The sequence below is a fragment of the Apium graveolens genome, chromosome 10 (genome assembly GCF_009905375.1).
Source record: "Apium graveolens cultivar Ventura chromosome 10, ASM990537v1, whole genome shotgun sequence".
NCBI lineage: Eukaryota > Viridiplantae > Streptophyta > Magnoliopsida > Apiales > Apiaceae > Apium > Apium graveolens.
The window spans coordinates 101,380,474-101,452,562 of NC_133656.1; the positions used below are offsets into that span (position 1 = coordinate 101,380,474).

General features: G+C 36.1%; 2 protein-coding genes across 3 annotated transcripts; both read left to right on the top strand.

Moving 5' to 3' along the window:
- Positions 1–20,036: 20,036 nt before the first annotated feature.
- LOC141693618 (uncharacterized) lies at positions 20,037–24,970 on the top strand. 2 transcript variants are annotated; one of them, XM_074498770.1, is made up of 6 exons: positions 20,037–20,301; positions 20,817–20,897; positions 21,794–21,922; positions 24,102–24,164; positions 24,332–24,456; positions 24,597–24,970. In XM_074498770.1, the coding sequence occupies exons 1-6, from the start codon at positions 20,191–20,193 to the stop codon at positions 24,787–24,789; spliced, it is 702 nt and encodes a 233-aa protein (XP_074354871.1). In that variant the 5' UTR covers positions 20,037–20,190; the 3' UTR covers positions 24,790–24,970. The 2 variants fall into 2 exon arrangements, with proteins under 2 accessions (XP_074354871.1, XP_074354872.1); XM_074498771.1 differs by having other exon boundaries at positions 20,040–20,283.
- A 2,487-nt stretch (positions 24,971–27,457) lies between these two features.
- LOC141689806 (ubiquitin domain-containing protein DSK2a-like) lies at positions 27,458–34,583 on the top strand. The gene is made up of 8 exons (XM_074494206.1): positions 27,458–27,774; positions 29,097–29,885; positions 30,915–31,120; positions 31,544–31,657; positions 31,780–31,838; positions 33,856–33,884; positions 33,970–34,074; positions 34,160–34,583. The coding sequence occupies exons 1-8, from the start codon at positions 27,537–27,539 to the stop codon at positions 34,306–34,308; spliced, it is 1,689 nt and encodes a 562-aa protein (XP_074350307.1). The 5' UTR covers positions 27,458–27,536; the 3' UTR covers positions 34,309–34,583.
- Positions 34,584–72,089: the final 37,506 nt, after the last annotated feature.

Here is a 72,089-nt window from a genome sequence, read left to right on the forward strand (position 1 = left end):
CTGCTGCTGAAGATGAAACAGTTGAAACTCTGAAGAGAAAGAGGATGATAGAAGAATCTAAGACAACCTCTGACATAACTCAAGTTGTTCAGAGTGAAGAAGTTCAGAATTTAATAAATCCTGAAGATATTTCAGAACAACAAGCTACAGATGAAATTTCAAATCCTGACCAATTCATCAAGACATCAACCACTAACACTGCTCAAGTTGACATAGACAGCTTAACATTAGAAGACAAGAAGAAGCTACTATGGAACAAGTCTATTCCAGTTCATCCTAAGACAAATCAGATGTTGAATCAACTTGCAGCATTTGGGTTACAAGCCAAACAAGCTAGAGACACTTCTGGATTAGGTTCTGATAGAGAGTAATTCCAGACTGGGATAGAAGTTGATATTAGAGATCCATTCGCATTGACTGACAAGCCATTTGAAGAGATCGCACAGAAACACCTTGACAAAGTGTTTTCTGCTCAAGTAGTGATGGATACTCATGATGATTATGAAGTAAAAGAGAAATTGATCTTATTTCTGATTGATGGCAGAACTTATAGATTATCTGAATCTGATGTGCTGAAGAAATATGTCAAAGAGCTCCAATATATTCATTATCTACTGGAGGTAAATTATGATGTTACCAGGAAATGGTCAGAATATATTCTAAAGACAATAAGAGATTTACTCAGAATTTCTGGTGCAAGAATGACAGAGTATACTCCAATGATGACTGAGGATGATAGAAGAGAAATTCCTATGAGGAAGAATTCTGCTAAAGTAGAAGTAATTCTGAAAGGAAGATGCTTATGCTATAATGAACATTACACACATCCAAGGGTAATCAGACTGGGAGATGGACTTGAAAGAACTCCAATTTCTGCACTCAGAGCTGCCATATATCAGATTGGTGATACTGAAGATGAAGAACTGCAGCAAGTAAAAGCTCAGTTACTTGAAGTTAAAAGAAATGCAGAGACCAAGCTGGTATCAGACTTTGTACGGAATTATTTTGGATTCAGGTTGATTCAATGAATTTGGTAAAAGCTGCATGGACCGTAAGTTATATTTAGTTGTGCATATAAACTCTCATTGCATTTGTACTTAAATGTTTTTAACATCATCAAATCTATAAACTTGTATATTTTTATAATTTATAAGTTGGGGGAGATTGTTAGATATATTTGTGATGTCATGTCTAATCTGATTTGTTTAGTCTTCAGAACTTACTATCAGAACTTAACTGGAAATCAGAATTTACTGAAGACAAGAAGTTATCAGAACTTAAGCCATCAGGACTTACATCAGAACTTAAGTGCGGATACACTTCAGGGATGAAAAGCGGCTGATTTACAGGAGAGGATCTGGATTAAACAAAAGAAGATATGCTTGGAGAGTTATACAGCTAAAGGACTACAGTAGATAATCTCTGATTGATGTATTTTAGGAAACATAACATATCATATCAATTAGGAGATATCTTATAACTGTGTAGTATATAAACACAGATTAGGGTTTACACTATATGTGTTATCATTCACGAGAATATTATTCATTGTAACCCTAGCAGCTCTTAGTGATATCATACATCACTGAGAGAGTAGATTAAACCTACTGTAACAGAGTTTGATATATTAAATAAACTTGTTTTCTGTTACATACTTGTGTTTATAATCGAATTGATTGTAGATACTATATTCAACCCCCTTCTATAGTATCATTGAGGCCTAACATACTCGACTAGGGACCTTTAGGAATATTGATACTATTCTCATAATCTCATTTCTAAGTCACGTACTTAAAGATATAGAATTGCATATCATATTCTAAGGACATTTATTAATCTAACATTTATATCGCAATAAATTAAGAATTAATAAATTATAAAGGGAATAATTGATAGAACATAAACATTAGTAATCCTAATGTCTTAAACTAAAACATCATAGCGTTGTCTCTAGGGCACAAACACTAATACTTCTAACTATATATATTATAAATTAAAAATATCTTACATTAAGAACATAAAAAATAGATTGAAAAAGGGTTTGTTTGAGGCCAGATCTTAAACAACTTAATGTGTTCAAGTGTTAACCCCTCAATTTATATGGTAACAACTACGAATTGATAGTCCAACGGGATAGCAAACCAAAAAACATGTCTTGAAATTTCAAAGTACTTGTGTTTTCATTATTCCTAGATTGAATAATCTCATAAACAAATGCACACACACACATATACATATATATATATATATATTAATATAGAATACATATCAACAGTGAAATCTTACTAATTTGAACTTCATATCCCACCTCTAAACAAATCTCTAAACCTGTGAACAGAGCCCAATTAAAAAATCAAAACATAAAAATTGAAAATAAATTAGAAACTTACATATTTTTCTCACAGTAATCGAATAGATCCAACACATTTGATTGTTATTTATCAAGAATCTGAGCAATTACAAGCTCGATTTTAAAGATTATAAGCTTAATTAGGGGATCTACAAATTAGGGTTTCTACGATTTGAGATGGGTTTAAGAAATTAGGGTTGGTAAAGGATTCAGATTTTAAGGGTGGGGGAAAATAAAATTTTTGTTTAAGGGTGGATTTTTTGGTGTAATAACGGGGGAACGTAAGAAGCGGGTATTTTTCATTTTTTAAAAAACAAGAATAGACGCCGGCTATTTCACAGGGCGATATCTTAGATGATCTTTAACATCGTTTTAAAATTGTTCGATGTTAAATTTACTTTTAACATCGGTGACATTTCTAACCGATATTAAAGGGGTGATGTTGTAGGCAGTATTTCTAGCAATGATTCTGTCATGGTAACCGGCGACCGTGGAATACCCTGTCTCAACCAAAACTGTCTCATCCCCCTATCAGAATGCTGATACTCAATAACATCATAACATAGAACTGGAATCTTGGAAAGACCAAAAAAATGAGCCTCCCATTCTTAGTAGATATGTCATGATCCCCATCTGAATCCCAATCTCCACCTGAATTTGAATCATCCTCCACCTCGTGAAAGTGGGTATACGGCGTCCACACCATAATATCAGCTGCAACTCCATCAAACTCGCCTCTATAATGTGGCAAACTGTTAGAAATATGTTGTAGACTTGAGGATAATTCACCAAAATACCTTAGTAGATTTAATTAAGTATTTTTATAACTATCAACGGATAGCCACAAGTGTTCATCAATTGATAGAGTAGCTTATATTTCAATAAGTTTTTGTAGCATATTTTTGTATACTGTAATTACTTAGAGGTTTAGAAGTTGCTGGAAATTCCAAGTCATGTTGACTACTATCAAGATATGCAAAATAGGTTGGCTAATTGTAGATAGAATATGCCTTGTAATTTTGCATAAGTGAAAGAGTATCAACTGCTAAGAAAACACTACCAACAGATAAACTACAAAGCATCGACAGATGACTAAAGACACTTTCAACGGATAATCCATTAGAGACTCAACGGATAACTCAAGTGAAGTATCAACAGATAATGCTGAAGTCTCAACGGATAACATATTCAAATAGCGCTTGAAAGCGACTTGACAGTCATATGGGTTGATTGTATACAAAAGGAATGTGGAAGCCTATTTGCAGGTTTTAGAGAATAAATAAGCATTTCCATTTCCATGCTTAACTGAAGATATTCAAAGATGCTGGATAGAGAAATGAAGCAATATGTGAATAAACTTAGATTCTTATTTTTACTGTTTGTCTTATTCATATGTAACTTGGTAGTATATAAACCAAGTGTAGCAAGTATTTTAGAGTGAGAAGAATAGGAGTTGAACAAAGAGATAAATAAAGCTACATCTGTTAGGAATTCTCTTTGTTCATCTTTGTAAAACACTTGTAAGCAGCTGTGTATATTCTTGCATCATAGAGTTCTCTAATCTATATATATATATACATATGTCTGGTGGAAAGATTAGTCCACCAAAAAGTTTTTACACAGTTTTGTTTATTTACTTTATATTTGAATACTTGAATTCTTTTAATCCACACTATTGCATATTCATTCACAGTTATGTATATTCAAAAGAGTTTTAAATTTCCAAAAAAAAACAGAATTCCATTCAACCCCCCTTTGGTAATTCTGTTGTTAGATTGTTAGGGAATAACACAAACTATGATGAAGCGCTAATCTACTATAACGCCTACGAGTATCCTATTTCCTATTAGCCGCAACAACAATCCCATCCCCAGGAACATCCTCATCCATAGCATTATCAAGAACATCCTCAGCCTTCCCTTTACCCTTCTCCCATTTCCCCTACCCTTACCCTTAACCCCCTTCACCTCCCTCGCCTTGTTCCCCTTAACCTCTATCCCCTTCACCTATTTCCCCTTCACCTCCTTTCCCTTTCCTTCCTTCCCCTTCCCCTTTTTCCCCTTCTTCCCCCTAGGCTCCTCCTCGGCCTCCTCCTTCTCCACCTCCTCTTCATCCTCCTCCTCAGCAACAACCTCATCAACTGGCCTATCCCTGAATCAACAACTGCATATGAATCCCTGGTAGGGTCGGGAAGAGGTCTCTCAATAAAAACCCGCTTATATACCCACAACTTCAACAACCACGTACAATAAGCAATCCTCTTCACCTCCTTCTCTGTTGCATGCTCAAGACCCCTATATAAATATGCAAGAATCGCAGAAACCCAGGATCATGTATTAATACCCCTAAGGCTGCGGAGGTGTCTAATGTACCTCGGATGCACAACATTCCTACTATTGGTAGGAAATAGAACAGAATAAACAACAACAACAAGAAAGTACACCTGTGTGTGGATAACAATCCTCCTCCGAACAGGCTCTGGATCATCCCTCCCATACCTCTTATACAACCATGTGTACTTGATGCCGGCTCTGACGAATGCCACATTCACCTCATGTTTTGTCAGCCGCTCAAACCAAAACGTAGCAAAGTACCCCACAATACTATCAAGACCATCGCTAATTATCGGACGTCCTGCAATCAGTAAACCCAAAATGTAGCCAACTTCCTCGAGAGTCACTGTCATCTCCCCTATCTCATGAAGAAGGTGTTGGTCTCGGGACGCCACCTTTCCACAAGTGTCGTGACAAGCCTAGCATCATTCTGCAACACCATACTCGGATTTACAAACACACCAAGGCTATGAAACAAGTCCTTATGAGTATCTAACAAACCCATTTACGCATGTTCCCATTCCCACAATAACACTACAAAGGACCCCACTCATATCCCTCCCAAATATCCGAACTGACGTGATACTCGTTATCAACGATAACGGTATGACTAACGGGACCCGGCAATATATTCCATCCTGAAACAATTAACAATTATATAAATACTCGTAGACAACTCAACATAATATATTAATATAAGCTACTCAAACGATATACAATTCAAACACGTAGTATATGGACTATTCATTCAATCTAAAAACCTCTGATAAACGTCAACACGACACTCACCCCATAATTTCCTTACACCATCCACATCATATATAACACATTGATTTCACAAAATCTACCAAAAAACCCACAATCCTTTATTTATACAACTAAAACAATAATAAACTCAATCGACAAATAAATAAAGTGTTCCACCATATTCAAAATCGTATGTAATCCCACAATTCCTATATATTAATCAACACAAACACATAGACAAAACCAAATTTCAATCTAAATTCATATTTATCAACCAATTTTCAATCAATGCGTATAACATCACAATCCAAATGTCACAATAATCGCTTATATACATTTTAGATCAGGATTCGATCATATATCATAGAAAATTTACACAAAACATGAAATTACAATTCTCAATTCAACTAATTCGTCAGTTTAACCTAACCCTAAACCTTCAAACCCGATTCTACCCTGATTGAACCCGATTTAGTACACAATATGGTTAGAAATAGAACATTTTATGCGGAGAGTAAAAGATGGCCAGCTAACAAATCCTGTAAAACACTCAATTGCATCTGGTTTGTCTCATGCCCATTTTTAATAGGTCACATTTTCCTTGTTCTATTAAATGGTTATGACAGTCTTTCAAATAAACTATTTGTATAATTAAGGTTAATCCTTTTCTTGCTCTCATGGAAAGTTTTATGTCTGTCCATTTTGACAGTATGCCTTATATAATTTGAATCATATTTAGAAGCTTAGTACCCTGTTTTATCCTTTTTTGTCTTTCTCTCTTCACTTTCATTCAATCATTATTATGGCATGTATGGAGGCACCTTTGGAAGAAATATATGCAAACTTAGTTATTGAGGATGAGGAAGGCGATGCAATAGATGTTGGAAATGTGGGACCTATAGAACCAAAGCAGAGCTATGTCCTGTGGGTCGATTCTTGACAGATAAAAGTATTAATTTTAATGCCATGAGGATTGTTATTTCATTGTTATGGAGGCCAAAAGAAGGTATGGAGATCCATGAATTAGGGGCATCTCGTTATTCTTTCATCTTTTATCACAAGTTGAATTTGCAGAAAGTAATAGATGGTGGTCCATGGGCGTTTGAACAAGCTATGTTGGTGTTTAAGCTGTTAAAGGAAGATGATAATCCACAATCAATATCTCTGAAGAACATAGAGATCTAGGTTCAAATATACGATATTCCTAGAGATCTTTTGTCTGAGAATGTCCTTAAAAGCATTGGAGTATCTATTGGTGATTTCATTAAATCAGACCCTGCAAATTTAGATAGATCCTGGAAGCAATATGCGCGTCTTAGAGTGGCTTTGGATGTTGAAAAGCCGATAAAATGAAGAATGAAATTAAAGCGAGATGGGAATGTATGGAGTTGGATTAATTTTAAGTATGAAGGGCTAGGTACATTTTATTTTGTATGCGGACGTATAGCTCACTCTGAGCGTGATTGTAATATTGTGTATGCCAATCCTGATAAGGTGATTGATCGAGCATATGGTTCCTGGTTACGTGCTTCAAAAAAAATGCAAATTTAAACGCTGTTTCAAGGTGGCTAAGGAATGTATCTGATGGACAGAAGACATGGACAGACACAGGTTTTTCAACGGAGCAGTCAAACACAGGCCATGGAATGAATTGTGGTAAGCAGGCAATGAAATTCACGGAGATTGATGGAGTAGTTAGAGAAGTTAATTCCGAGAATAGTGATGTTGTTATTAGGACACGTGAAAAAGGAGATATAGATATGGAGGATAAAAATAGAAATCAGTTGGAGGGATTTGAGGGAGATGATAAAGGAATTGATGAGGTGGTTGCATTTGAAAATAAAAGGAAACGGATGGAGGGAAATGTGAATTTGGAAAATAATGAAGATAATAATTCTGACAGGATGGAAAATAATATTGAGTTTGGGCCAAAAAATGTATTGGGGGCGGGTTCTGGATTTCAGGCCCGCCAAACATTATGAGTCTTTTAGCCTGGAACTGTCGTGGGCTGGCCAATCCACGGGCAGTTCGATTTCTAAAGGAAATCAATAAAAAATTTAGGCCCAATATTATTTTCTTAAGTGAGACTTTAGTAAAAAGAAATAAAATAGAGAAAGTTTGTAAAGTTTTAGGTTTTGGAGCGTGTTTTGCTGTTGAGGCTCAAGGCCATGAGGGTGGGCTAGCTCTTTTCTGGAAAAATGAAGGTGGGTGGTTATTATAGAGAGTACTCAGAACTTAATTGATTTTGAAGTTTCTAATGAACAGGTAGGAAGGTGGAGATATACGGGTTTCTATGGTTATCCGGAAAGAGATCGAAGGGTTGAATCGTGGAACTTAATAAGGAGCCTATTTCAGAAATCTGAGCTTCCTTGGTGCATTATTGGTGATTTTAATGATATAATTAGTGTTTGGGAAAAAAGTGGTGGTCGAGGACATCCAAGGCATCTTATGGAAGGGTTCCGTAACACGTTGGAGGATTTTAGTTTATTAGATTTGGGGTATCAAGTGTTGGATTTTAAACGCAGCGAGGGCATGGCAAAACACTTTTACACATATAAAATCCAAATAAAAGCATACAGATCATGAATAAAAATTCGAGGGATCGAATCTAACCTTTAAAAATAATTCGGAGACAACGATCAGAGATCCTTAGCAGTTGCTCCTCAAGTGTGAAGCACTCCACCGGTATCCACCAAGAAAACGATGTTAAGGAGGAGGAAGGAGGTGGAGAGAATTGGGTTTTCCAAACTTTTTGGGTTTTGTGTGGGTTAGAATAAAATTAGGGTCTATAATAGTGTATTTATAGGCAAAAATTTTAGCTGAAATTTTCCCATAAATATTATTATTATTATCCCATTTATTATTCTCATTAATAATTAAAACACCTTTTAATCATTAATCCTTTTTCTAAACACTTTAGAAATAATTCTCTCTCTTGATTTAATTTCCAAAAATTAAATCCTTTAATTAATAATATTAAGAACTTTTCTTAATTAATTTATAATCAATTAAATCTCATTTAATCAATTATTAAATTTGCCAATTAATTATTTATTTCATAAATAAATAATTATTAGCCATTATTAATTAATTCCTCCACCATTAAATCATTCTCTTTTTATGGTGTGACCCTGTAGGTTCAATATTAAGCTGGTAGTAGAAATAAATAATAATAAAACTATTTTATCATTATTTATATAAATTCTCTAATTTATTAAATATGATTAATTAATTAATCACATTTATTCTACATCGTGAGGGATACTTCTCAGCATATCACGACTATCCGGATAATATGAATTCACTGCTTAGAATACCAAGAACATATTCAGTGAATAGTTACCATACAATAAACTCCTTCTACCCTACAATGTCCCGATTAAATACAAGGCATGGATCTCGTGTCAAGCCTATCTAATTCAATCACTTGCTTACCATTTACTATGCGTAGTTCTATGGAAATTAGAAACTCCTTTCTAATTTCATTCACTCTGGCCAGAGATTCCTGAACTAGCATAAGTGGATCAGCCTTGAACATTCGCTTCCTTCACTGGAAGGGGTAGATCCTTTATTGATCATACACTATCTTCGTGTACAAATTCCTATACCCAGAAGAGCCCTAATAATTGTCCCTGGAGACTAAGAACTAAACCAAAGCATAGTTCAGTGTACACAAGATGACTATGATGACCTCAAGTCTAAGGATACTTGTATAACTATCACTATGTGAACAACTGCTGACACGTGAGTGAACTCCATCAGTTGTTCAGCTGTGCGAGTCATGTTCAGTGAACTTATTCTATAATAAGCACCTACATACTAGCTATAGTGTCACCACACAAATGTCTATGAGAACAGACATCCTTCATAATGAAGCAAGCATAGTATGTACCGATCTTTGCAGATTATTAATTACCAGTTAGTAATCCTATGATCAGGAACTATTTAAGTTTAGAGTTATCATCTTTTTAGGTCTCACTATTATGATCTCATCATAATCCATAAAAAGCTTTACTCTAAACTATGATATATCTTATTTAAACACTTAAATAGATAAAGCCCGTAATAAAAACAAAACAAGTCTTTTATTAATATCAATGAAATCAAAACAGATTACATAAAAGTTATTCCTAAATCCTTATACATGATTGGACTTAGGACATATTCCTTTCAATCTCCCACTTGTACTAAAGCCAATCACTCTGGTATCTAATACCCATCTTGTCTTTATGACGATCAAAGTGACTTTCATAAAGTAGCTTTGTGAGTGGGTCTGCTATGTTGTTATGTGTGTCAACTCTAATTCAATACAATACAAGAAATGTTACCGCGCTCCCACTAACCCTTTTGTAGACGCATGGTTCATCTACGTTTTTTGATAAAATCAAACTCTTTGATTGTCTCATCAAAATGAATGTTCCATCTTTTGAGAAGCTTGCTTTAAACCACATATGGTTCGCAACAACTTACACACTAGGTTTTCATTTCCCTTGGAAAGAAAACCATCTGGCTATTTGCCAGATCACATAGTTGTAGTAAGCAGCATTCGCAAGCAAAATCCGAACTGATTTTAACAGGGCTACAGGTAAAAGGTTTCATCAAAGTCAATCCATTGCCTTTGTTTGAATCCTTTTCCCAAAAGCCTGGCCTTAAAGGTCTCCACCTGGCCATCTGCTATAATCTATCTTTTGTATACCGTATACATAGATTCCATTCTGGATTTCATGGCACTATGCCATTTCTCTGAGTCAACACTACTCATAGCCTCATTATAGGTCACAGGGTCGTCATCATTAATGATCGACAACTCATTGTCATTCTCAATGACAAGGCCATATTACCTCTCAGGTTGGCGAGACACTCTCCCTGACCTATGAATGGGCTGTTCCACAAAAGGTTGTTCAGTCAGAACAGGTGTTTCCACTCGATCTATAGTAGTTTGTGCTTCTTGAACTTCATCAAGTTCAATTTTGCTCCCACTATTTCCTTCAAGGATAAACTCCTTTTCCAAGAAGGTAGCATGTCTGGAGACCCGATGATCGGTGCAAAAGTAATACCCTAAAGTCTCTTTAGGATATCCCACAAAACTATATTTTACGGATCGATATTCCAGCTTATCTGGGTCAACTTACTTGACATAAGCTGGACATCCCCAAATCTTAACGTGTTTAAGACTCAGTTTCCTTTCTTTCCATATCTCATACGAAGTTTGAGGAACAGATTTGGAAAGCACCTTATTCAGTAAATATGCTGAGGTTTCCAATGCATAACCCCATAGGAATACTGGAAGATTTGCATAGCTCATCATGGACCGAACTATGTCTAACAAAGTTCGATTTCTCCTTTCAGATACCAATCTGGAGGAGTTCACTGGGAGACTATACCATTTACTTTGAGATAATCTAGAAACACTCCATTAAAGTATTCACCACCTCGATCTAATCGAAGAATTATAATACTATGTTTGGTTTGTTTCTCCACTTCATACTTATACTCTTTGAACTTTTCAAAGGCTTCAGACTTGTGTTTCATCAAACACATATCCGAATCTAGATCTATCATCTATGAAAGTAATAAAGTATGAAAATCCACCCATGGCTTGCGTAGACATTGGTCCACATACATCTGTGTGTACCATTCCTAGCAAATTTGCAGTCCTCTCTCCATGTCTACTAAATGGAGACTGCAGTGCCACTATAAAGTGAGATTTTCATCATCCCTTTTCTTTTATTAGTTTGTTCAATCTAAATAAATTATGTCACATACATACAGACCATTATTTAAAGCACCACGTCCATAAAGAATCTTATCTCTAAGAATAGAACATTCATTATTCTCAATAATAAATGAAAATCCAGCCAAGTCTAACATGGGAATAATATTCCTCACAATCGAGGGAACAAAATAACAATTATTTCAAACAATAGTCTTGCCCGTAGGCCTATGTAAATGAAATGATTCTACATCTTCAGCAGCAACTCTTGCTCCATTTCCATCAGTAGAATCACCTCCTCTTCCTCAAGAGTCCTACTTCTCCTTGGTCCCTGCAACAATTGCAGATATGAGAACCACAGGCGGTATCTAATACCCAAGTAGAAATTTGATTTAATGACATATTCATTTCTATCATGAACATACTTGAATCAGAAGCGGTAGTCTCACTACCCTTCTTCTTCTTCAATTCTGCAAGGTAAACCTTGCAGTTCCTCTTCCAGTGCCCCACCTTGTTACAGTGAAAGCAAACAACTTTGCTCTTGGGGTCTTCAGCTTTTGGTGGAACCGGCGTTTTCTCACCTACTTTCTTCTTCTTGGAAGGGTTCCTCTTCCTTTTCTTAGGATTGGAACCTTCACCAATTAGAAGAACAGAACTCTTCTTAGGGGAAAATTCGATTCTGCAGTCTTCAACATGTTGTGGAGTTCAGGCAGGCTGACATCCAACTTATTCATGTGAAAGTTCACAACAAACTGCGAGAACGAACTCGGAAGCGATTGCAAGACCAGGTCTTGGCTCAGCTCCCCATCCATGACAAAACCAAGTTGTCCAAGACGTTCAATCAAATTGATCATCTTAAGTACATGGTCATTCACAGATGATCCCTCAGACATCCTATAACCGAACAGCTCCTTCGATATCTCATATCGAGCTGTCCTCCCCGCCACATCATACAACTCTTGTAGATGCATGAGGATAGTGTGAGCATCCATATGCTCATGTTGCTTCTGTAGCTCAATGTTCATGGAAGCTAGCATGATGCATTGAGCAACATTTGCATCATCTATCCACTTACGATACACAACATGTTCATCATTATGTGCATCACTAGCAGGTTCAGTAGGCTTAGGTGAGTCAATCACGTATTCCAGCTTCTCAATCCTGAGAACAATTCTCAAGTTTCGAAGTCAGTCAGCATAATTAGGACCAGTCAATTTGTGAGCATCTAGTATGCTCCTGAGTGATAGTGCAGAACACATAACGTACAAAGTAAATCTGTAAATGATAAACACATAACAACACTTAGCAAATATTCGATTTCATTTCAAAACACTATATGAATCGGGTCTTTATTCATAAGTGGCTCCCACTAGTTTTCCTAATTTATTCAACCCCCTACATGAAAAATTAAGCATTCATAATGCTAGTGGGAATAGGGATCCTACATTCCATTACACAACCCCGGCTGTGGTACGAAACGCCATGTAATGTTCAATAGGCAGACAACTCTTATCAATTACATCTAATGTTATTCCCTAATCAAACTTTAGCCTCTTGAATAATTGAGTCACGGCTGTGGCATGACAAACTCAATATTCTAAGTCAAGTCTAACCCAACATTCCGTACAATTGAATCAGTCCCCAAAGGGCACGGCTGTGGCACGTAACGACCTTTAGATTCTTATTCAATGTACACATCTCTATGTAATAGACAAGTATTTCTTATTTCGAAATCAAAGCCCTCGGCTGTGGCACAAAACGACAATGATTCAAAAATAAGAACTACTTTCTACCATGTTGGAAGGCTATGACCGACACAAGCCCGTTGTGTCATTGGCCAATTACTACTTGATATTATTTAATTTTAGAGGGATTATATTACGTTACAATCACAATCATATTATAAAGAGATTCTTCCTTTTAAATTAAATATTTCAAATCAATAATCAATAATCAGATGATTCCCAGATCGGGTGGAGCATTGTCAAGATGCGTCACTTAATAACCCTTTCTTACAGATAGAAATCTGTTGTTGACAGAATCATCATTTCTCTCATATCAAAAATTCATATTCAATTACGTGTTTCATAAACACAAGAATCTCATGATTGTATTAATAATATTGTTATTAAGGTTATGAAACAATTTCACTATACTAGGTTGTCTAACAAACGCCTTATGTTCATTTAAGTTTACCTAAATCTATCATAGCATGATAAACTAAGCATATATCACATATATCAACATGAATAAACATCAAGGTAGGCATGTTACATCATCTAGCACATTAGAACAAGCAATATACATCTCTATGTATCACAAGAAGCATTTAAAATCAATTCAAACGATCAAAAACAGCTTTAAAATACTTCATGGAATATAAACAGTTCAAAACTTTTATATAAACTAAAATTGATCACTCCATTAGATCCGTCTCGGAAAAACGAATCCAACGGTATATTGCACGCCCAAAACGGAGTTACGAACCTCCCAGAAAATCAATTTTAAAATCAACAGACGGGCTATAACACATTACAGGAACGCGTTATAAGCCCTGTAACGCATTCCAGTGATGTGTTACACACCTTTTAAGCCATTTAAGAGGTGTAACGCATTCCGTGAATGCGCCACAGGGTGTAACGCATTCCCGGAATGCGCGACACCCTTATATTTTTTTTTCTTTTCTTTCAGCAGTCGCCGCTTTTCCTCGGTTTGCGCACCTGACAACTCTGATTCTTCTCTGTCCTTTTTCTGTACTTTACCCGTGCAGCACAGAAGAAACAGCAGTATACAGACAATACAAAACATATATATATACTATATATACATATATTTATACTTATTTAATTACGAATTTTAATTACAAGAACTTCAAAAATTCATAATAAAAAATCTATACATCCTAAAATTATGAAAAAAATACCCAGACGATCTACAACACTTGTAGAACCCAGATCAACATTCAAAATTATTCTGAGAAACGATTTCTCATCAGACAAAATTAATCCATGATATAACTTGTAAAAATCATAATTAATTCATACAAGCACATAAAATTCTGAAATTTTTACCACGGATCTATATGCATACAACCTATGCTCTGATACCAATGTTGGATTTTAAACGCAGCGGGGGCATGGCAAAACACTTTTACACATATAAAATCCAAATAAAAGCATACAGATCATGAATAAAAATTCGAGGGATCGAATCTAACCTTTAAAAATAATTCGGAGACAACGATCAGAGATCCTTAGCAGTTGCTCCTCAAGTGTGAAGCACTCCACTGGTATCCATCAAGAAAACGATGTTAAGGAGGAGGAAGGAGGTGGAGAGAATTGGGTTTTCCAAATTTTTGGGTTTTGTGTGGGTTAGAATAAAATTAGGGTCTATAATAGTGTATTTATAGGCAAAATTTTCAGCTGAAATTTTCCCATAAATATTATTATTATTATCCCATTTATTATTCTCATTAATAATTAAAACACCTTTTAATCATTAATCCTTTTTCTAAATACTTTAGAAATAATTCTCTCTCTTGATTTAATTTCCAAAAATTAAATCATTTAATTAATAATATTAAGAACTTTTCTTAATTAATTTATAATCAATTAAATCTCATTTAATCAATTATTAAATTTGCCAATTAATTATTTATTTCATAAATAAATAATTATTAGCCATTATTAATTAATTCCTCCACCATTAAATCATTCTCTTTTTATGGTGTGACCATGTAGGTTCAATATTAAGCCGGTAGTAGAAATAAATAAAAATAAAACTATTTTATCATTATTTATATAAATTCTCTAATTTATTAAATATGATTAATTAATTAATCACATTTATTCTACATCGTGAGGGATACTTCTCAGCATATCGCGACTATCCGGATAATATGAATTCACTACTTAGAATACCAAGAACCTATTCAGTGAATAGTTACCGTACAATAAACTCCTTCTACCCTATAATGTCCCGATTAAATACAAGGCATGGATCTCGTGTCAAGCCTATCTAATTCAATCACTTGCTTACCATTTACTATGCGTAGTTCTATGGAAATTAGAAACTCCTTTCTAATTTCATTCACTCTGGCCAGAGATTCCTGAACTAGCATAAGTGGATCAGCCTTGAACATTCGCTTCCTTCACTGGAAGGGGTAGATCCTTTATTGATCATACACTATCTTCGTGTACAAATTCCTATACCCAGAAGAGCCCTAATAATTGTCCCTGGAGACTAAGAACTAAACCAAAACATAGTTCAGTGTACACAAGATGACTATGATGACCTCAAGTCTAAGGATACTTGTACAACTATCACTATGTGAACAACTGCTGACACGTGAGTGAACTCCATCAGTTGTTCAACTGTGCGAGTCATGTTCAGTGAACTTATTCTATAATAAGCACCTACATACTAGCTATAGTGTCACCACACAAATGTCTATGAGAACAGACATCCTTCATAATGAAGCAAGCATAGTATGTACCGATCTTTGCGGATTATTAATTACCAGTTAGTAATCCTATGACCAGGAACTATTTAAGTTTAGAGTTATCATCTTTTTAGGTCTCACTATTATGATCTCATCATAATCCATAAAAAGCTTCACTCTAAACTATGGTATATCTTATTTAAACAATTAAATAGATAAAGCCCGTAATAAAAACAAAACAAGTCTTTTATTAATATCAATGAAATCAAAACAGATTACATAAAAGTTATTCCTAAATCCTTATACATGATTGGACTTAGGACATATTCCTTTCATCAAGGAGAGTGGTTTACATGGGAGAAATATCGGGGTGCTGTAAGGTGGATTCAGGAAAGATTGGATAGGGGTTTGGCTAATAAGGATTGGATGGAGTTGTTCCCTTCAGCTACAGTCAAAGTAATGGAGGTTTTGACTTCTGACCATCTTCCTCTTTATCTTACTCTAAACAGACGGGTATTCATGCCTAAAACGCAGCGTTTTAGGTATGAAAATATGTGGATCAAAGAAAATGATTTGTCGTAATCTAGTGCTGGAATACTGGAATAAAATTGAGGGGTCAAACATCATGGACAGAATGGCTTATATTTGTTCAAAGTTAGAAGAATGGGGTGGTAGTATGGTCAAGGAAATGTGAACTTAAATTCAGAATTGTAGTAAAGATTTGTGAAAGTATGGATCAAGAAGAGATGGAGAGGGCATTCAGAAGTATAATAAAGTGAGATGGGAGTATATGCGGCTGCTGGAAAAACATAAAATTTATTGGCAACAGAGAGCAAAGCAGTTCTGGCTGCGTGAGGGGGACAAAAATACTCATTTTTTCCATAATTTTGCATCTGCTAGGAAGGAGCAAAATTCGGTTAAGAAACTAAAGGATATGAATGGTGTGTGGAAAGAATCTGACGAGGAAATTCAAGGTATTATCACTGAATATTTTGAACAGAATTTTCAAACGGGTGGGGTGAATGAAGGTCTGGTGGACGGTGAACGTGTGCATACAGTTACTGATGAGCATAATGAAAATTTGTTGATGCACGTGACTAGTGAAGAGGTTAAGAAAGCTGTTTTTTTAATTTATCTAGAAAAGCTCCGGGAATAGATTGATTAAACCCTGGTTTTTTCAAGCATATTGGGATATAGTTGCAGAGGATGTCATTCTCTTCTGTCGTGACTTTATGATATCTGGTATCTTGCCTGATGGACTTAATAAAACTTTAGTTTGTTTAATTCCAAAAATCAAATATCCGAAGTAGATGACAAATTATAGGCCGATTTCTTTATGTAATGTGTTGATGCGAATTCTATCAAAGGTTATTACTAACAGATTGAAACCTTGCCTTAAAGATATTGTTTCTGAAAATCAAAGTGCATTCCTTGAAGGTCGCCTATTAACAGATAATGTTATTATAGCCTTTGAAATTAATCATTACATTCATAGACGTAATCAGGGTAAAACAAGAGTTGCTGGATTAAAGATTGATATCTCAAAAGCGTATGATCGCTTGGAATGGAGTTTTTTGGAGAATATGCTGCGAAAATTTGGGTTTCATCAAACCTGGGTAACAAGATTGATGGCCTGTATAAGCTCAGTCTCTTATAGTTTTGTGAGGAATGGAACAGTTTTTGGTGAAGTTAGACATCAAAGGGGTTTACGTCAGGGAGATCCGATTTCTCCCTATTTGTATATTCTGTGTTCAGAGGGGCTGAGTGCTATGCTAAGAAGGCATGAAGAATTGAGGTTGTTGCATGGGTGTAAAATAGCAAGGGGGCTCCGAGTGTTTCTCATTTATTGTTCGCTGATGATTGTTATCTTTTCTTTAGAGCAACACAGAGTGAAGCTAGTACTATGAAGGCAGTATTGAATAGATATGAGAGGTGTTCGGGCCAAGCTATTAACTATAGGAAATCAAGTATCACTTTCAGTCCAAACACGAGTAGGGAAGACAGGACTTGGCTGTGTACAAGCTTGGAGGTGGAGGAAGTAGATATGCCTGGAAAGTATCTGGGAATGCCTATATTTGTAGGTAAGAATAAACACGCTGTTTTTGGTTTTTTGGCTGAGAAGGTTGGTTATAAATTACAGGGGTGGGCTAATAAGGATTTATCTAAGAAAGGTAAACTCACATTATTGAAGTCAGCTGCACAAACAATCCCAAATTTTTGGATGTCTTTATTTCAGATTCCACATAGTATTTGTGATGATATTGAAAAGGTGATGAATGGTTTTTGGTGGGGTAAAGGATCATCTGGTAAGGGCATTCGATGCCTTTCATAGGAGAAACTTAGTAATTCAAAAATAATTGGGGGTCTTGGAGTGAAGAGTCTACACAATTTTAATGTTTCTATGCTGGAAAAATAGGGATGGCGGCTGCTGAATAATTGTAATCCTCTTGTGTCTGCCATTATGAAGGCTAAATACTCTCCTAAAGCTGATTTCTTGAATGTTGAGATTGGTGGGAGCCCCAGCTATATTTGGCGTAGTATTTTGGCTGCTAAGGACGTTCTGAAAGCAAGCTGTCATCGAAGGATTGGTGATGGAGCATCTACATATGTTTTTGAAAGTACCTTGGTTACCAGATAAAGAGGATGAGTGTGTGTCGACTAATATGCAAGTACAGCTCAGAGATACTAAAGTGCAATGTTTAATGGATATGGAAGGGCGAAATTGGGATGAGGAGGTGCTTTGTGATATCTTTAATAACAGAGATATTGAGTTAATAAGAAAAATTCCTATCCCTGTAGCTAGGTGTGAAGATACCTGGTTTTGGTTAAGGGATGAAGACGGTAAGTTTACAGTGCGAAGTTGTTACAGATGGTTGCAAGGAGAGCATGACGCTACTCATTTGTCTTTTTGGAAGAAACTTTGGTCATTGCAGATGCCCGGAAAGGTGGTAAATTTTGTCTGGAGAGTCTGCAAGAAATGCTTACCAACAGCTGTGACTTTAATAACAAAAAATGTCAATATCAGTGATAGTTGTCCATGGTGTCATACTGGTAAAGAAACGGATATGCATGTTTTGTTTTATTGTGATTTTGCTAAAACGATTTGGCAGCTATCTGGTTTCCAGGTGTTAAACACGGTTATGCAGGATGAGTCTGTGTTTGGTGTATTGAGACGTATGTTTGATAGTGTGTCAGGGGATCAATGCATATGGTTTTGTTTGATATGTTGGAGCATATGAAATCGGAGGAATAAATGGGTTTGAGATATGGAAAATGGATCATCTTTTGGAGTTAAAGCAGCTGCAATGAACTTATTACAGGATTGAAAGAAAGCTCATGAAGTGCATGTGAAGAATCAGTCTGGTAGGAATGTCATAGCTGATAAGAAATGGAGAAAGCCACTTAAAGATTGGTTTAAAGTCAATGTGGATGCAGCAGGAGCTTGTAATGGGTATATTGGTTTTGGATGTGTAATTCGGAACTCTCAGAGGCAATTCATTGGAGCAAGATGTGGTCGTATTAGAGGAAATTGAAGTCCAAAGGAGGCTGAGGCATTAATTTTAAAGGAAGCAATCATATGGACAAGGCAACTGAGTTTGTACATATGCATTTTTTAAACTGATTCTCAGAGTTTGGCTTCGGCTTGTTATGGTGAGGAAGGTTGTGCTTACTTCAACACTATTGTGGGTGATTGTAAGTTAGTTTTAAAGCACTTTAATCATGTGCTAGTTAAATTTTCTTTTAGGTCTGCGAATTGCGTGGCTCACGAGCTAGCTCGAACTGCACATTCTATGTCTGACCTTGGAGAGTGGCATGTCACTTCTCCTATTTTCTTAAATCGTGTACTAGAGTCTGATTTAGTTGTTTAATGCAAGTACATTTACTTCAAAAAAAATAGAACCTTTTATGCAAATAACGATGTGAAATTAATGTTTGTGAGTGAATCAACTGATAATCACCCAGAAATCGCTAGGAAAACGCTCTCAATCGATGTTTGTGTTTGAATTAGAGACAACAACTGATACCCAGGTTCAAAATCGAATTTAATCAATTATCCAGGCTTTCCGCGTTAATTATCAACAAAAGTAATTTAAGAGTTTTTTTGTCATTACCCGTTCCGCGTTTAATAATCATGGAAAACCTAAATTAAATCATCTTTTCGCGGATATTATGCGTGAATAGACTAAATTTTTTTCTTAATTATACGGTCACATAGTGATTTGTTGAATATAATCGTTTCCTGACACATAATTGATAGGGAACAAGAGCCATACTTTAAATAGGAGAATATACTTAAAAAGTGTATAGTTTTCTTTTTTAAGCCTTAATGTAACAAAAATTGATCAAATTGTCATATTTTTGGTTGATATTTGGGCCAATAGGATTTAGCGGTACATATTATTCTGGGCCCGTACTAAAAAAACCCGTCAATACGCCGACACATGATGGCCAGGGATATGAATACACTTTTCAAACACAACACAAGTGATAAAAGATGAGTTCATGTTCATCAAAACTGTAAATAATAACCTACGTAAACAGGAAGAGATAGTTACAGACTTGCAATATATATTGCGTGTGTATATAAAAAATCTACAGGCTGAAGATGGGTAGTTGTTCGTTTTTGAAAAATAAGTATTGGGTACTCAGACATGGTAAAAGCATTCCAAATGATAAGGGTATCATTGTCTCATCCATGGTACTACTCTATATTCATGTTCGTGGACTTATCGGGATCTTGTATTATATTTTAACACTCGGAACGATAAAAAATTATAATTATTTTCTGTTTATTTTTTGTGACAAGTATGCTACATTTCACAATTGAACAGTAGATTCAGTAAATTGTGGTGTTTGATTTTATTTTTGTTGTACATGTGTTGGTATTGTCATTTCTTTGATAATTTATTCGAGTTCTTGAGATGAAAATGTAGAGGTTTAGTTACTATGATTTCAGTCTTGTCTTGATAATGTATATATGGCAAATGATTACTGTTGCTGTCTTTAGATTTTAGAATATTAGAGGCTGAACTAAAATTAATGGTTGATTTCAATGCTGGTTTTGAGCTTCTTATTTGTCTTTCTTTTATTTTTCGACAAGATTGAGGAATTCGGTTGTTATATTCCATGCCAAGGATGTGTTGTAGAGAAATTTCAGATCACTTATTTTATATCTTCTTGCAACTACCACTGTAGTTATACTTGTGCTAATTAAATCTACTTTTGTAACAGGAAAATGGTGTACTTGAGGAGTACAAGTTAGCTCCTGAAGGAATTAATCAAGCTCGATTGGCTGGACAAATGTTCCTTCAGGTAATTGCTGTTTCTTATCCACTTTTTGATGATGCTAGGTGGTAAGTCGATTCTCGAGCATTGAAAATCCCCCGCAATACATCTCATATCTCTAGTTGCGACTACTTGCAGCTCATAATTTATTGTAAATTGTAATCAAGATGATCATTCATTGTTGTAAAAGTATGGCTGACATAATATGCTATTATGCTGTATTAGGGTAAAAAAATAATAGATGAGTTGATTCAACAAGACTTAGAAGGAGTTCAAGTGGTCTGTACATGTAATAGATTACTTCTATTTTCATTGAGAATTTTGTAATAGAATGATGCTGGGGGACATACAGTAGCAAGGAATACTGCAATTACCCATCATTGTGAAATTTATGCTTTTGCAGTAAGAGAAAGTTGTGATGCACAATTTTATATCTGCCTTCATGGCGGTGTCTAGTCCCGGTCTTTTCATCATGATTTCAGGTAGATATCCATCATATGTACTTAGCAGTTAGCAAAGAAGAGGGGAGATCCATTATACACCGTGTACCAACTAATCTTTCTTTCACATGTAATAACTTCGAAATATATGTATGACTACAATATTTTAATTAAAATATCAAGTCTCACGAGTCATGATAGCATGATGCGAATTGCTAGGTAGTAGGTACCGTGTCTAGATCATTTTTGATTTAAATACTTGTCTGAGTGAAGTATAAGTCCTATTAATGACAACATTTTATTGTTATGATTGTTAAATGCTGAAGCATGTAGAAATATGTAGCAGTCAAGTAATTTGAATGTGTCTAGGTTACACTTACTTTTTTTTCTGAAGTGAAGTTTCTTTTGATATTCTTCTAGTACCTGTCTTTGATTTTGCTTCACTGTTACCAGTATCTATGTGCCTAATAACTGGTCTCACAGGAACTTAAACAAGATCAACTGTCGATCAAAGATGTTCGAATTTGTTATTCTCCATTTTCAAGGACACGTCACACAGCTGAAATGGTTGCATCTGTTTTGGATCTTCCCTTTGAAGGGCCTCAATGTAAGGTAATCTTTATTAGCGTAGTTGAGATTCTTTTGACCCTTGACTGTCCTGACTTGAGTGCTGTAATATTTAATATCTGATTATGTTACTCGATACATGACCTCCGGGATGAGCATTATAGCATTGATGCTCATAGTTTATGCAGAAATTAAAATACTGTCATACTAGTCACACACAACGTATCTACCTGGTAAAGTCTCATGGTCTTTCAATCAACCACCATCTACTTCAGAAATGATTTTTCCGATTATCTTTTATTTTATCATCAACTAATTATAGTTATTAGAAGTTATATTGGCTCAGAATATGTGAAAGTATCACCTGTGCTTATAAGTTATAATGCTTATGTAATGGATGATTTTGGAAAATTATATCTTACATGTATCCTTGAGGCCAGACCTTTTGGCTAAAGTCTGGAAGACCTCTAACTGGAGTTTTTTACCTTGCCGGCTCATTCAGTTTTTGCATTTTGCAATTGGGGGGGGGGGACATTTGCAACTAGGACCACATCTATGAACAATAGGCTTCTTTTAAGCAACAGAAACACTGCTGTACAGAGAAACCTCACAATAGTTCTTGATGACTCAAGAACCTGGGACATTCCGAGCAACCATTTTGGTAATCACAAAGGCTAGGTTTAGAGATGTCACACTGCTGAGGGTGGTCGTTGGTAAATCATCTTTGTTATGTTTTTTGAAAGGAGGGGATTTATCAAAAGCAACAACGTTGACTACACGAATAGATATTTCTTTTTTCCTTTGGAAATATCAAGTACCACTATAGGACCAAATGGTGCTTTGTTAGAATTCTTGATCCATTCCTTGTGTCCCACCTCATAAGCTTCAGTTGTCCTTGCATTCAATTGAAATTTGTAAACCAACCTGCCACATAGCTCCACTTATTTCCAACATTCACTATGCACAGCCCATCGTAAATGAGTTGTGATTTCTCTATGAACAACTTTGAATGATCCTTACTGGAGCTTCTTCATCCTTGCTATTCCATTATGCAAGATTACCCTATTTTGGTTTTCTGGTTTATCAGAACTGAACACGTGATTTCCACCTTCGCCTCTAAAAGCCAAGACCTCTGATGATCAGTTTTTATCACCCTATGGATCAGACGCTATAATGCTGGTGGCCAAAACTTTTTAGTCTATTTTGACATAATCTCTGCCAGAAATGAACTTTGTATGTAGGCTAATAATGACAAGTTTAGCTTTTGACTGAAAGTAGTCACCAATTTCAACAGCAGGTACTACTCCAATATATTTATCACATTCACCAATGGGTGCCGCTTTTTAAGTTACATTACTGCATCTATATACATCTTCATATTAGCCTTTCCTTCTCCATTTGGTTTCATTTTCTGTTCTAGCTGCAGCTTTCTACGGTAGCTTTAATCAGATCTAGAACTACTTTGTCACAAGAATGATCTGCGTGGTAATCGTAGTTCATTCCTCCAGCACAATTGTTGACACCGAACAAATGGGACCTCAATTTTGATTGTACCCCATTTTTTAACAAACAATACAATTTTCCTCTCCATCTTCTAACACGCAGGTTTAACTGACTTGTCAAATAGAGTAGCTTTTATACTATTAGCAATACTGTAACTTACCAAATCTTCAAAAGCATTTTTCTGCTGACTCGCTTGTACCTTTATCATCTTGAAATTCTAATTCATTATCCATTTGTATAATCTCATAAAAAAGTCCAATTTCGCTTTATCTAGATTCTTTGGAGTTCGAGAATTTTCACGATGTTAAAAAGAGGAATTGCCTTTTTACCGCACCAGTTGCTCTGTCGACTTGCATGTTGCAGGAGCTGGCGCGATAACCAGAAGATAGTGATGGTGCCATCTCTCGTCTCAATTTCAAGTTTCAGATATCTCACATGTAGCATGTGAGATTGTTGATGCTGATTAAGTAATAGGCGCTTGTCACTGCCCTGCTTAGCAAAACTCTCATAACTGCCTTGTTAAGTGAGTCTTTTGAGTGCATTGTTAGAAAGAATGTTTACTAACCGGTTTCCTGAACTTTCTTCAAATAAGGCCCATGTCAACAATACAGGAGTATATGTATGATTGCAAGTGGTATTGTGAAAGATAAGTGCTTAGACTTTAAACAGTTATCTGCAGCTCAATATTTGTTATATTACATATTAAAACTTTTTTGCACAGGTTGTGAAAGATCTTCATGAACGTTACTTTGGACCATCATATGAACTTATGTCTCATGATAAAGTAAGTATTATTGATATCAATTGCATGTGAGTTATCATTTTTATTTGGTGTGGTAGCGAGCTGTTGTAGCTTTCCAACTGAATGCAGTTCATCTCAAATTCAATTCACTTCAATTTTTTTTACTTGGCTTCAGTGAGGTAAGATTTTCTTGCTTTCCTTGGTAACAGTATGCAGATGTATGGGCACTCGACGAGAAAGATCCATTTGAGCCTCCAGAAGGTGGAGAAAGTGTCGCAGACGTAGTTTCTAGACTTGCAAATGCTCTGCTGACCATAGAGACAGAGTTTCAAGGGTAATGATCTGCAATCTATATACCACTCACTTGGCGTAGCATAAAGTGTAGTTTGTGCATATATATGGATCTATATGTGATGCATCTGTATTATTTTAAGCATGAGAACTAGGTTAAGCTTGTTCCTACATGCATTGCAGGTGTGCAGTCTTGGTTGTGAGCCATGGCGATCCACTCCAGATTTTGCAGACAATGCTCAATGCAGCTAAGGATGATGAAGGATGGGATAGTAATGACTTGACATCTAGAATTCAGGCTGTTAAGGTACCATCAGTAATATCACAGCATCGAAAGTTTGCTTTGCTTACAGGAGAACTTCGAGCGGTCATATGATGGTCCTTGTGTCCCTCCTGATTGCCTTGTATTAATGTACAAGTCAAAAAAGTTGCTTGTTAATTGTCTGCTGGGCTCAACTATTGAAGAACCAGGGACTTAAAAACCAAGGTACAATAAAGTGTTGAACATTAATAAAAATTACTGTAATGTAATTGAAAACAGAGTATGTGTTACATTACTTGATGTATCTTTTTGTATAATTGAAAGTGCCAGTGTTGTGGATTAGGCAAATTTAGAAAATAAGGAAGACATTTAATTTTAATTGGAATGGTGCACCAAACTGAACTCAAGCCCAAAACAAAACTTTAAAAATGTAAGGCCTATAACTGCTTAACTGGCCTTCGGCACCAATCTGAACTTCAGGCCCACAACAAACATTAAAGCTTTTATAATAGAGCCTCGACAACCATTGTTGACCACCAGCGAAATTAAGTATAAACTTTGAAAATTAAAGGTGTTAATATTAAATTAAAATCTCTGCCACAACCACAATATATAAATTCGGAGGAACAACGAGTATGCTAAAACTGGGTACTTGCATGTAATGCAGTAAAGGTATCTCCAACAAACTTTTTACCTGGGCTTTTAAGTTTAAAAATAGAAAATTATGCTAAAATTTCAGCTCAAAAAGATTTTTAGAGGCTATTTAAAAGTTTAAGAACAACTTCAACACCCTCTTTAGTCATATTTTAAATGATTTAAAATTAAAAAGATCTCAAGAGACTCCTAATTCTTACTCAAAAACTTAAAATCTTCAATTTCTTCCTCAAACATGAGTATCATGCTTCCTCTCCTCTTTCATTTAATAATAGAAAGAATATACTCACATGATTGCTGCAATTCTGCTTCTTCTTCTGCATAATTATGTGCATTTGATATTCAAGTAATACAATAGTAGAAGGAGAGTGTGTTTAGAGAAGATTGTTGAAGTAAATGAATATTTTAGTATTTTAAATTGTTAGGAGCTCATTTATTAATATTATTTTTGAAGAAAAACTTAGCTGATTGTTAGAGTTGCTTTAAGAGCCTTTTCTCTCTTCTCAATTTACATTTTATATTAAAATAATCACTCCCCTTTCTTTCTCTCTCCCTTTTCTTTTGTTTTTTTTATAATTTCAATGTATTTTAGTTATAAAATATTATATATAGAGTGAGTTTAAAAATTATTATTGGAGATAAACCTATATTATCATGGTAGGAGCTAATTTTTTATATTATATTTAAAAAGTGAGTTAAGAATCTATCGAAGAAAACAAGTCAGATACGTAGTGAAGCTATTGCCTATTTTGGAGGATGTTAATGGTTGGACGAGCAATTTTAATTTGTGTAAGAGAACGAGATCAAACATTTTCCTTGCACTTTGAAAGTCCACAAGGGCTAGCCACGAGGAAGAAAGAAAGAGACGTGCACATTCCATTCTGTTTCCGTTTACACAATATTTTAATGTCATAAATTCTGTAACTTACGATACCATACTTTTAAAGTCCTCAATATGATGATAAAATAATAATATTAAGTACTTAATACCTTACAAAATAATTATATTAGACAAAGTCCCCTGTATAGTTATATTTTTTTATATATTTATAAATTAATATAATTAAAATCGAGAAAAATATTACTTAAACAAGTTTATTAATTTATCAAAAGTAAAAATATATTGTATATATTATGTTAAAATCAGAAAAATATATATTTTAATAAGGTTATTATTTCATCGAGATTTAACAGTACATATAACGTATGATCAAAATTCCAAAACTGAATTTCAATAAATAAATATACATTACTGCACAAATATATACTTAATCCTATATTTAAAATCAAAAATATTTATAAAATATTTTTAATAACTAATAATAATGTGTAATAAAGCTCACTTTAAACTAAAATAGATAAATAGGATATAATTTTAAGTAAATATAACATAATTGATCGTAAAATACAACTAGAAATAATCATAACCATTTGAAGCATTGGATTTTTATAAAAAAATATTATATTTAGTAATAATTAGTTAAAACTGCAATAAGACGGGACAATATGTAGAATTCTTTTTACTAAGCCCTTCCTAAATAAATAAAAGAGTGGTAGTTTTATAAGAAAACAATTGAATTAAAGAGGAAAAATAGGAAAAAGAATATCCGACCACACTGAACGCATTCTTCCGTTGGTCGTCGACTGCCCCTCAATATTGACTCTATCCCGTAAACAAAACATTAATTAATTATAAATATAATATTATTTTTACTCAAAAAATATCCCACTCATCCCAAAATGTCTGGTATATTTAATTTATAACGTATTTAAATTGCTCGAAAATATACTTATATAAAATAGGGAAAATATACTTGAAAATTGTGTATATCTTTTTTGAGAAATTGATAACTAATTTCAAGTAATAAAAAACACATAATACATTTTTATGCAACATCAACAAAGATTTGGGGTCTTGTTCATTTGACTATATGCATTTTTTGTTAAAATAATATTAACAAGGGAAATTACTCAAAATACTTAGAATATTATATTTTTAAAATTATTTTATAAAAATTCATATTTTTAAAAAAATCCCTATTAACAATTAATTTTCTGTCGTAGGTGTTTAAAAATGTGGGTGGAGTAGTATTTAACTTTGTACGACTTTACAGCCATCGTAAACTCGTTTACAACAACCACCAATACATTTGGACACACATAACATAACGTTTTGACACCGATTCAATTAAATTCGTGACATTACAATGGGAGCGGAGAGCGAGTCAACTCAGTCGGTTCCACCCAGCGGCGAAGAAGCAGCTGGTGTTTCTATCAACGTTCGTTGCTCTAATGGCTCTAAATTTAGTGTACGAGCGAGTGTGGGATCCAGTGTTTCTGAATTTAAACAACTCGTTGCTCAGAATTGCGATGTTCCTGCTGTTCAGCAGCGCTTGATTTATAAAGGACGCATCTTAAAAGATGATCAAACCCTAGACTCCTATGGTATATGCCTCTTTCCCTTTCTTTTTCTATTCTCGATAAATGAATAATTGTATTTTCCGGTGCCGGCATAACGAGGACTTATTTATTTTTAACCTCAGTTAAATAAATAAAATTTTACGGTGTTTAAGTTATAGGCATTAGATATATTAGAATTAGAATTATCTTGATATATGAATATTCGGTATTTTTTATCTCCTTAAATGAATAATCACTGTATTAAGTTATAGGAGTTAATTATATTAAATTTATGATTTGCTATTACGCTGTCATACTAGTGCATTTCTGGGGTAGAGATGGAAACTACGTGATGTTTTACTATCTCTGTAATACCTGTGCTTTACTCTACTGTAGAGTCTCTACGGAATAAAAGGCAACTTAAGTTTGTAAGTAAGGATATGGTAATAATGAAGAATCTTGAGAGGAGAAAAGGTTGATTTGTTTGTTGATTCAGTTATTCTTATGTCGAGGTTGTAATGAGATTGATTCTTTTCTACGAATACTCTTTCCAACTTTAATATATAGGAATATGATCTTGATTCTTGCGTGCACCGGAGCATTCTAGGTTTTGACTAATGGATACGCTTTTTACTACGTGGCTTGTGTTATGATTGTGTCATGGTACTGATTTTAGAGCTATTTTGGTTCATCTAGAGGAATTGATTGTTGTTAATTCTTATTGCGTAGAAGTGAGATGCAACGTACAAGGTCAAAATGTGATATTTTATATGAGTTGCCAAATTTTGAGTTGGTTTAAACGGAGTATATATCATAAATATGTGCATGAATTAAATGCAGAAGTTGTGGAGAAAGAGACTTTATTTTTGTGTATGTTGTTTTTTTGCAAATGATGAGAATGGGATATTTGTTTACATAAATTATAATTTTGTATGTTTCTTTCTTGTCGGTAGTGACTTGCTTTTGATACACATGTTTAGTGTTCTCCAATGTTAGTGGGGTGTTGTTTTACACAAATAGGAAAGTATATACCTTTTTTTTCTTGTCGATAGTGACTTGGCATTTTTCGCTCTGCATTAGGTTACTTTTCTTTAATGTAATTCAAACTTGTATGCGTGGAATGTGTTGTTTGTTTGCATAAATGAAAAAAGTACTTATTTTCTTCCTTGTCTTCAGTATCCATGCTGTTAGAATTTTGTAGTTGTTGATAGCTGTGGTTCTTTTTGCTATTACTGACCGAGTATGATGTATTCTGTTTAGCTTATATACCTTGAGATAAGCGGCATCTATTATTTCTTCTTCGTCTTGTTGTAGTTGACCTATTATATATCCCTTAATGATATTGTTTGTTTATGGTGTTGCTAAAGGTCTTCAAGCTGATCACACTGTGCACATGGTCCGTGGTTCTCCCCCTATTGCATCGACACCTGCTTCTGCAGCTTCTAGTGTTGGGAATCCAAATGCCGCTCCTGATCCTACCCATCCTGTTAATCCTAATGACGGAGGGGGTTTAGGAGGTGCTGGTCTTGGGGCATCACTCTTTAATGGTCTTGGTGGGCTTGGCTTAGGTGCAGGTAGTGGTACTGGTGCTTCGGGCTTATTTGGAGCTGGACTTTCAGAGTTTGAACAAGTTCAGCAACAACTAACTCAGAATCCCAACATGATGCAAGATATAATGAATACACCAGCCATTCAAAATTTAATGAATAACCCAGACATAATGCGCAGCTTGATAATGAGCAATCCCCAAATGCGTGATATCATTGATCGGAACCCGGAGCTTTCTCATATTCTTAATGATCCTGCCATTCTTAGGCAGACATTGGAGGCTGCTAGGAATCCTGAGCTCATGCGCGAGATGATGCGCAACACTGATAGGCAAATGAGTAACATTGAATCATCTCCCGAGGGATTTAACATGCTTAGGCGCATGTATGAAAATGTTCAGGAACCTTTCCTGAATGCTACAACAATGGGTGCGGGCGCTGGAAGCGATTTGGGATCAAATCCGTTTGCTGCTCTATTAGGAAATCAGGGTGGTGGTAACCAAGGCACAAATGCCTCCACTGATGCTTCGAATACCGGTTCTGAAGCAGCTGCAGGAAATACTATTCCCAACAGTAATCCTCTTCCTAACCCTTGGGGTGGTACTGCTGGTAAGCTTACCCGTATAGTTCATATATGACCTTTTCTGCTCCTTGTTAACCTGTAATTGTCTATAGTTCATGTTCTGCTTTTTTGAAAGGGATACTAGAAGCGGTAAGCATGTTTCAGTCTTGAGTCTTTGAAATAGGATAGAGAATATATAGTGATGGTAGGTGAAAATAGTTGATGACAATAATACCCGGGCGTCATATAGGTTTACAATGTCATAACAGAAAACTTGGAGCTGAAGATCATGCGATAATGACTCGAGTAAGCAGTTGGCCTGTGTGCTATTTCGCCTCAAAATTTGTCACGGTTAAATGTCCTTTGTATATCATGTCTAGTATGACGCACCGATTAGAATTGTGTACACATGAAAATTTACCTGATATATGAATGCATTTTTTGGGTGAATACAAAATATTGCTCCATTAAAAAGCTATGTCATATTAGGATAATTGTCACATCGTCCTAAGCAATGAGATGCCCCTGTAAGAACCTCATGGAAATAGACAACTTGTAGCTCACCATCCGAATGATCAAGGATGTTTTTCCCTTCAAATGATTTGAGTATGTTATTTACTTACTAAGTCGAATATATATAGAGAGAAATGCAAACATAAGATGTGGATAGTATTTTCGCACGGTACGAATCGTATTTATGGTACTGCTTTAGTAAGTCTTTAGTTTGCTTCTGCCAACAAGCATTTTGCCATTTTAATTTAACACACGCTAGTGAGTATACAAACAACTGTCAAAACGAAAGGTATTTTTTTCCGAGTAACCAACGTAAAAAGTTGTACATGTACCACAAAGGCAGATGAAGTGTCTGTGGCAGAGTGGCATGTCGATTTTGTGGAAATGTGTAATCCTAGATGGTTACTAGAGTAATATGTGATTGCGGCAGCAACAAGACATGACAACACTAGAAGTAAAATTTGGGAATTTTTTTTTTATTGATGATCTGTGCCAAAGAATTACTTCAGCTTGTAATGTGATTTGTGTTATCTACCCTCACTTCCGGTGCTGTGTGTGAGCAGGTTCCCAAACAAACACTGCAGCAAGGTCAAATGTTACAGGAGATGCTAGGACAGCTGGAATTGGTGGTTTAGGAGGGCTTGGTCTCCCGGGGTTGGATCGCATGGGTGGTGTTCCAGATCCTTCAGTAATGAACAACCTTCTGCAAAACCCTGGTGTTTCACAGATGATGCAGAATCTGCTTTCAAACCCACAATACATGAATCAGGTAAGCGTTTAACTGAATGTCAGATAACATTATATTCAAATTAAAAACAAATCTTCAAACTGCAACAGTCGTCATAAGATAATAAAATTTAAAACATCATGAAAGTAATGTGATATAGAGAGCTCTAAGACTGTATAGGTACAATTATAAATTAGAATTTATAGTTATAATTTATAAGGTATATGAAAAATGTATATGCTATAAAAATTAGAGTATTTATTACTCAGTCTATTCGGTCCGGACCGAAATCTTTAAAAAAAATCGGACCGATCCGAACCGATTTTTACTTTGGTCTAAGTTTTTCAAACCGAATTAGCACGGTTCGGTCAGGTTTTTCGGTTTCAGTTTGGTTTTGCTCAGCCCTAGGTGTTATGCTACAAGTAATATAGCTTTTGTTACCAAAATTCTTCTTTTTATCTTCAGATTCTTGGAACTAATCCTCAACTCCAGAGTATGTTTGATATGAACCCTCAATTAAGAGAAATGATGCAGAATCCAGATATTATTCGTCAGCTTACATCACCTGAAATGATGCAGGTTCTAAAGAATGGAATCTTTTTTTTGTTTTACTAGTCTTCATTTAGTAGTGAACCATTTCTTTAATAACAGACTAATGATATGATACCATATGTTGAGGATTGATATTTTTTTTCCTGTAGCGGATGTCAACATTTCAACAGGCACTTCTTTCTCAGCAGAACAGACCACAATCAACTCAGTAAGTGCACTGTATTTTTTTTGGGAGTGATTAGTGTTTGATGTTTTTTCAGTTTGTCGTCTTGAACAGAATAATTGTTTTTTTCTATGCTTTAACATGCCTTTCCATGTAAAAATGGTTATATCATTCTGAAAAGCTTTCTGAGGACTTCGAAACCTCATATTAGAGGTAAGAATTAAGGGCAACCCAATTTTTTAGGTAGTGAGCTTATTGTAGGCATTACAGGCAATTTTGGAGAGAGCATGGTATGGTAGGCTTAGAAGCAAATCCTGTCTCCTATCTATTACGCCATCAAACGAACCCAAGCTGAATTATTCTGTATTCTAGTGATCTTATTTAGGTACACTACATTAAGATTAGTTTTATTGATAGTTTAATTTCTTTGTCCAGCACTCTCCAGCTCTATCATACTTCAAAAGATGGTAAATATTGTAACTAAGCTTCTTCCTGGGTAATAATCTTTTTACAAACAGCTATCTGGATCGATGAGTATTGTGATCTTTAGTAGTTTTGTTTATGGATAACTGTCCAAGCACACACATGTTCGTGCAAAAAAAAATATACTGCTATTAGAGCATCGCAAACACTATTAGTATTAGGTATCTCCAAATTAATATATAATAATGTCTAGCCAAATTTATTTGTCTTGAAATTTGTGTGCTGTCCCATAGGACTAGCTATCTCACTCTCACTCTCGCTCTCTATCTTAATCTTTTCTGAATGAAACAAGATAAAAGATTTTTCAAATATGAATTTTTGGTGGGTATTGACGAGAGAGAATACTACAACACAAACACAAAATAATATTAAAAGTATTATTAGATAGCCTTGGCCAATAGTCAAAAGGAACGAGTGAAATCACAATATGTAAAAAAGTAGCGTGCCAGGTCGTTGTGTTGGAGTTGCTGTCTCCACCAGTTCACTAGACAAATCTGACATAGCTACTATGTTGCTTAGGGGTGGCAATTTCGGGTTACGGGTCAGGTTTACTGTACCAGTCCTATTTTTTGGTCAACCGGGACCCGAGCTGAAACAGTTTACCCGAACTTGACCTGTTTTGACACAAATACTAAACTAGTCGGGTCATAATTAGGTCAATGCGACAAGATACAAATCATAGCCTCAATTACAATGCGAATCATACGACTTCATGTATTGCAAGAACTTAAACACGATTAAAGACTTACAAACTTATACATAGACACACACACACACATGTATAATCCAAGTATTTCAAAATATATACGTGTGTGTGTGTGTAAACCTTAAGTCTCTAAATTTTTAGGACTGAAATCAACTTGGCTACGTAGTAGAAACTAAATGTAGAAGGCAAGATTTATGAAAGAGATTGGAAGATATATCTAGAGGAGAGATGGAGAAGGAAAAAAAGAAGAAAGAAAACTGCCTAGGAAAGAGGCGAAAAGATGGAAATGAAACAGGGCACGACTGAAAAAGTGGAAGTAGGGTTTGATTGGGATTGCTATAATGTTATTGGGGCTCGAATGCATGACAAATTGGGTTTAAGTAAGCTTGTTAGAGACATGAGTAAAATATCAGCATGTATATTTATATTTCGGATTAATTTTGGGTCATCCCGAAACTGACCCGATTTTTCGGGTGGAAGTGGAACCAAACCCGAAACTCAAAAATCCTGACTGTATAACTAGAACTAAATAATATTTTAGTTAATCTATCTAATCTAAGAGGACAGGAGTAGATAAGGAGTTGGGGAAGAATAAGTGAATGAGGCGCTGCCCTTGTGTTTTGGTCAAGTTAACTTTTGTCAAATACTACTATTATAACTGTTTAGTTTTATTAATCCATCTTAAGTAGGGTGGAAATACAAAGTTGCAGAAGGGAGTATGCAGCTGCTGCTTTACTGTTTTTCTTTATAGAATCCAACTTTACCTCAATCTGATTAGCATATCTGGAAATGGATAAAATTAATTTCTATGTCACTTTATATTGAATTATTTACTAAATACTAATCTTTGTTGCTTGCTATCCTGCTTTGCAGGGAACCAGTTCAAACAGGCGGGACTACAGGTATTTAAGAAACAGAACGTGGATAGCTAAATCAAGTATAAGAAATGCTTTTATTCTAAAATGCTTGTTCTTGTTCCAATTGAAGGTGCAGGAGCACAAAACAACATGGGGTTGGATGCGTTGATGAATATGTTTAGTGGACTTGGTGGACTTGGAGCTGGTGGATTGAATGTCCCAAACACTCCCGATTGTACACTTCCTCACCATTGAACTTGAAATCTTAGATTGACATTTTTATTACCATACTCAACTTGTTGTTATGTTTGTTCCTGTAGTGCCTCCAGAAGAACTCTATGCTACTCAACTGTCGCAACTTCAAGAAATGGGTTTCTTCGATACCCAAGAGAATATCAGGGCGTTGCGTGCTACCTCAGGAAACGTCCATGCAGCAGTAGAGAGACTTTTAGGCAACCTTGGGCAGTAGCACCACCTTTGTTTCCTCGGAAACTTGTTGGTGTGTAAAATTAATCAAGTTAAACAAGTGTCTTGTACAAACAACACTTGTATCTTCATCTCTGGGTGTCTTACTAATAATTGAAGCATTACATAGTTAGAGTTGAGACCTTTGGCATATGGTGAGGCCTTTGTAAAACTAGAACATCCTCCCTTATTGTATGCCTTCCTGTTTGTTATGTACATGCATCGTTAAAATTTTTGTTTTTAATTACTATAAACAGTTGTTAAAGTTTTGGAGACCCAGGCCATGTTTTGCGTATTTGTTGAGTTATATTTTGTTTCAAAGCTGTTTTTATTTCAGCAGTATTTAGGGGAGTGTTCAAGATGAGAGTTGCATGCTTTGAAAGTGGGCCTGATAGTTTCACTTATTCCCCCCAATAATGTTTATTATGAACTATTAAAAGTAGGTCTTGTTGAAGATCTTATATTAATATTTTCTTCATTTATTGGGTTGAATATTAAATCACATGCGCCCTTATTTGAAGTATAATTTTTTATTTTGTGTCACCAAGGTAGTCGAATATGAGTATTCGGCCTGCATGAGATCTATTGCAATGTTAAGGAATTAGTCATTTTAAAATTTAACTATACTAAAATAAGACCATGTATTAGTATTACTAACTTAAATCCCGTGCGATGTACGGGTTTCGTTAATATTTTAAAAAATTATTTATCATGTTATATTCTAATTTTTAAAATATTTTTGTAAATATATAATAATTATAAATTTATAATAAAAATAATAGAATAATTTTAATAGAATAAGTATACTATATCTAGTTGTTTAACAATTTAGTAGATTATCGAAGATATAACACTATTTATCCGTTTTTTAATAATAGGATCCGTTGTGGTCGTAGTTTACTAGGATAATTAGATTTTATCTAGGAGTTTAACAATTTAGAACAATGGACCAAAATGTCATTTTTGAGTGTTAAATGGTCCAAAATGTCGTTTTTGAAAATAATGGCTCAAAATGTCACTTCATAACGGTACTTCGTCTTACGTTTTGTATGTTTAATGCAAAACGCTACATTGTGTGTCGTTTTGGTACTTTAATTTTTTTTTTAATTTTTTTAAAATGTGAAAAACGGTGGTTGAAGTAGCGTTTTGGCTCAAAACGGTACATCATATAGCGTTTTGTACCAAAACGTTACTTTATCTACCGTTTTGCGCATAAAAAAAATCAAAATGTCAAAACGTTACACGAAGTTCCGTTTTAGGTGTTTTGCATAAACGGCACACGATGTACCGTTTTGAAGTGACATTTAGGGCCATTTTTAATCCCCAAGTGACATTTAGGGCCATCATCCAAGAATTTAGTAGTTTAACAGATATATATTACTATTTATTTATTTTCTTTAATAATCAAAATTAGGGGATAAATGTTGAACCAAATTATAACACATTTCAGTGGCAATTATTATAATATAGTATAGATAACATGAAGCATGCAGTTTTGGTAAAAAAAAACAATGCATTTTATATGTATATGATGATTTAGCCGGAGTTTAAAAAAATTTGTACAAATAGAAAATGGGTTCTCATCCCGAGATTACTGGGCTCACCCTGAGATTTCTGAGAACAGATACTCATTTGTAAGACTATAAGTCATATTTATCAAAAAAAAAATACTCATAGATCAATTTTATGAGTGGACGGATAATAATAATCTATTGACGTATAAATGAGTCATCTAAAAATGACCGGGTTGATAAAAAAATGAAAGAAAAATGACGCACTTTTTATAATTTCACTTATTTATTCATAATTTATTTTTTAAATGGACATGAAAATGACGCGATTTTAGAGTTTCAATTTATTTCACATAATTTAACTTTGTTAACATGTGAAGTAATTCTTTTTTTTGCATGATAATTTTAAGTGCTTTTAACTTGATTAGGGACTTTCGCCCGCGCTACACAAATTTGTTATCCGACAATTTTTTAAACGTCAAATGTTATATTGATTAAACTAATTAGTATATCGTATTCAGAGATAGTGAACTCTTAATTATATTAACGAACTCTTAATTATATTAACGAACATATAAAGAATATTAAACATGGAACAAAAAATATAAATCGTCCATTTCAAAGAAACCTGCAGGAATCTATTGATGGATTAAAAATCTCAAATCAATGTGAGGATTAATCGGCATTTTAAAATAAAACTGCAGGAACCTATTGTTTTCATTAAAATATAATATCAATGCGAGTCTTATCTTCGTTTATAAAATTTATGCCTTAAGCAAATGACGATTATAAGAACTCCAATAGTGCATAATGTCAATGCCTAAATTGTACCGTGATGACAAAAACATGATATTGATGGTCAAGTTTAAGATTAATAAAGTGCTACTATAATATGAAGTGTAGTAATCAAAATATACAAAATGAAGGATTAATTATCATGAATTATTGCTTAAAGGAATGGTCGGTATAATCAAATAGAGGCCGCTTTAACAACAAACGTTCAAGAAAGTTTAGTTAGTACCAATATCAGTCGTAGACTTAGACTTCCATGATTTTGCTAAGTATATATCAGAAGAGTGCATCCAACCAAAGCATGTATGGGAATTGTATGATGATGAAGATGGCATGCCTCAGTTGTAATGTCGATACAAAAAGTGATATCGATACAACCATTCAAGGTCCAATTCATCTACTTGAGCTCCAAAACTGTTAATGAATTTGGACTAAAGAATTGGCTGGATTTAGGGTTTACTACATCTTGTGGACATTTCAGAGTAATGAACACATGCATTATTGATCAAGTTAATATTTTTTAAATCATTTGAGACTGGAGAAGGTTGGCAACGGGGGATAAGTTAGGATTTATCGAAAAAAGGGATACCTATATGCAGTATATTGGAACTTGTCAACAACATTGGACAACACAACTCCGGAGGAGGTAAGACATAAGTATGATTGTATGACATGGTGGAAGTTCTTAATGATTACTCTGAGCAGCTTGGAATAAAATTTATGTGGAACATGAGGCCTAAGATTAATAACTATATACTAAATGAATGGTTGCTACAAAGCCAATTATGCAAAGATATATGAGGAGAATTGAAGCAGGTTACATGATTACAATTTTACAAACTATACATTGTACTAAAATATGTAGTTAGTCTTGGAAATATTCTAAATTTGCAGATTGAAGGAAGAGTGGGTTGGTATTAAATTATTTACCTCATGAATTCTCATCATATGGTGTTACTAAGAAAGAATAAGGTGCCTTTAACATTGGTATACTTGTTTGTTAACTACTTCTCTTATCAGATATGATTAATAATAAAACTAATAGAACATGTAAATTGAAATGCAATAAGTCATTTGTACAATGCTCCTACAATAGGCCTTGAAAATTCACAACAGTAGTTCAAAATGACAAATAAAAATAACATGTCCCTGCATTGTACTTTAAAACACATGCAATGTAGGAGAATATTTAAGAAGCTTAATCAGTGAAACTATTTAGGAGAATCATGTACATGATGAGTTGAGTAGCACAATGCTCACACTTAGTGTTCCACAGATGAGACATGTTCAAAGTTTTGCTGTATAATTCACCATCAACATGAAAGTCAAGCTCAACAGTCCTATCGCAGAGGGATAGCCATAATTCTTCTCCATAAGGATGATCATCTATCTAGTACATTGGTTCTAAATTTCGTGCATTTGGGCAAAATTTATATACAGGCAAAAGATAGTCTATGTCTGTAATATAAGCATACATCTCTTCAAACAACTGTTAGTCGCTAAACACGCGCTAATAATACACGCAAGTATACGAGTTCACAAGTAGTATATAATCTTTTCTAGTTCGTTCCCACAGAGACTGTAATGGTTAACTATCTAATTTATGCACCTAAGCAACAATGTATGGTTATTATCCAATATTAAGACGATAACACATTGAGATTGTTTGTAACTAAGAATTACGCTAACATGTATAATCACGAGAATAAAATTGACTGAATTGATATATATGACAAACATGTGATTCTAACTTCATTAAATACTTCATTCAATAGCCTTATTATTCATAACCTTAGCATGCAATGGTGATGACACTAATCAGATAACACGAAACTGATAAACGCCAACTTTCGTTGCACAAGTACCATTCTACCAGACATCCACAAAAGAGATAGAAGCTGAATAGACACCAATTATATTGTGACCCTATATGTCTATAGAATTTGACAACATAACGGTTTAAGCACAAGTTATCTATCTTGATTACATATGGCAAGTAAGACGGTTAAAATTACATACGAATCATGCATGACACATACATGAACCTATGCTAGTATGGCAAGTTCTAAATCCTTAAATTCACTTTAGCTTCATTAAGCATTAACACACTATCTTATAAGTTCGCGACGCTCATAAGACGAATACGCACAATCAATACTAGGATATCATACAATCACCACATACTAAGGCATCAAAATAATTTAACTAAAGAAATCTATAAATAAATCCGCTAGAACCCCACGATAATGATTAGCCCATAATCGGACTCATCATCAACGTGGGTTCCGATGAACACATGATATAACAAACGTAGTCTTTAAACGAATAAATAAAACCAAGTACAAACAAGAGTATAGGTTCAGCAAAACAAGAAACAAGCATCCAAGTTACAACTCAAAACAAAGATTCACAAGAATAAACTAGATCATCTTCGCCTTTGTTGAATTGTGCTAAAGGTCTCTTGCCGTCTTTTCCTTGCGCTCTAGTCCGTCTCTGACTTCATATCTATTAAAAATGACCTAATATGAATATATATTGCAGCCCTCAACAATCTGGAAGCCTTCCCTTTTAGAATTGTAGTAGAAACAGGATTCTGAAATTCGGCCTCGGCGCGGGCGCGCTGCATTTCTAGAACCCTGGCGCGGCCGCGCGCTATCACAGCGCGGGTGCGCCGTCCTTCTGGGAAAAACTTAGATTTTTTCTTAAATCTTGTTGTTTCGAGTCGGCTTTCCACGAGTTTTTATTCCAACACCACCTGGACACCAAATTAGCACCAAAACAATGCTAATTCACCTGATTACCTAAATAGTGCCTTAAATGCAAAAAACACTTGAAAACACATTAAAACACATAAAAACTTGAGTACAAATGCATCAATTCAAAACTTATTAAAGCATAATAAAGTGTCATATATGCCACTCAACATACCCCCAAACTTGAATCGATGCTTGTCCTCAAGCATAAACAGACTCAAAGAATAAAAAAATAAAAATGCATGAATGCGATTATATGAATGCAACGATCCCCAATAGAATAATTCAACCAACCAACAAGCAACATATCAACAAATGCAGTTACTCGCATGAAGATCAACCAAATCATACAAATCAACTTACAAACTAGAGACGTGCGTGTGTGAAGATGCTTACAGATATACTATCGCAACTAGATCAATAATCATGACTCACTACTCATCAAGGCAATCGCAAGGTTATAAATAAAATAAAAAGCTAGACTCAAAATAACTTATAACACTTCAATTCTTATATTGGAGTTTTATATGGATTCATGCTTTTATTCACAACAAAACAACAAAAGTATGCTTATTAGATCGTGCAATGAGTGAGGTCCACAAAAGACTTATATAATAGCACCCATGTAGCGAGCGTTAGGTTAGCGGATCCCAGACCATAAAAGCCTTTGTTAGTCCCTTAACAATATAACAAGAATTACAGAAGGGGGGTTGAATGGAATTCTTGAACCTTTTTCTCGAAATAAAAATGTTCAAACTTGAATATAGATATAAGTGTTTTGATTAGCACAATGCGGAATAGAAACTTAGTTGAATCAAAACATAAGTAACTAAAAACAAGAGTCTTTAAAAACTTTCTGGTGGATTTAAACAATTCCACCAGAGATATATATTATATATATCGAGAGAACTCTGTGTGCAAGAATGCTCACAGCTGCTTACAAATTGAACTACTGAGAATACAGGGAAATGCTAATGATTCTGCTTACAAAGATTTCTCTTTTTGTGTATCTCAGCTCTCTTATTTCTATTTGCTACGTTCTTGGTTTATATATTACCAAGATTACAAAGTCAAAAAGACTGAATAAATATAAAAACTATCAGTCTTAAGCTTTGCTACTTTTCGTCCTCTATTACCCAGTTAATGGGCTTCCACAGTAGATTTGTATATATCTCGACGCCTGTGCCCTATTGTCACTGTTCAACTGTTGTTTGAATTCTTTATATGATCATCCGTTGGACTTTATGAACATCCGTTGGATATATGATCATCCGTCGACTTTATGAACATCCGTTGATGGCTTCATTGATCATCCACCGTCTGCTATATTAAACATCCGTTGATAGTCATTTAATCATCCGTCGATGGCTTTGTTAATCATCCATTGGTAGCTATTTTGGCACTTGACTTCATTTCACTTATGCAGAATTACAAGACATCATTTATATACAATTAATCAACCTATTCTGCATATCTAGTTAAAGTCAACATGACTTTAGGTTACTACAGAATCTATACAAAGATGTATACAGAACTGTGCTATAGACTCATTATTACATAAGCTACTCACTCGATGGATTATAAGTCATCATCTGTCGGGACTATAATGAGTTATCCGTCGGGACTATAATTCTTATCCGTCGAGTGCTACATTATTTCACTAAGTAAAATCTACTTAGATGTTTTGTTTATGAAATTATCAAGTACACAACATATGCACAACAATCTCCCCCAATTTATGTCTATTGGAATTGTAGCCATAAATTAAGAGATACTTGATGATAACAAAACATCCTAATCATACAGCTTTAAAGATAAGTAGATAATACTGAAAGTGCTTCAATTAATCAAAATGTACAAAGTTTGGCTCACAGTCATTTCAAGATGCTCCTCTAGCCTGAGCAGATTTTTCTAGTTTCTTGAAGGTTTGGATCTTCTTCCAAGCTTTCTGTTGTTTTCATCAATCTGATTTTGGAGCTGCCTGTGGAATTCCAGTTCATCAGATTCTGAGAGATCTAGCATTTCTTGCATTTCCAAGAGAGTGTCATTGCTAGAGATACTCAATTGGTCTTCTAACCTGAAGAATCTTCTCACACCTTTGTCATCCATGAACTCCATCAGCCAGTAGGGCCTTAGATGCACTCTTCTCTCTGTGTATGGGATGATTAGAGTCTTTGGGAGTGCATCTTTAGCTCTAATACTCCTTAGTTCTTCAATCTTCTTCAATACTAGTCTTTTTGCAATTATATTGAACCCAAAGTTCTTCTTGAAGGATGAATAAACTTTAATCAGTACAATTTGGCTTTCTTGAAGAATCCTGTGAAGTGGCCACTGAACCTCCCTTCCTCCTTTGTATTTGAACACTAACCTTTCAGGTAGGTTCCTGTATGCATCAATTCCCATCACTTCATCCAGTTCATCCAGATAGAGGTTTAGATCTGAAAATTCTTTGATGTCACACAAGTACAAGTAGTCTCCCTTGTTGACTTTGGGTTGAGCTTTAACTACTGATTTGGATTTGAGAGGTGACAACTTCACTTTCTTGACTGCCCTTGACTTTGTCCTTTTTGGTTTGCTAAGGATTGGTAAACTGAAGTCAGGAATTGGTATGTAATCCCACTCTATTGGCTCATCCTTGGGCACGATAGGTTCACCATGAATATTCCTGTAGGGATCCACCACCTTTATATCTTCAAATACCACAGAGGGCTTTGATGCTTGAGTTGTAGCTGGTGTGGGTACCTTAGGAAATTGATCTTCCAATTCCTTGTCAACAATATCTAGTTTCCTTTTTGTTCTTCTAGCCAATTCTTTCTTCCTTGGGGATTTCTTCTGTTCTTCAATTTGCTTCCTTGATTCAGTGGCTTCAGAAGGTTGAGAGGGAATTTGTTGAGATGAACTTACAGCCTGTAGCTTGGCTAAGATAGCAATCTGCTATTTCTTTTGTTTAGCCTTCTTTGCATCTAGAGCAGCTTGCTTCTTTTCCTGCTTTAATCTTGCCTTTTCTTCTCTCTTTGCTTGAGCAAATTGAGGATATCCAGCTATCACACAAATTTCCTTTCCATTTCTGAATATCTTAGCAATTCTTCTTTTTGAAGCTGAATCATCTGGTTCTTTATAGAAAGCAATTGATCTTGACATAAGCTTCTTTTCATCAGGCTTGGGTGTTTCAAATACAGTATCCAAGGGGTTCTTTAAGGATGATTTTGTATAATTTACCCTTGGTTTAAAAATCATTTCAGCCTTTGGATATTTGATACAGGAAGATTGTCCTCTTTCCAGATAATTCATGCTCATCTCATTCACACTGATTTGCTTGACTTGAGAGTGATGGATGGCTGACTTAACTGGCTCCTTGACAAGTTCAAACTTTTTCTGTATCTCCTCATCAATCTTATCCCAGTTGATTAAACTCAACTTCCCTTTCTCAGCAACTTTCAAGTTTGTTGCTGCTGCTTTAATTAGATCTATACCATCTGCAACTAGTGGCTTGGAGACAGTAATTGAAGGTACAATTACTTTGCTGATTTGAACTTGAAGTTTCTCTCCCCCTCACTTGGTCCTTTCTCCCCCTTACTTGGTTCTCTCTCCCCCTTTTTGTTATCATCAAGTTGAGGAGGTAGGCCTTGTGCTTTAGCCAGTTGCATGAGAAGATTTGTCTGAGACTGTTGATTTTGAAGAAGGATGTCGACAGAATTTTCAATAACTTGAACTCTATCTTCCAGCTTGGCCAGCTTCTTTTCAGAATCTGATTCTCTCCTCAGTCTCAGTAATAGATCCTGCATGGTACCATATGGCATGACTGAATCTAGCTTCTCAGAATTGTAGGTCTTCAAGTCAGCTATATCCTTTTTGATTTCATCTACACTCAGATTCTGTCTGACTTGCCGTAGCCTCATTAGATGTAAAGAATCTAGGTGAGCTTGAAGAACAGCCTTGGTACCAGCATTTGAGCTCTTCTGAATGGCCTTTTGGATAGACATGATTTATTTGACCAATGATACATTGAATTGTCCAGGTGTGGATTCCTTAGTCAAGGCCCATTCAGGTAGACCAGGAATAGAACTTGGGCCTTCATCTCCCCCAAGTTCATGCTTCCATCAAATGAAATAGAGTCATCATCATTAGAATTTACTCTAAATTCTTCAGATGGCTCATCAACTGTAGGAGGCATTAAATTGACAGCAGCTTTATCCCTTTTTAGAGATTCTGAAGTATGCACCAAATTTAATGTCTTTTCTGCCTCCTCATTGCCCTGAGCAGCCAACAGTTGATAGGCTGACACATGATGAGTAAAAGTGTCAGCATCCAAGGAAATGTTATCAATTACAGCCTTGTTATGTTGCTGAAATTATCTTTCCTTTTCAGCATCATCCACAATCATTGACTCATGAGCAATGGCTGTATCCACCCTTATTACTTCTGTACCTACTTTTCTCTCATAATCTCTCTTTTGTTGCATCAAGGTCTCACCCTGGCTCCCCACCCTCACACCCTCACCCTCACCTTCACCTACTAAGGTGGGACTCCTCTCACTCACTTTTGCCAATCCTGAATTAATGGATTGCTGATTTTCACTCTTTTCCTCTCCTTTTGCCTGGGAGCAACCCAGCCTCTCACTCAATACACTCTCCTCTCTCAGTCCTAAGAGTGACTGTACAACCACTAAATCTTCTGCACTTGAAATAATTAAAGTTTGAAGTTGTGTAGAGATACTCGACGGATAAGTGATATCCATCGAGTGAGTGGTAATGCTATCCGACGGATAACTGCTGTTAAGCTTATCCGTCGGGATACAATCACTACTCGACGGATGAGCAATATCCATCGAGAGAGTAGAATTGAATGAGGTGGGAAGAGAAACTATTGTTGACTCTGTGTTGATTGAAGATATTTGAGGCACAGATGTCACAATAGTATCTGAAAGAATTGGCAAGTGAGCCAACAAATCATCTAAAAGATGATGCTCACTTGCACTAGATTTTGGCTTCCCCAACAGAGTTAAAAAAGGGGAATCAGGAATTGAAGTGTTTATCATATCCACTTCCAGAGAGTTTGTTGGTGAGTATGGTGTATCAGATGCTTCTATAAATAGAGATTTTGGCTGTGACTCCACATTTATTGGAGCAACATCAAACTGAATTTGAGAGAGTGCAGGGACTGTGTCTTTAGCACCAGTTTGCACTGTGTGTGTGCCCTGTGCATCCCCAGAGGTTTTAGATTTCTTCTTTCTTGTGTAAGTTTGGGGTGAGCTTGTGTCCCTAACCCTTTTGGCTTGTGCCTTGGCTGAGAGCTTTGTTCAATAATTGCATCCTTTTGGGATGATGCAGCTAGAAGTGAGCTTTTATCCTTTTTAAGCACTGCAGTTTGTTGGGAAACTGCAGTGTGGCTAGGCTGGGATTCACTCAACTCTCCAACCTTATTCTTGGGGTTTCTTTAATGTTCACCCCTTCCCTCACCTGACTTTCCCTCCTTCACACTCCCCTCTTTTGCTTTTGTGGATTTTTCAACTGGCATCTTTTGCGAGATGCTAGAGGGGGTTTTCTTTGATTTAGATTTGGAAACTGTAGAGGGTTTGGAGGCTTTGGTAGGCAACTGTTTGGTCATTGGCACAATTGCCATAGCTACTCCTGAAGTCAAAGAAATAGTGGAGGTTGGAATAGTTGTAGGGATAGATGAACTTACCTCACTTACCTGAGGTGCCTGCATAACAGGAAAATAGAACACTGGCACATCCCTGTGATGGTTGGCTCTGTTCAAATCTGCAATGAGTCTTCTCTCTTGAACCCAACAAGCCAGTTTGTTGTTTGGGTTCTCAAGCACAATTTCTTGACATAGGTGGTTAGCCAATAACACGAAAAATCTAGTATAATACATATTCTTACCTCTTTTAGCTAACTCACCTAGTTTAAAACCTAACTCAAACAAGACAAGGTCACTAAAATTATAAAATTTATCTGTAACTAGCATGTATAGCATGTTAAGCATGAAAATATTCACTGAATCAAAATTACTGACTTTTCCAGAGAAAACTTTAGTAACTACATCACACAAGAAACTTTACTCCTTCCTAAGACCCAATCTCCTAATATCACTTAATTTAGTGGTAGGAAGTGCATAATGCATGGAATTAAGCATATTGATAATATCAGTGTCATTGTGTGGTGAAGTCACATTATTATCAGGAATTTTGAAACATGCTTTTATTACATCACTGTTGATACATAACTCATTACCTTTGATGGTTAGAGTGATGGTCTTGTCAGCAGAGTTGTAGATAGCAGTGGTCCACATCTCTTCAACAACTTCACAGAAGATTGTGGGTGACTCCAGCATGGCGTAATTTAGCTTGCAATTCTTCACAAAGTCCATCATCTTGTGATAGTCCTCTGATTGTTGAATACCCTTATTGACCAAAACAGTGAAGTTGTTCTTCTCATAAATGAACCCAGTTTAAGACATAATCTTTACTACATGTGCCATTGTTAGAGAGTGAAAGCTTGAAGAGAAAGAGAATATTTGCTTGAGAGAGAATGAAATAAAAGCAGTTGAATTTGAGAATGATAAAAGAAAATAATTGCTATGAAATAAGCTTTTATACTATCTCAAAAATAACTGATAAAAATAATAAAGCAAAGTAAATTAACCAATAGAAATTGCCTAAAATAGCCGTTTAAAAGTAAACTGAAAAAAAATTCCACCCATTATCCGTCGTGTAATGCTTACAAACTGTAAGTATACTCGATGGATAATGTTCAGGGAATTAACGGCTGAGATTTAGACAATTCGATGGATGAGGATAAACTGATATCCGTCAAGACATAAAGTATTCCAGAAAAATAATTGACTTTTATTAACAAGAAGTATATCGACGGATGACTAAACTCGATGGATAAGGGTCATCCGTCGAGATGCAAATTTTGACTTAGCCAAAATTTCATCCAAGACTTAAAAATCAACTAAATTTCTGGCTACATTACAACTTGCAAAATAACTCAGATAAATTTAAGAGTAATTAAGCATACCTAACTCACTTACCAACCTTGAAAAGGTGGATTCATCCAGTGGCTTGGTAAAGATATCTGCAAGTTGCTTTTCACTTGGAACAAAATGTAATTCCACAGTACCATTCATCACATGTTCCCTTATGAAATGGTACTTGATGTCTATGTGCTTTGTCCTTGAATGTTGCACTGGATTTTCAGTGATGGCAATTAGACTTGTGTTATCACAGAAAATAGGAATCCTCTCAACTTGCAAACCATTGTCTAACAATTGATTTTTCATCCATAAAATCTGTGCACAGCAACTGCTAGCAGCAATATATTCAGCTTCAGCTATAGAAGTAGAAACTTGATTTTGCTTTTTACTGAACCAGGACACAAGCTTGTTTCCTAGAAATTGACAAGTTCCTGTTGTGCTCTTTCTATCAATTCTACAACCTGCATAATTTGCATCTGAATAACCAGTTAGATCAAAATCAGAATCTCTAGGGTACCAAATGCCAAGTTTTGGTGTTCCCTTGAGATATCTGAAAATTCTCTTAATAACTATCAAGTGAGATTCTCTAGGATCAGCCTAAAATCTAGCACATAAACATGTAACAAACATTATATCTGGTCTACTAGCTGTTAAGTACAGAAGTGAGCCAACCATGCCTCTATAACTTGAAATATCCACAGATTTTTCAGTAGTGTTTAGTTCAAGCTTAGTTGCAGTGGCCATGGGAGTTTTTGCAGATGTGCAATCCATTAGATCAAACTTCTTTAAAAGATCAAAAATATATTTAGTTTGACTAATGAATATTCCATCACTAACTTTCTTAATTTGTAAACCAAGAAAGTAAGTTAGTTCTCCCATTATACTCATTTCATACTTACTTTGCATCAATTTGACAAACTTTTTGCAAAGTTTCTCATCTGTAGAGCCAAAAATAATATCATCTACATAAATTTGAACAAGTATACTAGAGCCATTAACATTTCTGAAAAATAAAGTTTTATCTACAGTACCTCTTGTGAAATGATTTTCCAAAAGAAACTTTGATAAAGTGTCATACCAGGCTCTAGGTGCTTGCTTCAGTACATAAAGTGCTTTCAGAAGATAATAGACATATTCTGGAAAATTTGGATCTTCAAAACCAGGAGGTTGACTAACATACACTTCTTCCTCCAAATCTCCATTTAGAAAGGCACTTTTGACATCCATTTGATAGACCTTGAAATTGGCATGGGCTGCATAGGCTAAGAAGATTCTGATGGCTTCAAGTCTTGCAACAGGAGCAAAAGTTTCATCAAAATCTATTCCTTCTTGCTGACAATAACCCTTAGCAACCAATCTAGCTTTATTCCTGATTACTATACCATTTTCATCCATCTTGTTTCTGAATACCCACTTGGTGTCTATTGGATTCTTTTCTTTAGGCTTGGGTACCAGCTTCCATACATTATTCCTTTCAAATTGGTTTAGCTCCTCCTGCATAGCTAAAATCCAATCAGGATCCAACAAAGCTTCTTCTACCTTCTTTGGTTCTTCCTTTGACAGAAAGCTGCTGTATAGACATTCTTCCTGAGTTGCTCTTCTTGTTTGAACTCTAGAAGAAGCATCACCAATGATAAGCTCAAATGGGTGATCTTTTGTCCATTTCCTTTGTTGAGGTAGATTAGCTCTAGATGAAGAGACCTCATGATTGTCTTGATGTGTGATTGAGTTTAGATTGCTAGAAACTCCCCCTGAGTTTGTGGATCTTTGATTTGAGAAAGGGGAATTTTCTATAGGTGATCTGTCTTGACCTCCTGCTCCTTTTGATAACCCGACGGATGGTGAATTTTGAGTACCGACGGATGAGGCAGGTTGTCTTCCGACGGATAACACAGATTGCCTTCCGACGGATGAAGCATTATGCAACTCGACGGATGTTGAGTTTTGTGTTTCATTGGTGGTAGATTTGTCTGCATTATCTTTAGACACTATTTCTTGATCACTCTCATCATCACTGTCATCACTAACCATCTCCACATTGTCGAATATGAGGCTCTCATGGTAATATCCATCTTTCAGTCCTTCAATCTTTTTATCATCAAACACAACATGTATAGATTCCACAACAATGTTGGTTCTTAGATTGTAGATTCTATATGCTTTACCAACAGCATATCCAACAAAAATTCCTTCATCTGCTTTAGCATCAAACTTCCCATTTTGATCAGTTTGATTTCTCAGGATATAGCATTTGCAGCCAAAGACATGAAGAAAGTTTAGAGTTGGCTTCTTGTTCTGGAACAATTGATAGGGAGTCATGCATCTTGCTTGATTAATCAGAGAAATGTTCTGAGTGTAGCATGCAGTATTTTCAGCTTCAGCCCAGAAATATGTTGGTAGTTTGGATTCTTCAAGCATTATCCTTGCAGCTTCAATAAGTGATCTGTTCTTCCATTCCACTACTCCATTCTGTTATGGAGTCCTTGCTGCTGAAAACTCATGCAGAATCCCATTTTCTTCACAAAATGCTCTCATGACAGAATTCTTGAACTTAGTTCCATTGTCACTCCTGATTCTTCTAACCTAGAAATCAGGATGATTGTTGACTTGCCTTATGTGATTGATGATGATTTCACTAGCCTCATCTTTAGACTTTAGAAAATGTGTCCAAGATAACTTTGAGAAATCATCTACAATTACTAGGCAAAATCTTTTCCTTGAGATGGACAATACATTGACTGATCCAAACAAATCCATGTGAAGCAGTTGCAAAGGCTCTTCAATTGCTGAATCAAGTTTCTTCCTGAATGATGCTTTAATCTGCTTCCCTTTTTGGCAGGCATCACACAGTCCATCCTTTGTAAACTCCACTAGAGGAATGCCTCTTACTAATTCTTTCTTTAACAGCTCATTCATGGTCTTGAAGTTTAAATGGGATAGCTTCTTATGCCATAGCCAACTTTCATCCTGACTTGCTTTACTGAGAAGGCAAGTTACAGATTCTGCTTTGGATGAGTTGAAATCAGCTAGATACACATTTCCTCTTCTCACACCAGTGAGAACCACTTTGTTGCTTTGATTATTAGTCATAACACATGCTTCTCTGTTGAAGGTTACTGAATTGCCTTTGTCACAAAGCTGGATGATACTCAACAGATTGTGTTTGAGACCATTCACTAAGGCAACCTCCTTAATGATGACATTGTCCTTTGAAATCAAGCCATATCCCACAGTATAACCATTGTTGTTATCTCCAAAAGTAATACTTGGGCCAGCTCTCTCCTTAAACTCTGTGAGCAGGGTAGAATCACCAGTCATGTGTCTTGAACAACCACTATCCAAGTACCAAAGATTCCTTCTGTTTTCCTGCACACATCAAAATCAAATCAAGTTGATTTTGGTACCCAAGTTTCCTTGGGTCTTGCCTTGTTAGCTTTCTTCTTCTATTTCTTAGGTCTTATCTCATTTGACTTAGGAATTTCAGATTCTTCCTTATTCATTTGGGTTGGACCTTTGAAACCATTCAATGCAACAGAATTATCATGCATATTATGGCTAACAGGAAATGGCATGCTTGGTGTAAACATGTTGTTCCAGTAAGGCATGCTAAATGGCATTTGAGGTATACTGTATGCAGCATAATATGGATTATGTGCAAATGGCATATTAGCAAACTGTACATTCATGTTCTGTGTAGGCATAGCATTAACAGTCATGGGAGGCATGGCATTCATGTTAGGAAATTGAGACTGAACAGACATGGGAGTAGACATGGCTGATTTGCAATTAACAGACAAATGATTTACACTACCACACTTGACACAGATTTTTCTAGGAGCATTTTTATCAAGTGTGTAGTTATTGTGTTTGTTAATCCCTACTTTACCATTCCTATTGTTTTTCCTTTTAGTCTCTGTTTTTACCTCAATTTTCTCAAGTCTGTCACTTAACTGTTTGACAATCATGTGACCAACATTAGCCTTTTTCCCTTTCTTAACTTGACTTGACTCTCCTGAAACAAAGTTCTTGGAAACAGACCCATACTTCTAATTCCGTTTGATTAGTTTGGCTTTGCTAATGGGCTTGCTCACAGCCGACGGATGAGGATTTTCATCTTTCGACGGATAACACTTTTTGTTATCCAACGGATACTCCTCATCATCCGTCGAGTCTACATCTGTTAGCAAACCATCTACCAAATTAGGTTCTAGTTTCTCTTAGCTCTTTTTCCAGGCTTCATCACAAAAAGACTCAATTCCTTGAACTTTGGTGATTTGAGCATGGACATCCCTGGATGTTTTCCATGCTTTAATCACCTCTTGTTCACGCTCGAGCTGCTTCTTTAAAATCTCTTCCTTTTTCAAGGACTCAGTTAATTCCTCCTTGCCAATCTTACACTCAATTCTTAGTTTCTCAAAATCAACAAACTGAGACTCAAGCACATTATTCCTCTCACTTAAAAACAAGTTGTTTTCTTTGATTTTAGCATTTTATTTAGTAAGAGACTTAAGAGTAACAAACAAATGATATAATTCTGTAGACATGTCATTTATAGCATCATTACACTCAACTTTAGATAAATGTGCAAGGTTTGTAGTAATTACCTGATTGCTTGAGGAACTTGTCTCTGTTTCATCATACTTGGCCATTAGGGCTAGATTGACATAGCTGACATTTTCATCTTCATCCAAACCATCTGCTGCCCAGTCATTCTCTTGTGTAATAAAAGCCCTTTCCTTTTATTTGAGTAGATCAAAGTATTTTTGCTTATAATCCACAAACTCAAACCTTTTCTTACTGGAATCTGACTTTCTACACTCATTTGCAAAATGCCCTGCCAAGCCACATTTGAAACATTTGAATTTTGACTTATCCACCATATTTCTATTTGGCTTGGCTGCTCCAAAGTTCTTCTTGAACTTGAGCTTGGAAAATCTCCTGGAAAGAAATGCTAGGTGCTCATCAATGTCCTCCATGTCATCTTGGCTCAATGAATCTTCACTTTCTACTGCAAGCCCCTTGCCCTTGTTCTCACAGACCTTAGAAGTTGACTCAACAGCTTCCATCTTCACTTCCTTCTCCTTTTCCAAATCAGCAACTAGTGCAATGGGTCCTCCTTTCTTCTTTCCTCTCTCCATCCTTTCATCCTACTCTATCTCAAGCTCATAGGTCTTCAGGATGCCATACAGTTTCTCCAAAGTAAACTCTTTATAATCTTGTGAGTTTTTTAATGAGACTGTCATTGGTTTCCATTCCTTTGGAAGAGATCTAAGGAATTTCAGATTAGAGTCTTTAGTCTGATAGACTCTTCCATGCAACTTAAGAGCATTTAGTAGTTTTTGAAATCTACTAAAAATCTCAGTGAGTGACTCACTTTCCTCATTGTGAAAATGCTCATATTGCTGAATCAAGAGCTGCATCTTGTTTTCTCTAACTTGCTCAGTGCCATCACAGATTATCCGTATAGTATCCCAGACTTCCTTGGCAGTTTTGCAGTTGATAATGTTGTCAAACATGTCTGCATCAACTCCATTGAACAGAATGTTCATGGCCTTTTTATCCTTCCTGACTTGTTCAATGTCAGGATCAGACCATTCGTGCCTTGGCTTGGGAACTGATGGCTCGTTTCCTGTTGTAGCTCTCATTGGAACGTGAGGGCCTCTTTCTATGCAGTCCACATAGGCCTCATCTTGAGAAAGCATATGAAGATGCATCTTTACCTTCCAATGATGGTAATTATCTTTATCTAGAAAAGGAATCTTGACTCTAACGTCTTTCTTGTTCATCTTGCCGAATTGTTTTGATCTTTAAACTGTTTGTAGATTAAGAGCTTGCTCTGATACCAATTGTTAGTCCCTTAACAATATAGCAAGAATTAAAGAAGGGGGGTTGAATGGAATTCTTGAACCTTTTTCTCGAAATAAAAATGTTCAAACTTGAATATAGATATAAGTGTTTTGATTAGCACAATGCAGAATAGAAACTTAGTTGAATCAAAACATAAGTAATTAAAAACAAGAGTCTTTAAAAACTTTCTGGTGGATTTAAACAATTCCACCAGATATATATATTATATATATCGAGAGAACTCTGTGTGCAAGAATGCTCACAGCTGCTTACAAATTGAACTACTGAGAATACAGGGAAATGCTAATGATTCTGCTTACAAAGATTTCTCTGTTTGTGTATCTCAGCTCTCTTATTTCTATTTGCTACGTTCTTGGTTTATATATTACCAAGATTACAAAGTCAAAAAGACTGAATAAATATAAAAACTATCAGTCTTAAGCTTTGCTACTTTTCGTCCTCTATTACCCAGTTAATGGGCTTCCACAGTAGATTTGTATACATCTCGACGCATGTGCCCTGTTGTCACTGTTCAACTACTGTTTGAATTCTTTATATGATCATTCGTTGGACTTTATGAACATCCGTTGGATATATGATCATCCGTTGATGGCTTCATTGATCATCCACCGACTGCTATATTAAACATCCGTTGATAGTCATTTAATCATCCGTCGATGGCTTTGTTAATCATCCATCGGTAGCTATTTTGGCACTTGACTTCATTTCACTTATGCAGAATTACAAGACATCATTTATATACAATTAATCAACCTATTCTGCATATCTATTTAAAGTCAACATGACTTATAGGTTACTACAGAATCTATATAAAGATGTATACAGAACTGTGCTATAGACTCATTATTACATAAGCTACTCACTCGATGGATAATAAGTCATCATCCGTCGGGACTATAATGAGTTATCCGTCGGGACTATAATTCTTATCTGTCGAGTGCTACATTATTTCACTAAGTAAAATCTACTTAGATGTTTTGTTTATGAAATCATCAAGTACACAACATATGCACAACAACCTTAGGTCACTAGGCACAAAGTCCCCTAAGAACTTAATAACTCGAGTACTAAAGAGCCAATCGTGATCAATTATACATAACACTTATTCTTTTTTTTTCTTTTTTTCACAATTTCTGAATGAGTGTGTTTCGCTCCATCTCATTCAACCCTAGACTACTCATAAAAATATGAGTCAGCTACTAGCCATTTGACACCTAGCCACACAACTAGCAATGAAATCCAATTTCTCCAAATTTTAAATATCCATGTCTTTTATTATTAAGAGAATACCCTAAATTTTAAATATAAACAAACGATTAAACCTCGACAAATCAAATAAACCATGATCATGATCTAGCACTCTGGCAACCTATAAGACTTAGTGAAATACAAGTGTTTCTAGCATGCAAATCAATCCAATAAGACTCAATCATCACTAAATACGACATCACTACACTAGCATCAATATCACAAGTCAATCGGAAAAATTATCTAATGGATCATGTCATAATGCAAATTCATGAAACTACATGAACAAGATATCATAAAACTACCAAAATAAAAAAAACTACATGGCAAAATATGCAAACTATATGAACTAAATTATCATGAACGTGCAAACTATATGAGACTCACACAAACATATTCCTTCAACTACTACCCCCAAACTTAAAATATTCATTGTCCTCAGTGAAGGTAATAATAAAGAATCAGGCATACCTACTCTGAATAAGAATCATCACCCTCAAGGGGTGGAGTGTCAGGTGTGTCAGGAGGCGGATACACAGAATCCTCACCAAAAACTGGCCATTGAATGTCAACTCCGGTGGCTCTAAATGCAGTCCCAAGTGCCAGGGTGAGATCTTGTGCAAAACAACTATGGATGTCGTGCATCGCATCCATCTTCCTCGCAAGACGCCTATACGGCGTCGAACTCAAACCGGCTCTCATGTCCACTCTTACTGCCTCCTGCTGCTGCTGTGATGGTCCTCCTTTAACTCCTAACTGAGATCTCCATATAGTCCTGCTCGCCTGACCAGCAGCTGGCCTCCCACCAGGTAGGTGATCAAAAGAATACCCAAGCCCCTTCAGATCGGGCTTGCCTCAATCCCATTCATGCATCATAGCCAAAGTAGTAGTATCGATCGGAGCACTCAGAATCTGCAACTGCTCATGTGCGGGCCAATGCACACTAACTTCCACGCACAGATTTGTCACCACTGACGCATACGGAATAGGCCCCGTAGTGCTCCCCCTCAAGAACCTCAGAATCCCCTGGTATATCACCATCCCCAAATCTACATAATCACCCTGCAGAATGCCCCATAGCAGATGTGCATGCTGTTGTGTATATGTTGTGTACTTGATGATTTCATGAACAAAACACCTTGGTAGATTTTACTTAGTGAAAATATGTTGCACTCGACGGATAAGATTTATAGTCCCGACGGATAACTCATTTTAGTCCCGACGGATGATGAATTATTATCCATCGAGTGAGTAGCTTATGTAACAATAAGTCTGTAGCACATTTCTGCATACACGTTGTTTAGAATCTGTAGTAGTACCTAAGTCATGTTGACTTTAGCTAGATATGCAGAATAGGTTGATTAATTGTACATAGATGAGGTCTTGTAATTCTGCATAAATGAAATGAAGTCTAGTGCCTGATTGCTACCCGACGGATAAACAACAATGAAGTCGACGGATGATCAACAACCCGACGGATGATCATAAACCCGACGGATAAAGAATTCAAATATCTGTTGACAGTGACAACACAGTCACATGCGTCGAGTGCATGCAAATGGAATGTGGTAGCCTATTCAACTGGGTTTTCGAGAACAAAGAAGCATTGCCATTTCCATGCTATTATGAAGATATTCAAAGATGCTGGAATATTGTAATGAAGTAGCATTGTAATAGACTAGATAGTTTTTGTTTTATTATCCTGTCTCATTACTTTGTAATATTGGTGATATATAAACCAAGAAGTAGCAACTAAGGAAAGATCTGAGATACAAGCAGAGAAACATTTGTAAGCAGAATTCTTAGCATTTCTCTGCATTCTTAGTTGTTCAATATTTATAAGCAGCTGTGAGCTTTTTGCACACAGAGTTCTCTCCATATATATTATATATCTCTGGTGGAATCATTCAAATCCACCAGAAAGTTTTTAAAGACTCTTGTTTTTAATTACTTGTGTTTTGATTCATTTAAGTAACTATTCCGCATTGTGCTAATCAATTCACACCTATATACATATTCGAGTTAGAACATTATTTATCAAGAAAAAGTTTCAAGAATTCCATTCAACCCCCCCCCCTTCTGTAATTCTTGTTATATTGTTAAGGGACTAACAATTGGTATCAGAGTGAGCTCTTAACAAACAAAGAATTTAAAGATCAAAACAATATAGCAAGATGAACAAGAAGGACGTTGGAGTCAAGATTCCATTTCTGGATAAAGATAATTACCATCATTGGAAGGTAAAGATGCATCTTCATTTGTTTTCTCAAGATGAGGCCTATGTGGACTGCATAGAAAGAGGCCCTAATGTTCCAATGAGAGCTGTAACTGGAAATGAGCCATTTGTCCCCAAACCAAGGCATGAATGGTCTGATCCTGACATTGAACAAGTCAGGAAGGATAAAAAGGCCATGAATATCCTGTTTAATGGGGTTGATGGTGATATGTTTGACAACATTATCAACTTCAAAACTGCCAAGGATGTTTGGGATACAATACAGATCATCTGTGATGGCACTGAGCAAGTTAGAGAAAACAAGATACAGCTACTGATTCAGCAATATGAGCATTTTCATAGTGAAGAAAGTGAGTCTCTCACTGACATTTTTAGTAGGTTTCAAAAACTACTAAATGCTCTAAAGTTGCATGGAAGGGTCTATCAGACAAAAGAATCCAATCTGAAATTCTTTAGATCTCTTCCAAAGGAATGGAAACCAATGACAGTTTCATTAAGAAACTCACAAGATTATAAGGAGTTTACTTTGGAGAGACTGTATGGCATCCTGAAAACTTATGAGCTTGAAATAAAGCAAGATGAGAGGATGGAGAGAGGAAAGAAGAAAGAAGGATCCATTGCACTAGTTGCTGAGTTGGAAAAAGAGAAGGAAGTGAAGATGGAAGCTGTTGAGTCAACTTCAAGGGTCTGTGAAAGCAAGGGCAAAGGGCTGGTAGCTGAAAATGAAGATTCTTTGAGCCAAGATGGCATGGAGGACATTGATGAACACCTAGCATTTCTTTCCAGGAGATTTGCCAAGCTCAAGTTCAAGAAGAAATTTGGAGCAGCCAAGCCAAATAGAAACATGGTGGATAAGTCAAAATTCAAATGTTTCAAATGTGGCTTGGCAGGGCATTTTGCCAGTGAGTGTAGAAAGTCAGATTCCAACAAGAAAACGTTTGAGCCTGTGGATTATAAGCAAAAATACTTTGAACTGCTCAAACAAAAGCAAAGGGCTTTCATAACACAAGAAAATGACTGGGCAGCAGATGGTCTGGATGAAGATGAAGATGTCAGCTATGTTAATCTAGCCCTAATGGCCAAGTCTTATGAAACAGAAACAAGTTCTTCAAGTAATCGGGTAATTACTACAAACCTTGCACATTTATCTAAAGCTGAGTGTAATGATGCCATAAATGACATGTCTACAAAGTTATATCATTTGCGTGTTACACTTAAGTCTTTTATTAAAGAAAATGCTAAAATCAAAGAAAGTAATTTGTTTTTAAGTGAGAGGAATAATGTACTAGAGTCTCAGTTCATTGATTTTGAAAAGTTAAGAATTGAATGTAAGATTTCCAAGGAGAAAATTAACTGAGTCCTTGAAGAAAGAAGAAATTTTGAAGAAGCAGCTCGAGCATGAACAGGAGGTGATTAAGGCATGGAAAACATCTAGGGATGTCCATGCTCAAATCACCAAAGTTCAAGAAATTGAGTCTTTCTGTGATGCAGCCTGGAAAAAGAACAAAGAGAAACTAGAACCAAATTTGGTAGATGGAGTGCTAACAGATGTAGACTCGACGGATGATGAGGATCATCCGTCGGATAACAAAAAGGGTTATCCGTCAAATGATGAAAATCCTCATCCGTCGGCTGTGAGCAAGCCTATCAGTAAAGCCAAACTTGTTAAGTTGAATGAGAAGTATGGATCTGTTTCCAAGAACTTTGTTTCAGGAGAATCGAGTCAAGTTAAGAAAGGGAAAAAGGCTAATGTTGGTCACATGACTGTTAAACAGTTAAGTGACAGACTTGAAAAGATTAAGATAAAAACAGAGGCTAAAAAGAAAAACAATAGAAATGGTAAAGTAGGGATTAACAAACACAATAACTACACACCTGATAATTATGCTCCTAGAAAAATCTGTGTCATGTGTGGTAGTGTAAATCATTTGTCTGTTAATTATAAATCTGCCATGCCTACTTCCATGTCTGTGTCACCTTACTTTCCTAACATGAATGCCATGCCTCCCATGCCTATGAATGCTATGTCTACACAGAATATGAATGCACAGTTTGCTAACATGCCATTTGCACCTAATCCTTATTACGCTGCATTTAGTATGCCACAAATGCCATTTAGCATGCCTTACTGGAATAACATGTTTACTAATAGCATGCCATTTCCTGTTGATTATAATATGCATGATAATAATGTTACAATGAATGGTTTCAAAGGCCCAACTCAAATGACCAAGGATGAATCGGATATTCCCAAGTCAAATGAGGTAAAGCCTAAGAAACAGAAAAAGAAAGCTAGCAAGGCAGGACCCAAGGAAACTTGGGTACCAAAATCAACTTGATTTGATTTTGATGTGTGCAGGGAAACAGAAAGAATCTTTGGTACTTGGATAGTGGTTGTTCAAGACACATGACTGGTGATTCTACCCTGCTCATAGAGTTTAAGGAGAGAGCTAGCCCAATTATTACTTTTGGAGATGACAACAAGGGTTATACTGTGGGATATAGCTTGATTTCAAAGGACAATGTCATCATTGAGGAAGTTGCCTTAGTGGATGGTCTCAAACACAACTTGTTGAGTATAAGCCAGCTTTGTGATAAAGGCAACTCAGTAATCTTCAACTCAGAAGCCTGTGTTGTGACTAATAAAAGAAGCAACAAAGTAGTTCTCACTGGTGTGAGAAAAGGAAATTTGTACCTAGCTGATTTCAACTCATCTAATGCAGAATCTGTTACTTGTCTTCTCAGTAAAGTATGTCAGGATGAAAGTTGGCTATGGCACAAGAAGCTATCCCATTTAAACTTCAAGACCATGAATGAGCTAGTAAAGAAAGAATTGGTTAGAGACATTCCTCTAGTAGAGTTTTCTAAGGATGGACTGTGTGATGCCTGCCAAAAAGGGAAGCAGATTAAAGCATCTTTCAGGAAGAAACTTGATTCAACAATTGAAGAACCTTTGCAACTGCTACACATGGATTTGTTTGGACCAGTCAATGTGTTGTCCATCTCAAGGAAAAGATTTTTCCTAGTAATTGTAGATGATTTCTCAAAGTTCTCTTGGACATATTTCCTAAAGTCTAAAGATGAGGCTAGTGGAATCATCATCAATCACATAAGGCAAGTCAATAATCATCCTGATTTCAAGGTTAGAAGAATCAGGAGTGACAATGGAACTGAGTTCAAGAATTCTGTCATGAGAGCATTTTGTGAGGAAAATGGGATTCTGCATGAGTTTTCAGTAGCAAGAACTCCACAACAGAATGAAGTAGTGGAAAGAAAGAACAGATCACTTATTGAAGCTGTAAGAACAATGCTTGGCTGAAGTTGTAAATACTACATGCTACACTCAAAATATTTCACTGGTTAATCAAGCAAGATGCATGACTCCTGTTAGGAATATATGTGCATTAGTTTGATGATATGTTTAACAAAACACTTAAGTAGAAGTTTAGTGTTTGCAGCCTCAACGGATAAGACCACTTTGGCTATCCGTTGATGGTGCAGCTTTACTTAGAAATAAGTCTAGTTTTGTAGCACATTTCAGTCTCTGTATTTGAGATATAATTCTTAGAAGTTGAGAGAAAATATAAGTCATGTTGACTACTAGAAGATATGCAAATAGGAAGGCCAATTGTAAATATTTCATGCCTTGTAATTTTGTATAAATGAAGTGGTATCAACGGATGTCTTAAAGACCTTCAACGGATGAGAAATAAAGCTTCAACGGATGTCTCTAAAGCTTCAACGGATAGAGCTTCAACTGCTAACACATCAACGGATAAAGCCATCAACGGATGAAGGCTTCAACGGATGTTCTGTTAAATAGCAGTTGATAAGTGGTAGTTGTAACAGCAGATAGAGGCACATGGGTTGACAGAGATAACTGAAATGTGGATGCGTAATTTCAGGAATGTTAGAAAAAGCAGCCGTTCTACTCTAGTACAAAGAGGCAATAGTCAACAAAGTACTTGAGTGATATGGAGAAGAAACAAGTGGAGAACTTATTTTATTATTGTATTTTTATCTTTGTCTTCACTTGTACACTTGGTGATATATAAACCAAGTAGCAGCTAGTAATTAGATAAGAATTTTTCCAGTGCTGTTTAGAAAAATCTTGAGAGAAAAATTATCTAGTTTGTACTAGGACGCAGCTGTGATCAACATCTTGAATCACAGATTTTCTGAAATACCATCTCTGGTGGAACAACAAATCCACCAGAAAAGTTTTTAAGGTCTGTTGTGTTCTTTACATTAGTGCTTGAATATATATCTGTCTGTATTAGCTTAAAGCAATTCACACACTTGTTTATCTTGAACACAAAACCTTTAAAACTGCTCAAAACTTGAAAAAGTTTTGAGATTTACATTCAACCCCCCCTTCTGTAAATCTCATTGTTAGTCCACTAGGAATAACAATTGGTATCAGAGCAAGCTCTTGACACACAAAGAGTTTAAAGATCTTGGAAACTAACAAAGATGAGTAAGAAGGATATTGGAGTAAAAATCCCAGTTCTTGACAAAGACAGTTATCACCATTGGAAGGTGAAAATGCACCTTCATCTACTCTCCCAAGATGAAGGTTATGTAAACTGCATTGAGAATGGTCCTCACATTCCCCACAAAGTAGCCACAGTTGCTACGGCCAGAATTGCTGTTGGTCAATCCATTCCAAAACCTAGAGCAGAATGGACAATGGAAGACACAGAAGAAGTCCACAAGGATAAGAAGGCTATGAACATTTTGTTTAATGGTCTTGACAAGGATATGTTTGATAATGTGATAAATTGCACAACTGCCAAAGAGGTTTGGGACACAGTTCAGCTACTGTGTGAAGGTACAGAACAAGTAAAAGAAAACAAAATGCAGCTTCTCATTCAACAGTATGAGTATTTTCATTTTGAAGAAAATGAATCTTTAAATGACACATTCAATAGATTCCAAAAGCTGTTGAATGGACTGAAGCTGTATGGTAGAGTGTACCAGGTGAAGGATTCAAATCTTAAATTTTTAAGATCCTTGCCAAAGGAATGGAAACCCATGACTGTTTCCTTGAGAAACTCTCAAGATTATAAGGACTTCACTCTTGAAAGATTATATGGAATCTTGAAGACTTATGAACTAGAGCTGGAACAGGATGAGGTATTTGAGAAGGGAAGAAAGAAAGGAGGTTCAGTTGCCTTGGTAGCTGAAAATGAGAAAGAATGTAGACAAGAAACTGTGAGATCTACATCAAACTCCAAAGATGGCACAAGCAAATCAGAATCAAGCAAGGGTAAGGAGCAAGTTGCTGAGAATGAAGACAACTCCGGCCAAGATGACTCTGATGGTATTGATGAGTATCTTGCATTTCTGTCCAGGAGATTTGCAAAGATGAAATTTAGGAAAAACACTAGAGCCACTAAACCTCATAAGAACATGGTGGACAAATCCAAGTTCAAATGTTTCAATTGTGGTATAAGTGGACACTTTGCAAGTGAGTGCAGAAAGCCAACTTCTGAAAAGAAGAAATTTGACCAAGTAGATTACAAAAAGAAATATTTTAATCTGCTCAAGCAAAAGGAGAGGGCTTTCATTACTCAAGAAAAAGACTGGGCAGCTGATGGAGAAGAAGAGGATGAAGATGTGGAATATGTCAACTTGGCTCTCATGGCTGATTCTGAGGAAAATGAAGTTAGTTCATCAAGCAACCAGGTAATCACTACTGATTTAACACAGCTTACTAAAGAAGAGTGCAATGATGCTTTTAATGACATGTCTACTGAATTGTATCATTTGCGTGTGTCTCTTAAATCTCTTGCTAAAAAAAATAGTAGGATTAAAGAGAACAATCTGTTTTTAAGTAATAGAAATGCTGTGTTAGAAGATAAGTTGATTGGCCTAGAGAAAACTAAGCTACATTGTATATTTGTTGAAAATGAACTAGCTGAATCTGTTAAGAAAGTAGAAATACTTTCCAATCAATTAGAGAGAGAGCAAGAGGTGATTAAAGCCTGTAAGACATCTAGGGATGTTAGTGCTCAAATTTCCAAGGTCCAAGGAATTGAATCATTCTGTGAGACTGCCTGGGATAAAAACAAAAAGAAACTGGAATTAATTGATGGGCTGTCAACGGATGTGGAATCAACGGATGATGAAAGTTATCCGTTGAAGGAAGAAAAGGAGCATCCGTTGAAGGTTCCTCAATTAAAACAGGCAGATGTTTCTAATAGTGAAAATCTAAAGAAACTCAACAAAAAATTTGGTTCAACTTCCAAGAACTTTGTCAAAGGAGAAGCAAGCACATCCAAAGATTTCAGTAAGGTGAATATAGGGCACATGACCTTAGAACAGTTAAAGAATAGGCTCGAAGTGGTTGAGGATAAAAAGGAAACTAAAAGGAAATCTAATAGAAATGGGAAGGTAGGGGTTAACAAACATAACAATTACACACCTGATAAGTATGCTCCTAGAAAAAGCTGTGTGCATTGTAGTAGTGTTAATCATCTATCTGCTAATTGCAAATCTATTAAGAAAACTCCCATACCTGTACCCTCTTCCATGCCTAATATGTCTGCATCACCTCTACATGCTATGTCTGTTATGTCTCAACAGAATCCTTATGCACATTTTGCAAACATGCCATATTTTAACAATCCTTATCTTGCTGCATTTAGTATGCCTCAAATGCCATACAATATGCCAATGTGGAATAACATGCTTGCACAATCCATGCCTTATCAAATTCCAAATGTGCTAAATGATTCTGTGACTAACCCTACACCTCAACCAACTACATCTAAGATCAAGGTTGACTCAAAGTTACCTAAGTCTAAAGATGCAGGAGGAATGAAGTCTAGGAGAAAGGCTAACAGGAATGGACCCAAGGAAACTTGGGTACCAAAATCAACTTGATTGATTTTATGGTGTGCAGGGAAAAAGAAGAAATCTATGGTACTTGGACAGTGGCTGTTCAAGACACATGACAGGAGATTTCTCCCTGCTCACTGAGTTTAAGGAGAGAGCTGGCCCTAGCATAACCTTTGGAGATGACAGCAAAGGGTTTACTATGGGATATGGCTTGATTTCAACAAGGAATGTCATCATTGATGAAGTTGCATTAGTTGATGGTCTCAAGCACAACTTACTGAGTATCAGTCAACTATGTGATAGAGGGAATACAATTTCCTTCAATTCAGAAGCATGTGTTGTCACCAGCAAGAAAAACAACAAAGTGGTTCTAACTGGAGTTAGAAAAGGGAATGTGTACTTAGCTGACTTCAACTCTATAGATGCAGAATCTATCACTTGTCTCTTCAGCAAAGCAAGTTCAGTTGAGAGTTGGCTATGGCACAAGAAGCTATCCCATTTGAATTTCAAGACAATGAATGATCTAGTCAAAAAGGACCTAGTTAGAGGAATTCCTCTAGTTGAATTCTCAAGGGATGGTTTGTGTGATGCTTGTCAGAAAGGCAAACAAAGGAAAGCATCATTCAAAAAGAAGCTTAAAACAACAATTGATGAACCATTACAGCTGCTGCATATGGATTTGTTTGGACCAGTCAATGTATTGTCAATTGCAAGAAAAAGATATTGCTTAGTGATTGTAGATGATTTCTCAAAGTTTTCATGGGTCTATTTTCTTGGATCAAAGGATGAAGCAAATGAAATCATTATCAATCACATCAGGCAAGTCAATAATCATCCTGACTTGAAGGTTAGGAATATCAGGAGTGACAATGGAACTGAGTTCAAGAATTTGTCAATAAGGCTGTTCTGTGAAGAAAATGGAATCATGCATGAGTTCTCAGCTCCAAGAACACCTCAGCAAAATGGGGTAGTTGAAAGAAAGAACAGATCTTTGATTGAGGCTTCCAGAACAATGCTTGAAGAATCAAAGTTACCAACATATTTCTGGGCTGAAGCTGTTAATTGTGCCTGCTACACTCAGAATATTTCTTTGATCAATCAAGCTAAAGGCATGACTCCTTATCAGTTGTTCAAGAGAAGAAAACCAACTCTAAACTTTCTTCATGTCTTTGGATGTAAGTGCTTTATACTGAGGAATCAATCTGACCATAAAGGAAAGTTTGATGCAAAGGCTGATGAAGGGATATTTGTTGGTTACTCAGCTGGAAAATCTTACAGGGTCTACAATCTAAGAACCAACATTGTTATGGAATCTGTGCATGTTGTGTTTGATGATAAAAAGATTGATGGACTAACAGATGAGGGACACCATGAGAGACTCAAATTTGACAACATTGAGATATATTGTGATGATAGTGAAGAGGAGATTGATGGAGATGACACTTCAAAAGGGATTCAAAATATGCCCTTGGATAATGCACAAAATTCTGCACCCATTGATAAAGGCAATGCAGTATCCGTTGAAAGACATAGTGCATCATCCGTTGAAGTACAAAATGAAGCATCCGTTGATCATAGTTCATCAACGGATAATCGATTTACATCATCAGTTGATAGAACTCCAAATTCCCTGCAAAGAACCAACAACTCAGGGGGAGTTTCAACTAATCAACACTCTGTCTCACATCATGACAATACTGAGGCCACCTCATCTAGAGCACATCTTCCACCTCAAAGGAAATGGACCAAGAATCATCCCTTTGAACTGATCATTGGTGATGCATCATCTAAAGTGCAAACAAGAAAAGCTACTCAAGATGAATGTCTGTATAGTAGTTTTCTATCTCAGGAGGAACCTAAGAAAGTGGAAGAAGCTTTGTTGGATCCAGATTGGATATTAGCTATGTAGGAAGAGCTGAACCAATTTGAGAGAAACAAAGTTTGGAAGCTGGTACCCAAACCAAAGAACAAGAGTCCTATTGACACAAAATGGGTATTCAGAAACAAGATGGATGAAAATGGCATTGTCATAAGGAATAAAGCAAGATTGGTTGCTAAAGGCTATTCTCAACAAGAGGGAATAGATTTTGATGAAACATATGCTCCTGTTGCAAGACTTGAAGCCATCAGAATTTTTCTAGCCTATGCAGCCCATGCCAATTTCAAAGTCTATCAAATGGATGTCAAGAGTGCATTTCTAAATGGGAAATTGGAGGAAGAAGTCTATGTAAGTCAACCTCCAGGGTTTGAAGATCCAAATTTTCCAGACTATGTGTATTATCTGTTGAAAGCACTCTATGGACTGAAACAAGCACCTAGAGCCTGGTATGAAACCCTATCAAAATTCCTTTTGGAGAATCACTTCACTAGAGGTACTGTTGATAAAACTCTCTTCTTTAGGAATGTTAATGGCTCTAGTATACTTGTTCAAATTTATGTAGATGACATAATATTTGGTTCTAAAGATAATAATCTTTGCAAAAAGTTTGCTAAGCTAATGCAAAGTAAGTATGAAATGAGCCTGATGGGAGAACTAACATATTTTCTTGGTTTACAAGTTAAACAAGTTAGTGATGGAATTTTCATTAGTCAAACTAAATATATTCATGATCTTCTAAAAAGGTTTGACTTAATGGAATGTTCATCTGCAAAAACTCCCATGGCCACTGCCACCAAACTTGAATTGAATAAGACTGAAAGGTCTGTGGACATTACAAGTTATAGAGGCATGGTTGGTTCACTTTTATATTTAACTGCCAGTAGACCAGATATAATGTTTGCTACATGTCTGTGTGCTAGATTTCAAGCTGATCCTAGGGAGTCTCACTTAATTGCTATCAAGAGGATTTTCAGATATCTCAAGGGTACACCAAATTTAGGTATTTGGTATCCTAGAGAATCTGGCTTTGATCTAATTGGTTATTCAGATGCAGACTATACAGGTTGCAAAATAGACAGGAAAAGTACAACAGGCTCCTGCCAATTCCTGGGAAACAAGCTTGTATCATGGTTTAGCAAAAAGCAAAATTCAGTCTCTACTTCTACAGCTGAGGCTGAATACATTGCTGCTGGAAGTTGCTGCTCTCAAGTGTTATGGATGAGGAATCAACTCCTTGATTATGGACTTCATGTTGACAAAATTCCTATCTTTTGTGACAACACAAGTGCCATAGCCATAACAGAGAATCCTGTGCAGCACTCAAGGACCAAGCACATTGATATCAAGTACCACTTCATCAGGGAGCATGTCATGAATGGTACAGTGGAACTACATTTTGTTCCAAGTGAACAACAAATTGCAGACATATTTACCAAGCCACTTGATGAATCAACATTCACAAGATTGGTAAGTGAGCTAGGTATGCTTAATTACTCATAAAATTTATGTCCTTATTGCAATTTGAATTGAAGCCTGAAATGTATTAGTTGCTAGAACAAATTTGACTTTTTAACACAGATTATTCCATCAACGGATATTTCCTATCCGTTGAAAGTCAAAATTGTTCTGTCAACGGATGTTCACTATCCGTTGAAAGACATATACATTTCTGGAATTTTTATCCGTCAACGGATAAAACTGAAGTACCTTTCAACGGATGACAGTTTACTTTATCCGTTGAAATGTCACATCAGTCGATTCAGGTGTTTCACAGCCGTTGATTCTATTTTCTTAACCGTTGATACTCATACATACAGCTGTATGTATTTGTTTTAAAGATAGTTTTTAGAATACTTACAGTTTATTCTTAAACGGCTGAAACTCACTTACATATATTTATTGTTTAATCTTTTATTTATGCTTTTTAATTTGAGAAAGTATATAAGCCCTTCTGATTTTTCATTTTTACTTTACGCTTTCTTGAAATTTCAAAGCTTTTACCATTTTCTCTCTGCAAATCCTTCAAGTTATTCTCTGCAACTTCTACTTACAACAATGGCACCTGTAGTAAAAATTATGTCTCAATCTGGGTTCATCTATGAGAAGAACAATTTCATAGCTTTGGTAGAAAAGAATGAAGCCCACTCAGATTATCACAAAATGATGGACTTCATCAAAAACTGTAAACTTAGCTATGCAATGCTGGAAGCCCCAACGATTTACTGTGAAGTAGTTGAGGAGATTTGGACAACTGCTGAGTTCAACTCCATAGATATGACCATCTCTTTCACTCTCAAAGGTAAAAATCACTGTGTTAACTGTGATGATTTACTAGCATGTTTTAAATTGCCTGAGAACAATGCCATGACACCACACACTGATAATGATGTATCCAGCATGTTAGATTCCATAGGTTATTCTCTTAACTCTGCTAGTTTAGGGAGTATTAAAAGAAAAGGCCTTAGGAAAGAATGGAGTTTTCTTGGGGATGCCTTTATCAAGGTTTTCTCTGGGAAAATTAGTAATTTTGATGCCATAACTTCATCTCTTGTTAATATGCTCTATATGCTTGTTTCTGATAGGTATTTTAACTTTAGCAATTATGTTATGCTAGAATTGGGTACTAGATTAGGTAACAAAGCTAATAGACCTAATAACATCTATTATGCTAGATTCTTTATGTTATTGGCTAACCATGTTGCTGAAGGTTTGGTCATAACCAATGAGAATAATAAACTCAAGTGCTGGGCATAAGAGAAAAGAGTTCTTGCAGATTTATTGAGAATGGATCTCAACAGCAGTGTACCATTGGTATATTTACCAATCATGGATGCACCTCAGGTAAATGAGGTAATTGTTTCTACAACTCCTACTTCTTCCAACCCCTCTATGTCTTTATCTTCTAGTGTGCCCATGGAATCTGTGACAATGCCCCAACAGATTCCTACCAAGGTCACCAAAACTAAAATTTCAAAATCAAAGACAAAGAAAACCACCTCTGTTGTTTCTCAAAAGACAACAGTTGTAACACCTACCCTTAACCCTGAGGGGAGTGAACAGGGTGTGAGTGGTGAGGGGAGGGGTGAACATCAAAGAAACCCCCAGGATAAGGAAGGAGAGATAAGTATTTCCCAAGCTAGCCAAATCACAGTTTCTCAAAAAGCTGTGGTGGTTGAAAAGGTCTCTAGCATATCCCTAGCTGCATCCTCCCAAAAGGATGTAACTATTGAAAATAGTTCCCAACCAGGAACACAGAACAAACGAGGGAGGGACACTGAAGCCAAACACTCGCCAACAAAAGCTTTTATTAGAAGAAAGAGGGCTAGAACCCAATCTTCTACACAGGGTGCACACACTGCACAGATACATCCATCTGTATCTATGCCTTCTCAAACTCAGTTTGATGTGGCTCCAACAAATGTGGAGTCACAGCCCCATTCTCTCACAATTAACACACATCAATCAACACACACTTCATCACCATCTCTGGATGTGGATATGTTATTCCCATCAATTCCTGATTCTCCCTCTTTACAACTCAGGGAGGAGCCCCACTCAAAAACAGGTGATCATCATCTTTTAGAAGATTTGTTGGATCACCCGCAAATTCTTTCAGATGTAATTGAAGGATCTGTGTCACCAAAACTCAAATCAATCCACACAGATTCAACAGTTATATCACTTTCAATTTCTACTTCTTTTCCTTCTTCAACGGATATCACTCATCCGTTGACAAGTGGTTGTTCTTCAACGGATAAGCTTAACAGCAGTTATCCGTTGATACCATCAGTGTCACCTTCAACGGCTATTTCATATTCGTTGACAGTCTCTACACACACAACTGAAACAATTCCAAGTGTAGAAGACATGATTACTGTACAATCACTTTTAGGATTGAGGGAAGGGAGTGACAATTTGAGTGAGAGGCTGGGTTGCACCCAGGCAAAAGGAGAGATTGAGAGCTCAAATAAGCATGCTATTTCTTCCAGCATGGCAAAAGTAAGTGAGAGGAGTACCACCTTAGTAGGTGAAGGTGAGGGTGTGAGGAGTATGAGCCAGGGGGAGCCCCTGATGCAAGAATATAGAGAAAAAGAGAGAAAGGCAGGTACAGCAGATATAAGGGTGGATCCAGCCATTGCTAATGAGTCAATGATTGTGGATGATGCTGAAAAGGAAAGACAATTTCCGCAACATTACAAAGCTGTAATTGATAACATTTCCTTGGATGCTGACACTTTTACTCATCCTGTGTCAGCCTATCATTTGTTGGCTGCTCAGGGCAATGAGGAGGCAGAAAAGACACTACATCTAGTACATACAACAGAATCTCTTCAAATGGATAAAGCTGCTATTAACAAGATGCCTTCTACAGCTGGTGAGTCATCTAAGGAATTTGGAGTAAATTCTGATGATGATGACTCTGTTTCTTTTGATGGAAGCATGAACTTAGGGGGAGATGAAAGCCCTAGTTCTATTCCAAATTTACCTGAATGGGCCTTGACAAAGGAGTCTACACCAGGGCAATTCAATGTCTCCTTAGTCAAATAAATCAGTACTATCCAACAGGCCATTCAGAAAACTTCACATGCTGGTACCAAGGCAATTTTTACAGCTCACCTGAACTCACTGCATCTCATGAAGTTGCAGCAAGTAAGCCAGAATCAGAGTGTGGATGAACTCAAGAAGGATATTGCTGACTTGAAATCCTACAATTCTGAAAAATTGGATTCAGTCATGCCCTATGGTACAATGAAGGACTTATTGTTGAGATTGAAAAAGGATTCAAATACTGAAAAGAGGCTGGCTAAGTTAGAAGACAGAGTCCAAGTTATTGAAAATTCCGTGGCCAGCATTCTTCACAACCAACAATCTCAAACAAGTCTACTTATGCAGCTGGCAAAGGCATAAGGCTTGACCCCTCTCCTTGATGATAACAAAAAGGGGGAGAGAAAAAGGGAAGGGGAAGGAGAGCCATCTACAAAAATCCAGATATCTAAAGTGCTAGTTCCTGCCATCACTACTTCTCCAATTATGCAGATCAAAGGAAAGCCTGATGGAATTGACCTAATTCAGCTAGCAGCAGCTGAAATTCAAGTGAAAGAGCAAAGGAGGAGAATTGATGAAAGGGTGCAACAAATGTTTGGCTCAACACAAGATAAATCAATATCTGTGAAACATAGCACAAAGGTTGAACCAATCATTATGGAGCACAAGCCAGAAAGGAGGAATAAGGTTGGAGAGACTTCTTTCAAGAATCTAAAACCTATGGTTCTCAAGCCCAACACTAGATCCAGCAAGGACTCCACAAAGAACCCCCTAGACTTTGCTCAGATGAAAGAAGTGGACTTTCCTCTTCCAAAGCCTGATGAAGACAAAGTTTTGGGTGCTAACATCATAAAGTACAAGGAGACCAAGGATATTGTTGAAAGAATGAAAATGGCCATTATCTTTAGAGAGGGAAAGAGTATCTATGTGATGCAAGGACATCCCAAATTCCTAAAGGCCAAGAGGGAAGAAACCAAAAGGTTGAAGAAAGAAGCTGAAAAACTCAAGGCTGATAAAAGAGCACAAGCAAAGCTTGAACAACAGCTAAAGTCAAGTCAAGTTGAAGGAGAGAAAGGAATTGAAGTCAGGGGTGAAGACAAGATTGCAAACCTAGATGAGGTTTTTGGGAGTATATTTGGTGAGAGTATAGAGGAAGGAGAGAAATGGCAGAAGGGAAACAGAAGAAAGGCCAAGGCACATAGAAGGAGTGAAGATAACACTGAAGAAACTAAATCAATATCTAAACCACTACCTTCCATACCTGAACCTTGTGTTGCTGATCCCACTATAAACATCCATGGTGAACTAATCATCCCAAAAGAGGAACCTATTAATTGGGACACCATCAAATTGCCTACCTTTTTAACCACTCTTCCACTACCAAAGAAACAGAAAAGAAAATCCAAATCTACACCTCCCCTAACCTCTAAGAAATTCACTCAAAAACAAAAACCTAAGCCTAAGCCACCCATTTCTAAAGATGATTATGTTCACATCTGTGACATAAAAGAAATTTCAGACATTGAACTCTATCTGGATGAGCTGGAGGATGTAAGGGGAATAGCTGCCTACAGACAGCTACCAGAGAGATTGGTGTTCAGATACAAAGGAGCTGGGGAAAGAACATGGCCTCTCTACAGGATTCTGAATGAAGGCTACTCTACCTTGATCAGAGTCTTTTCAGCCATACAAAAGGATTCTGGCTTTACCCAGACTGAAATTCTCAACAAGATTGCCAACATAAGGAAAACTTGGAGGGAGCCCAATGCTTTGCCCAGAACCTTACTCATTCAAGAGAGGGGAACTACAATTCAGATGGAATTCAGAGATGATAAAGGAGTCAGAAGATTTTTCAGACTTGAAGACCAACTCAAGATTGCCAGCAATGAAACTCTCAAGGAAATGCAATCTAAGTTGGATATCAGTGATGAAGATGAAGCTGAATTCTACAGACAACTCCAACTCCAAATTGAGGAAAATGACAAAGGGCTAGGAAAGAAAACAAGGGAACAAAGAAGAAAAAGATGATTTGCTCAGACTAAAGGAGCACCCTTGGAAATTCTGTAAATCTTCAATTACCTCCTAGTACATACACTTTTGCAGCACTTTTAAATTTCTACTTAGTTTCAATTCATATATCTGTTAAGTGTTTTGTTATCATCAAGTTAACCCTGAATTTATGTCTACAATTCTTATAGACATAAATAGGGGGAGATTGTTAGGAATATATGTGCATTAGTTTGATGATATGTTTAACAAAACACTTAAGTAGAAGTTTAGTGTTTGCAGCCTCAACGGATAAGACCACTTTGGCTATCCGTTGATGGTACAGCTTTACTTAGAAATAAGTCTAGTGTTGTAGCACATTTCAATCTCTGTATTTGAGATATAATTCTTAGAAGTTGAGAGAAAATATAAGTCATGTTGACTACTAGAAGATATGCAAATAGGAAGGCCAATTGTAAATATTTCATGCCTTGTAATTTTGTATAAATGAAGTGGTATCAACGGATGTCTTAAAGACCTTCAACGGATGAGAAACAAAGCTTCAACGGATGTCTCTAAAGCTTCAACGGATAGAGCTTCAACTGCTAACACATCAACGGATAAAGCCATCAACGGATGAAGGCTTCAACGGATGTTCTGTTAAATAGCAGTTGATAAGTGGTAGTTGTAACAGCAGACAGAGGCACATGGGTTAACAGAGATAACTGAAATGTGGAAGCCTAATTTCAGGAACGTCAGAAAAAGCAGCCGTTCTACTCTAGTACAAAGAGGCAATAGTCAACAAAGTACTTGAGTGATATGGAGAAGAAACAAGTGGAGAACTTATTTTATTATTGTATTTTTATCTTTGTCTTCACTTGTACACTTGGTGATATATAAACCAAGTAGCAGCTAGTAATTAGATAAGAATTTTTCCAGTGCTGTTTAGAAAAATCTTGAGAGAAAAATTATCTAGTTTGTACTAGGACGCAGCTGTGATCAACATCTTGAATCACAGATTTTCTGAAATACCATCTCTGGTGGAACAACAAATCCACCAGAAAAGTTTTTAAGGTCTGTTGTGTTCTTTACATTAGTGCTTGAATATATATCTGTCTGTATTAGCTTAAAGCAATTCACACA

Bases quoted from the DNA above. Each gene is read 5' to 3' on its own strand.
- LOC141693618 (XM_074498770.1), top strand. From the start codon at position 20,191: ATGGGTAGTTGTTCGTTTTTGAAAAATAAGTATTGGGTACTCAGACAT. The intron at 20,302-20,816 runs GTTCGTGGACTT...CTTTTGTAACAG, and splicing joins TGGTACTACTCTATATTCAT to GAAAATGGTGTACTTGAGGA. The intron at 21,923-24,101 runs GTAATCTTTATT...TTTTTTGCACAG, and splicing joins TTGAAGGGCCTCAATGTAAG to GTTGTGAAAGATCTTCATGA.
- LOC141689806 (XM_074494206.1), top strand. From the start codon at position 27,537: ATGGGAGCGGAGAGCGAGTCAACTCAGTCGGTTCCACCCAGCGGCGAA. The intron at 31,121-31,543 runs GTAAGCGTTTAA...TTTTATCTTCAG, and splicing joins ACCCACAATACATGAATCAG to ATTCTTGGAACTAATCCTCA. The intron at 31,839-33,855 runs GTAAGTGCACTG...CCTGCTTTGCAG, and splicing joins AACAGACCACAATCAACTCA to GGAACCAGTTCAAACAGGCG.